We start from the raw sequence: 72,089 nt of genomic DNA, 5'->3' as shown, positions 1-72,089 counted from the left end.
ACGTGTGAATGTGTGAATACTGCTTTGCAATTTACCTTACATACAGACCAGAACAAAAGGGTTGTAAATATTTACTATACCAGCACCTGTTTTGGGGGGAGAGAAGTGGGTTTTCACAAAAGGCACCACCCAAAAGAGAACAGAATTTTCCTTAGTTTTCAATCTTCTTCATAATACCAGTGACTGCTGTGAAATTGAGACCAGTTTACCAATCGCACCGAGACAAATTAATTGATACCAAACATGAAAAGGGAAAAACAATAGATACACAAGTTACATTATATGTTTTGAATAACTTTCAGTGACTTGAGCCAGAGGAAGGGGAGGTGTGTGTGTGTGTGTGTGTGTGGTGGGGGAGGCGTTGTCCTTTTGGGGTTAGGGCAAGGCGTTGTCCATTGCTACTTCTTTGAGATCTTCTTTCCAGATTAAAGTTTTATTACTTTATTGCATGACGCTTTATCTCAGTTTTTGTTTAGCAGGAAAATCAAGCCTTACACGATCCTATCGGACTTATGATAGCTTGCGATCCTATCGGTCTTATAATAGCTACCTGAATCGTAACAAAGCACTGTTTGCCAGAGGAGAACTGGCCCCCTGACTATGCCTGGTTTCTCCCAAGGTTTTTTTTTCTTCTCCATTTTAACACCTATTTGCTACCTGTTTGCCACCTGATGTCACCTGTTGGAGTTTGGGTTCCTTGCCACTGTGGCCTTTGGCTTGCTTAGTTGGGGACACTTGACATTTGATATTCAACAGTGCTTTGATCTGCCTGCATTGACACCATTTTCTTTAAGAGCTGCTGTGCAGCTAAAATTATATACCAGTTATCACTGTAAAGCTGCTTTGACACAATCTGCATTGTAAAAAGCGCTATATAAATAAGCATCCAAAGCCCTAACTGGGCAAAGCAGATTACGTTTCTCCTGATCCGAATTTACAAAAGGAGGAGGACAGAAAGCCTGAAGTACTATGGGACTTGGGACATTGGTGGGGACCTTTGGCACATAGCCAGGTCTAGTGTGTAGGAAAGTCTTCACCATACCAGGTGCAAATTCCAGACACAAAGGAGCAACTGACAGTGCTTGTAAATCTCCTATTCTTTTAAGAGACGAGATTGCCAAAAGAAATATCGGTTTTAGAGTAAGGAACTTCTCTGATACCTCTTCTAGTGGTTCGAAGGGAGCCTCAGCTAACCCCTCTAACACTATAGCCAAGTCCCAAGTAGGAGTTCTTGTACGCACTACAGGCCTCAACCTCCGCGTGTCACAAAGGAAGCGTATGACAAGGGGGTCTCGACTCACCGAGGAATCCCCTATAGGAACATAAGCAGAAATGGCTGCTATATAAACCTTCAAAGTTGAAGGAGATAAACCTTCCGAGAATTTCTCTTGGAGGAACTGAAGCACAAGGCTGATAGATGACTGGACAGGGTGCACATTACGTTGACTACACCATGTAGAAAACAATTTCCATTTATAAGTATACAGCTTCCTTGTGGAGGGAGTTCTGGAATGAAGAATGGACTCCACAACCTCGGTTGGGAGACCAGAATCTATGAGCCTTGCCCCTTCAGAGGCCAGGCCCACAGCTTCCATAATTCTGGGCGGGGATGGAGTATCGTGCCCCCCGCTTGGGACAGGAGATCCTGCCTGAGAGGAAGCTCCATCGGAGAGCCATCTAATAGAGGTGCTGGATGTGAGAGGGAGTACCACAGTGGACACTGGGTTGTCTCTCCCGAAGCAAATAGGTCTACTACCGCTTGACCGAAATTTTTGCAAATGAGCTCCACCACCTCGGTGTGGAGTCTCCATTCCCCGGGCCTCAGCCTCTGCCTTGACAGGGCATCTGCTCCCACATTTAGATGCCCAGGAATATATGCTGCTTTCAGTGAGAGGAGCTTCCCTGGGCCCACAGGAGGATCCGACGGGCCAAGTTGCAAAGTCACTGATACTGCAGACCCCCCTGATGGTTTATATATGAGACCACCGTCGTGTTGTCTGTGCGGACCAACATGTGATGGTCCCTCAGGTCTGGGAGAAAGTGTTTCAATGAAAGAAATTCCGCCATCATCTCCAGCCGATTTATGTGCCAGGAGAGCTGATGGTCCTCCCATAGACCCTGAGCTGAGTGACCACTCATGATCGCCCCCCTGCCCGTGAGGGAAGCATCTGTCGTAAGCATTAGATGACGACAAGAAGTCCCCAAAACGGGTCCCTGGGACAGGAACCAAGGATTTTTCCACATGACCAGAGCACAAAGGCATTGCCGCATGACTTTGATCATGCGAAAAGGATTTCCCCTCGGAGAAAACCCCTTGGTCCTGAGCCACCACTGTAAGGGTCTCATGTGCAGAAGGCCAAAAGGTATCACGTTGGACACAGCTGCCATCAGACCCAACAGTCTCTGAAACTGTTTTACTTATTTGACTTACCTTACTTCACCCCATTCACGGCCCCGAGAATGGAACTCACACGAGCTGGTGATAGATATGCCTGCATCGTAGTGAAATCCCAAACTACCCCTAAGTAGTTGGTAATTTGACTCAGAGCCAGCACACTTTTCTTGGCATTGAGCCTCAGCCCAAGCCTCTTCATGCGCGACAGAACAACATCTCGATGTTGAACTGCCAACTGTTCTGTTTGAGCTAGTATCAACCAATCGTCGATATAGTTCTGTACGCGGATGCCCTGGAGTCTCAGCGGAGCCAGTGCTGCATCCACGCACTTCGTGAACGTGCGGGGTGAGAGGGATAGGCCGAAGGGAAGAACCTTGTATTGGTAAGCTTCGCCCCTGAAAGCAAACCTGAGGAACTTCCTGTGAGAAGGATGGATGGATACATGAAAGTATGCGTCTTTCAGGTCTATCGCCACAAACCAGTCCTCGGACCTGATTTGTGGGACAATCTGTTTGAGTGTAAGCATTTTGAACTTCAACTTTTGTACAGATCGATTTAACACACATAAATCTATGATCAGACGCAACCCTCCATCCTTCTTTGGAACAATGAAGTAACGGCTGTAGAAGCCTGACATTTTGCTGGGAGGAAGAACCCTTTCTATAGCTCCTTTTTGCAAAAGCGTCATAACCTCTTGTTCCATAACCAGAGACTGCTCTGGGGCCACCACTGTGGTAAGGACCCCGTTGAACCTGGGCGGTTGAGAACCGAACTGTATTCTGTAACCTTGTTCTACCATGAGCAGCACCCATTTCGAAATATTCGGGAGACGTTTCCATTCTTCCATAAATTCTACCAGTCTCTCGAGACTGGCCTCTGGTGTTTTTTGAACACTTGGCTCATTGGTCTGACGCACACTGGGTGGCAGGACAGCCCCCTGAGGGCGGCGAAGGGGAACAGACATTTGATATTTTAATAACCGAACCCCTCCGGAGAGGGCTGCCCTCGTGAGTCCTGGACGGCTGGCGTCAGGACTTCTTCTTCTTTGAAGCCTTCCGGGAGATAATGATGGTCCTCAGATCCGTCCTACCCCCAGAAAGCTTCGCCTGTGCTGACCGCCCTGGTCCCCAAGCTTTCTGCGGGGGAGCACGGGTGGCTTTTTGCTGCGCTCTGTGCGCTGAGGAGCCGGCTATCGGCCGAGACTTCTCCCGCACAGCAGCCTCGGGGGGGATGAATGCGGCGGGGAAGGAATCTCTGGAAGGCCGCTGATTGTTTACATGTCTCCTGGAACCTATCGACGACAGTTGACACTGCGTCACCGAATAGGCCCACAGGAGACAGCGGCACATCCAAGAGAATATTTTTGTCTTTTTCCTTAATATCAGACAAATTGAGCCACAGGTGCCTCTACTCTCCGGAGAGCTAGATCTGTCGCTTTCCTGAGCTTCTGTATTGACTCAAATGACGCTTCCCCGCTTTCATTGATTTCCCCCAGTAGGTCAGCCTGATAAGCTTTTAAGATTGACATTATATGAAGGCAAGCTGCAGCCTGACCTGCTGCCGAATAAGCCTTGCCCACTAAACTCGATGTTGTCTTTAGAGGTTTAGTGGGCAACGTCGGGGTCTTGAGGGATGATGCAGACTCAGGCGAGAGATAGCTCGCAAGCGTCTCTTCAACCCGAGGCATCGCCCCGTAGCCATGGTGTTTCAGCCCCATGATGATGTTTGAGGGCTGAAAACACGGTACTGAACTGGTCTATTCCACAACCTCGACACCTCAGTGTGGAGGTCGGGAAAGAACGGCAGACCCCGACGCTGGGGTAGTGACCGTGCGGGGAGAAAGCGCTCATCGAGTTTGCTTTTTGGTTTAGTGTCGTTTTTCTCCATGGGCCAGTCTATTTTCAGCTTATCGACTGCCCTAGTCACTACCTCCAGTAGCTCCTCATAAGCTGGAGATGAGGATGGCGGTTCCTCATCACCAACCTCGACGCTCACCACATCAACCTCCTCAGAGGAAGATACATTGAGCGCCAGTGTCTCCCTCCGGGGAGAAGAAACCGCAGTGCGTGCTTCCACCACCAAAGGAGAGACACTGGGTCTGGCAGGTAAGGGAAGAGATAAGGCAGAGCCCGTCTCAACCCCCTCTACCAGATCCATTTGTGAACCCCACGAATGCAGCCTTCGCTGTGCTTCAGCAGCAGCGGGACCAGATCCGTGGGGAACACCGGCCGCAGCACACTCCTCGAAGAGTGCCTGCCGCGATCTCAGGACTCTGAGAGTGAGCCGGTCACAGTGAATACAGACAGCTCCCTCGAGAGCTGCCTGTGCATGCTCGGCTCCCAGGCAGATTACACACATCTCGTGTGTGTCCCCACCCGAGATGAATCGAGTGCAGGAAGGCACACATTTCCTAAACTGCCGTTTGTCCTATTTTGTGTCTTTTTCCACCATTATATAAAGTGTTTCTCAGTATATATATTTATATATATATATATATATATATATATATATATATATATGTGCTTGCTGATTCTTGTCCTCAGAACGTAATAAAGACAGACAACACCAAATAAGACACACAAGATACAGATAGCGCTTGCTGAAGACAACAGAAGCTAGCGTTCTTTGTTCTGGTTATGCTTTATAGTTTCCTGGTCCGTGACGTCACCCGCCTCTGCGTCGATAGTTCCCATGAAAGGGAACAAAATAACGACTTATTAAGTGATGGATGATTTCAAAACACTGCTTCAGAAAGCATCAGATCATAAATGAATCAGTGTATCGAATCATAGTTCGGATCGTGGGTCAAACTGCCAAATGGCTGAAATCACGTGACTTTGGCGCTCCGATGAGCAGATTCGGTAGTTCAGACTTGACAAGTGTGACTCAGGAGAACGGACTCCCTGAGGACACAAGTCCGGTGATTCATGATACAGCAGCGTACTTGATAACATCACTCAGCTCACTCTGGCTACTCCAGTTAAGTACTCTCTGTAAGTATATTTTAGGCAACCATACAATGAAATATGCTATAAAACACCACTCTTTTTCGTTTTCATTTAAAAAATCTTAAACGTATTAATAGCCATGCATGTAGTTTAGGCAACACATTCATTAATTATCTTCACTGCATGTACAATTATAACCAAACAAACTATAAAACACAGCTCTTCCTCTTTTTGTTTACATTTAATAAAAAAATAAATTAAACATATGTGGTCCAGGTAATATGTGCAAATAGTCTGCAAACATAAAACACAACACTGTTACTTTTTGTTAGTTTTAATGATCATTAATAACCATTAGAAAAGTATAAGTAAGGCACAAGAAGCTGCAATAAGAAATAAAGCAAACAATTCAGTCAAATGTACAAAGTCAATGCTCTAGTAGGCTACAACGGTAAAGTTTACCTACAAATTATAGATTCATGAGACCAAAGATCGCCCATTTTATATATATACAAAAGATTAAATATATCTTATGTTTAACCACTACAGAGACATCAGAGCCAGTGGCAATCATCAGAAGGACTAGCCGAGGTAAGACTCGATAAAAGGGGCGGATCAAGAACACATCCGAGGATTTGAACTGTACTATGCTAGATGTGAACTTTGAATTGGATCAGAACTTGGGCAGCAACTGATGACGTTTCACAAGAACAGACAAGAACGCATATTGAGAAATGGCTAACTATGAATAAATGAATGAATGAAGCATTTATATAGCACTGAACTATGTACTACTGTATGTACACAATCACATCAGGGGTCGCTCCTCATCCACAACCTGGATAATTCAACAGCAGACACAGCGCAACAGCGCCAACTATAGGTGGAGAGGAGAGATTTGGCTGAGTCTCTTCTGTGTCTCTTCTGTGTCTCTTCTCAGCTGTGGTGATGTGGTTTCTCCACTGCATGGATCTGTGTGTATGTGTATCTTCAGGTGACTTTTAATAGAGAAACTCTTTCCACACTGATCACACGTGTGCGGCTTCTCTCTGCTGTGGATCCTCTCATGTTTTTTCAGATGTCCTGACCGACTGAATCTCTTGTCACAGTGTGAACACTTGTAAGGTTTTTCTCCAGTGTGGATCATCTCATGTGTTTTCAGAGATGATGAATAATTGAATCTCCTGTCACAGTGTGAACACATGTAAGGTTTTTCTCCAGTGTGGATCATCTCATGTCTTTTCAGATTTGATGACTGATTGAATCTCTTGTCACAGTGTGAACACTTGTAAGGTTTTTCTCCAGTGTGAATTCTCTGGTGCAGTTTTAAACAGTTTCTGTAGTAAAAATCTTCTCACACTCAAAACACACATACTCTCTCACACCAGTGTGTGTGTTCTGATGCGCATGTAAATATCTCAGCAGTGAAAAACTCTTTCCACACACAGAACATGAATGTGGCTTCTCCTTCGTATGAACTCTCAGGTGTTTCTTCAGGGCTGATTCTAGAAGAAATGATTTGCCGCATTGATGACATGTGAACGGTCTCACTCCGGTGTGGATCATCATGTGTTCTTTAAGGTGTGGTGATCGCGTGAAGCTCTTCTCACACTGATCACATGTGAACGGCTTCTCTCCAGTATGAATTCTCATGTGAACATCAAGACTGTGTTTGGTTGTGAAACTCTTTCCACACTGAGTGCAGTTTGCAGATTTCTTAGCTCTTCTTTTCTTTAAAAATGTCTTTTTAGTCTTTGAGCAACTCAGAGGTTTTTCTCCAGGTTTGTCATGATGTTTCTCCTCCACTTCACTCAGTTCTTGACTCTCCTCCTTCACTTCCATCAGCTCTGATATGAAAGAGAAAAAAAAGATTAATTTAATTTTCATTGAATCAAAATAAAATGAAATGGTCATAAAATTGAGACTTGATGTGATAGACAACTGCTATAAAATATCCCGATCATTTTGATGCGTTTGCATTTTCATAAATTAATTGCATATGTCCCTGAAACTTTAACATTAATCTTCCAATTGTTCAGACTCACCGGTCATCTCAACGACACAATCCAGAGGTCTGGGTGAAGGTATAATGTGTGTATGTCTTTCCAGCGCTCATGTGATGTTCACTTGATTTTATTGAATTTAGTTTCAATTTAATTTAGCTCTACACTTAATCTGACTTCAATTTCAAATTCAATTTATTTTATTTAATTTCAATTCAAATTATTAAATGTAGATTTACTGAATTAAGACAATCAGCACTGAATGGAGGTCTTCTGGACACAGAATTTCCCAAATGGCTGCTCTGCCACCTTCCCTTAAATTAACATCCTTCGTTTAGCAGCTCTTAATTGGTGCTATGTGGACAAATTTGGGCATGAAGGTCTCAGGTGTACTTCTATTTTTTTTTTTTTTTTTTTTTATAAATAAATGTCAAATCACTATTTTCAATAAAATCAATTTATGCACTTTTTTGAGATTTTTTTTTTGTATTTATTTATCTTTAAAAGTACCATATTTTATGTAAAATAAGCTTATTGTTGTTATATTTAATATTTATTTTACTTTAGAACATATGATGGTATAAAAATATCAAAAATATCAATAGCCACTATGACCATGATATAAGGAAAAGACAAAGTAGGAAACCGAGAAATGATTTATTTATAAAAAAAATCAATAGTAGTGAGAGCTATTAAATATATTTGATCAATGACAAAAATATCTAATGTGATATTAACAGCATTATTTTGACATCAACTTTTAGACTGATATTTAATTTATTTTCCTAAAACTGTGTAATTATTAAGGGCTGGACACACTAGACTTTTCCTTCCACTGACTTCCATTCATACACATGTGAATGTGGGACACCAGAAACACAAGATCAAGTGAAGTTTGCAGTAAAGTCGAGTAGATTGTATATTTTTACTTTTTGGAATGAGTATTATTTGTTATGTATGTTTTTAAAAGAGATTCAGATGTGTTATTATCAATGTCCTACATGATTCACTCAACCCTGTTACTTCTGACATGATTTTCCTGCTTTCAGAAACACCCAGGAAGTGACATCATCTGGGCTCTCTCTACAGCATGATGGGACAAGAAAATAATCTCAATCCATTGTCTCAGTTTTTACACAAATGAATGACTGCATTCATCAACCCTGTTACCAAAGTTACTGTAAGAAGAGATTTTGCTCAAGTTACACTTACAACCCTGTCAGCCATTCTGGAAAGTTCATTTACTTCAAACATTTTGGTGTTTACAGTTTATTCCTAAAAAATAACAATGTTGTAAACTATATTGAAATTCTGGAAACACTCTTGCAAACTGTGAAGCAGATATTGAAATAATGTAAAAATAATATTTAGTTTCATCTGATGTTGACAATCAATATGAAAGTTTCTCAAACTTCTCTTTTCTGAGCTCTTGTGAGAAAAAAATCATATTTTCCAACTGTTTCTCTAAATGTGCAGAAGTGTTTGATTCTTTCTATCATGAATGTTGTTCAGCATCATGAATGAATGAAGAATAAACTCTAACCTCTTTGTTCTTCAGTATCTTCAGTGTGTTTCATTCTGCAGGGTTCTGGATCACTCATGTTCTCACTGTCCTCTTTAATAAACTCAGTCTTTGCAGATTTCAGCTCTTCCTGATGCTCTGATGCTCGTCTGATGGGAATATTCCAACATTTATTAGGGAACTGCTGTGGGAGGAGCTTCACTGATGATGTGAGTGATGTGGGAGGAGCTTTGCATGTGAATTGCAGTGGGCAGGGCTTCATTTACTGAACTGAAGATTGGTTGGAGGAGCTGATCTGCCAAAATCAAAAATATATCAGTTACTGTGTTTAAATGTACAAAAGCAATTTTACATCGAAAACCCATTAAATCAAAGTGTCTATTTTAATGTTTCAAATTACTTTAGTGAAAACAAAATGTTTTAACGTTCCATCATTTAGTGCAACAGAAATATTTATGTACAAACCCGATTCCAAAAAAGTTGGGACACTGTACAAATTGTGAATAAAAAAGAAATGTAATAATTTACAAATCTCATAAACTTATATTTTATACATGATTGGGTATAAAAAGAGCCTCTCAGAGTGGCAGTGTCTCTCAGAAGTCAAGATGGGCAGAGGATCACCAATTCCCCCAATGCTGTGGCCAAAAATAGTGGAGCAATATCAGAAAGGGGTTTCTCAGAAAAATTGCAAAGAGTTTGAAGTTATCATCATCTACAGTGCATAATATCATCCAAAGATTCAGAGAATCTGGAACAATCTCTGTGCGTAAGGGTCAAGGCCGGAAAACCATACTGGATGCCCGTGATCTTCGGGCCCTTAGATGGCACTGCATCACATACAGAAATGCTACTGTAATGGAAATCACAACATGGGCTCAGGAATACTTCCAGAAAACATTGTCGTGAACACAATCCACCGTGCTATTCGCCGTTGCAGGCTAAAACTCTATAGGTCAAAAAAGAAGCCATATCTAAACATGATCCAGAAGCACAGGCTTTAGTCCAGATGACACCATGTCATCTGGACTAAAGAGGACAAGAACAACCCAAGTTGTTATCAGCACTCAGTTCAGAAGCCTGCATCTCTGATGGTATGGGGTTGCATGAGTGCTTGTGGCATGGGCAGCTTACACATCTGGAAAGGCACCTATTCTCCCATCCAGACGTCGTCTCTTTCAGGGAAGACCTTGCATTTTCCAACATGACAATGCCAGACCACATACTGCATCAATTACAACATCATGGCTGCGTAGAAGAAGGATCCGGGTACTGAAATGGCCAGCCTGCAGTCCAGATCTTTCACCCAGAGAAAACATTTGGCGCATCATAAAGAGGAAGATGCGACAAAGAAGACCTAAGACAGTTGAGCAACTAGAAGCCTGTATTAGACAAGAATGGGACAACATTCCTATTCCTAAACTTGAGCAGCTTGTCTCCTCAGTCCCCAGATGTTTGCAGACTGTTATAAAAATAAGAGGGGATGCCACACAGTGATAAACATGGCCTTGTCCCAACTCTTTTGAGATGTGTTGATGCCATGAAATTTAAAATCAACTTATTTTTCCCTTAAAATGATACATTTTCTCAGTTTAAACATTTGATATGTGATCTATGTTGTATTCTGAATAAAATATTGAAATTTGAATCTTCCAAATCATCGCATTCTGTTTTTATTCACAATTTGTAGTGTCCCAACTTTTTTGTAATCGGGTTTGTACAAATGATTTATGTACAAATGAAACAACAGTTATTTTGACCTGTACTTAATTAAATATATAAAATAATAAGAGATCATACTAAATTTAATTATATTTTAAATGATTAAAAACTTCTTGCTGACAAATGAGTGAAATCTAGTGGTTTGAAGGAAAGTGGAAAAAGTATAAAGATTTAAAATGACAATTAAAGAGTATTTTGGGCTGCACTGTGATCCTTAAATACAGTGTTTGAATGTCAGAAAATGATTCTTGTTCTAAATATACCTGACAAACTGTTTTCTTTCTTTCTTTTTCTTTCTTTCACTATATTAACCCATTTTATATTTGACCCTCAAACTAATTCCATTAATCATTTATATCCATCTATTGTAAAACAACTGATGCTAATTCAGAACTGTTTTGTTTCTAATTCTAACTTTATTCTGTTTCTTCATTAAAATAAATGACAGATATCTAGAAAAGTAGTAAAGAACTGTAAGAAAAACAGAAATAAATGTAGATATTTGTAGTCATTAAATCCCCTCAGTCTGTTGACAGCAATGAAATGAGCTTTAAGTGTCAATTTACAGCAGATCTGAAGACATCAGCATAATAAATGAGGTGAAAACAGGAACTATTGACATGAAATAAAGAGTGTTTTCAGCAGTTTCTCTGTTAATATTGATGATCCTCAGACTATCAACACTCATTCAACAAGACATTCAGATCATCTCACTTTATTCTGAGTGTTTGCTTTTAGAAACTGATTATTTGAGTCAGGATATATGAGAAAAGACTATAAAACTGCTCTATTGAAAGACAATACTGATATTTCTCACAAAATGACATTAATAATACAAAAACAAACATAAGGACACTCATCTTCATCAACCACTAAAGATAAATAACTACAGCAATACGATAGATATGAATTGTAAGTTTGATTTTCTAATAAGTACATTGATTGCAGTAGTGAAATTAGATCAGAAGAGCAATAATCATAAAACTTTTAAAAAATAAAGTAGAGTTGTTGTCATAATACAGAATCATCCCATATTTAAGATATCAAAGCAGTGTTCAGTGTTAAACTCATACGGATCACAGTTTGTCCAGTAAAGGCTACATGTAGATTAGAGAGGAAGAATTAAAGTGTGAACTCAATGTAAATGAAATACACTAAAATGAGTTTTCAGAAATATAAACCAGAATGAGAGTGTGAGGAGTGAAAGGTTTCCTCAGATGAACTGCATTAAGTGTAGATTATAGAGATTTTTAGCTTAAGCTGATTTAAGTTGTATCTGCTTTATATCGTAACCAATGAAATAAGTGTTTTTATTGTTATGACCGCCTCCTGTGAGACTTTCCTTAAACTGAGCCTCAAAACAGAAGCACAGGAGAGTCTTCTCCATCATTCCTGAAGATCTTCAGCCTGCGGCAGTGAGAACTTTATGATTGAGGCAGATCTGACTATCCTGACCCTACCTGAATAATCACAGGGTTAAAGCTGAATGATAAAAACACACACCGACTGACAATATATATGACATTTGAATATGTTTTGTAATATTTATGTAGTATTATCTGGAGATTAATACGAGCTTTGTTCATCATCACACCAAAAACAATCCTGAGGAGTTTAAATGTGTTTCATATCAGGCTCATCTGTAGAGCATGTGTTGGTATCTCCTGCTTTCACACTCCATCACTGTGAGAAAAGAAGAAACTAATGTTAAATTAACACACATTTCATTTGAACAGACCACACAATTCTCTTCTTTTAAATTACATCATTATAAATAAAACATATACTTAAATATAACATCACTCTAAAATTAAAAGCAAAACATGTATAATAGTTTTAGATTAATGAGCATATAAATAAAAGTCTGAGACGGGGAGAGTTTTCAGTTTCTGCACATAAAAACTGTTACATGTTAAAGATCTAATTACTTTATTACAATCAATGTTGTTATAAAATCAAATCATGTTTCATAGTTATAGTTAATTCAGAGTTATTTAGCAGTAGTTGATGAAGATGAGTGTCATTAGTGTTTGTTTTTGTGTTATTAATGTCATATTGTGAGAAATATCGGTATTGTCTTTCAATAGAGCAGTTTTGTAGTATTTTCTCATATATCCTGACTCAATCAGTTTCTAACAGCAAACACTCAGAATAAAGTGAGATGATCTGAATGTCTTGTTGAATGAGTGTTGATAGTCTGAGGATCATCAATATTAACAGAGAAACTGCTGAAAACACTCTTTATTTCATGTCAATAGTTCCTGTTTTCACCTCATTTATTATGCTGATGTCTTCAGATCTGCTGTAAATTGACACTTAAAGCTCATTTCATTGCTGTCAACAGACTGAGGGGATTTGATGACTACAAATATGTGTGTTTATTTCTGTATTCATGCTTCCAACTGTTTTCTTATTTACTTATTCTTATTCCTTATTTACATTTGGAAGAATTTATTTTATTTTCCAAATTGTAGATATCTGACTATAATTAAATAAAGAAACAGAATAATGTTAGGGTAAACAATAAAATGAATTTGTGAATTAGCATAATTTACTTTACAATAGAACAGACATAATTATTAGATGTGTCAATTAGAACAAAAACAAATTCAGTAACTGATATATTTTAACAGTGAGAACATGAGTGATCCAGAACCATGCAGAATGAAACACACTGAAGATACTGAAGAACAAAGAGGTTGGTGTTTATTCTTCATTCATTCATGATGCTGAACAACATTCATGATAAAAAGATTCAAGCACTTCTGCACATTTATATTCAGATTTACTGTTGTATTTCTCTCATAGACGTTATTCATACTTATAGAGATTATTCTTCTTATAATAACTGTGGTAACAGGGTTGATGAATGTGATCAACACTGTACAGTTTGTAGAAAGAGCTCAGGTGATGTCACTTCCTTGGTGTTACAATTATAAAATCTTTTGTTTTTTAAAGAAGAAAAATCATGTTAGCAATAATAGGGTAGAGAGAAACATGTAGGACAAAAATGTTAAAGTAAAAACAGTTAAATCCACACTTACTCTAGACTTTTGGCATGTGAAATTTCTACAGACATGACATTTTATTTTATAAAGTTCACGAGGAGCGCTTTCAAATGATCCTTCCAATCATCATGTCATTCTAACCAGCAGACAGCAATCAGTATCAACATTTTTGCCCAATCAGCATAAGTGGAGGACATTATAAATACGCAGTCGACTCACATGTTCCTCGACAGTTTCTCAGCATCCCTTGTTATTTATCCCTTCACCACCCCGTCTCCTCACACTCCTAACCAGAAATACTGGGGGAGTAGTGTGGGTTTTGGGCCAAATACTGAGCTTGTTTTTTGTTTTGTTTTACAAACATAAATAACAAATAATAGTCATTCAAAAAATATACAATCTCCTCAACTTGACTGCATAAATGTGTGTTTGTTTTCGCAGTGAAATTCACTTGATCTTGAGTTTCTAGTGTCCCAAATTCACCTGCATATGAATGGAAGTCAGTGGAAGGAAAAGTCTAGTGTGACCGGCCCTTAATAGTAAAATAAAATCTAAAAGTTAATGTTAATATCACATTAGATAATTGTGTCATTGATCAAATATATGTAATAGCTCTCTCTACAGAAACATGGGATTTGTCTGTAATGTTTAAAAACATGGGGGCAGTCGTGGCCTAATGGATAGAGAGTTGGACTTGTAACCCAAAGGTCATGGGTTCGAGTCTCAGGTCTGGCAGGGATTGTCGGTGAGGGGAGTGAATATCCAGCGCTCTCTCCACCCTCAATACCACGGCTGAGGTGAGACCCTTGAGCAAGGCACCGTACCCCCAACTGCTCCCGGGCGCCGCAGCAATGGCTGCCCACTGCTCCGGGTGTGTGTTCACGGTGTGTGTGTGCGCACTTGAGTGGGTTAAATGCAGAGCACAAATTCCGAGTATGGTCACCATACTTGGCCACATGTCACTTCACTTTTTCACTTTTTAAAATAAAAATAAAATTGAAAGATCAGTGAACCTCATTCATGGAAAGACTCAGGGAGCATAAATAATTTATAAAAAAGGCATAAAACTTATTAGCTGATGTTTATTATATCTGGGCTCACGTTTATCTCCATACACTTCATATTTCTCTCTTTGAATTATTTTGATTTACTGAAAATGAAATTAAAGTTGGTTGTATCTTTAGATGCAGAAAAGGCCTTTGATAAGGTAGAATGGTAATTTCTCTTCACTGCACTCAGTCACTTTGGTTTAAAATCATATTTCATCAACTGGATTAAAACACTCTATAATACACCAACAGCATCGGTCATACCTAGTGGTATTATATTAAATCAATTTTACTTAAAAAGAGGTACCAGACAAGGCTGCCCAATATCACTGCTACTCGTTGCTCTTTTCATTCAACTCTTGGCAGCTGCAATACAACAATCACATAACATATATGGAATCCAATCAAAACATCACCATCATAAAATAAGATGTATGTGGACAACATTCTTTTATATATCACAAACCCATCTTCATCACTTCTGTCAGTTCATAATCTGTAATGGATCAGGATATTCCATTAACTGCTCAAAATCTGAGATTCTGCCCATTGCTAAATTGAACAGGAATGCTGAGCTATAGAGACCTACCCATTCAAACGTATAACCAAAACAATAACTAAAGCAGCAAAGTGAAAACTCTATAAAGGATCACTCCAGCAATATAACTCAAAATCCATCTGAAACAAATAATTTATTTAGGTTATATTACTCAAATCACTACTCTATGGACAAAAAAATGCATCATTTAATGCATCTTTTCTGAGGGGTGTCTCGTTGCCTCAGGTAACACCCACACAATCATCAATTACAAAAAAAACTTTATCCATTCAAGAAATCACAAAAGCACTCCATTGCCTACCAAATAACAAATCACCTGGTCCAGACAGCTTCCCAGCAGAGTTCTATAGTCAGTTTTGGCCACTGATCTCTCCTATGTTTCTTAAAACTCTATGCAAAATTCATGAAAAAGTAATGGAATAATACAGCAACATATGAATACTACTTACATTTCTGTCATTCTATAACCAAACAAGGATCACACCCATTGTTCCAACTACTGTCCAAAATCATTAATTAATGTTGATTTAAAATAATTAGTAAACCACTGGTGGTAAAACTACAATCTGTGATATAAATCTTGATACACCCTGACCAGACTGGCTTCATTAAAGGGACACAATCCTCAGAAAATAATAGAAGGTTTATAAATATAGTTGATTTCTATAACAATTCATCCAACACACATACCACCATTTATGATTGTATCTTTAGATGCAGAAAAGGCATTTGATAGGGTAGAATGGTCCTTTACATCAAATCAATTTTACTTAAAAAGAGGTACCAGACAAGGCTGCCCACTATCACTGCTACTTGTTGCGCTTTTCATTAAACTCTTGGTAGCTACAATACAACAATAACATAACATATATGGAATCCAATCAAAACATCACCATCATAAAATAAGTTTGAATCCGGACAACATTCTTTTATATATCACAAACTCATCTTCATCACATTTGTCAGTTCATAATCTGTTAAGCCATTTTGGTAAAAGATCAGGATATTCCATTAACTGCTCAAAATCTGAGATTCTGCCATTGCTGAATTGAACAGGAATGCTGAGCTAGAGAAAGGGCAATAGTAAGTAATCCTTTTGTTTGTTGTTTTGACTAGTCCGTCTCCTGAAGATTATTTGTTTCCATTTTCTTTGACCATTTTTCCTGCCTCGATTCACATTTCCGGGGCAGAGGACTAAAGGGAATCCTCCAAGTTTTTCAATTTACATTTCTCCCTTTTGGTTTAATTTAATCACGTTACAGTTTCCCAACCTAGACTGGGAGAACTTGTAACAATTTAACAACACATAAACCATTTAAAACTGTAGTTTACTATGAATGCTAATCTTTATGCAAAATTCGACTCCCATGTTATTTATGTTCTCCATTTGACCATGCATTTTATTTATGAATTTGCACTCTTTTATACTCCAATTTATTGTTTTGTTTTGAATGCAAGTTTAATTAGAGAAATTCCAGTATTGACAACAAGTATTGAAAACAATATCAGTTCTTCTCTAAGTAAGATCTTTCCAGTAGGGTGTGTTACATGTTAAAAATCGAATTACTTTATTAAAATTTGCTGTCTGTCTGAAAGAGCTGGGAGAATAAGGAAGAAAGCATTTGAGAAATTTGGATAAGGAGACAAACCATGATGGCCGGGCTATCTGACTCTGTGGTACTTGGAGGGGGTTTCTAAGGGGAATTGCAATCACTTGCAAAGACAACATGATTAACACATTCCGGAAATCAAAACACGTTGGTTGGGGAACTTTCCAAAGGGGAAAATTTATGCTATTGTGCATGGTTCATTGTGCATCTCTGGATTACAGTCAAGACTCTTTTCAAAGGGGAATTTGAACTGCATTGCATAGTTAAGATATCTCCAAAAGGGGGACTGGGACTGTGTGGCACAGTTTGAGATTTCTTGGCAAAAGGGGGCAATGAAACTTTGTGTATCAGTTCAAAGTGCTTCAATAGGTAGAGCTAGACAGTGGTCCTGACATGTGATTTAGATCCGCTCTGATGGACAACAAAAAAAATGCCCTGAAACTTCCTAGCTCTTCCATCCAGGTGGCGAAATTATCTGTTTTTACTATTATTTATTTTTCTTTACTTTTATTTCTACTTCTTTATTATTATTATGTATTTGGTTCTTCATTATGTAAAGCACTTTTAATTACCATAGTGTATGAAATGTGCTATACAAATAAAATTGTCTTGCCTTTATCACAATGAATGTTGTTATTATAAAATCATACCATGTTTCATAGTTATAGTTAATTCATAGTTATTAAGCAGTGGTTGATGAAGAAGACTGTCATTAATGTTTGTTTTTCTGTTATTTTCCATGTCAAATTATGAGAAATAACAGATTATGGTCTAATCTCACATATCCTGACTCAAATAATCAGTTTCTAACAGCAAACATTTAGAATGAAGTAAGATTATCTGCTAATGATCTGAATGTCTTGTTGAATGAGTGTTGATAGTCTGAGGATCATCTATATTAACAGTGAAACTGCTGAAAACACTCTTTATTTCATGTCAATAGTTCCTGTTTTCACCTCATTTATTATGCTGATGTCTTCAGATCTGCTGTAAATTGACACTTAAAGCTAATTTTGCTTTCAACAGATTGAGGGAATTTGTTGACTACTAATATGTATATTTGTTTCTGTCTAATGATAAGAACTGTTTTTCTTATCATTATACTTGGAAGAATTTACATTATTTTTATTCGGTTGCTCAATAAAAATAAAAACTAAGTAACTGATATATTTTTTATTTTGGCAGATCAGCTCCTCCCACATCACTCACATCATAAGTGAACCTCCACCCACATCACTCACATCATCAGTGAAGCTCCTCCTACATCACTCACATCATCAGTGAAGCTCCTCCCACAGCAGTTCCCCAATAAATGTTGGAATATTCCCATCAGATGAGCATCAGAGCATCAGGAAGAGCTGAAATCTGCAAAGACTGAGTTTATTAAAGAGGACAGTGAGAACATGAGTGATCCAGAACCCTGCAGAATGAAACACACTGAAGATACTGAAGAACAAAGAGGTTGGTGTTTATAAAAAGATTCAAGCACTTCTGCAAATTTAGATATGCAGTTAATCTAATTTTCAACAAATGGTCAGTAAAGTGATATTTGAGAAATGTTCATATTGATTGTCAACATCAGGTCAAAATATAGAGTATTTTAAATGTTTTATTTTACATTTATTTTATATCTGGTTCAAAATTTGCAACAATGTAACCAAAATTTTAGACAAAAAAAGGTATAAACCATAAACTGTATCAAGTAAATGAATTTTCCAGATTGGCTCACAGCGTTGAAAACTTGACTTAGGAAAAAGCTGATTTATAGCTATTAGTAATAGTTCTCACTATAGAAACATGGTGATTTGTCTATAATGTTTTTAATTCTAATAATTGAAGATTAGTGTACCTCATTCATGCTAAGTTTCAGAGATATGTAATTAATTGATAAAATGGCATCAAAGTGATCAGAATATTTTATAGCAGTTGTCTACTTTGGTACATGAAGGCTCAATTTATGCCTTTTCACTTCAGACCTGATGGAAGAGAGCGAGGAGAGTGAAGAACTGAGTGAAGTGGAGGAGGAACATCATGACAAACCTGGAGAAAAACCTTTGAGTTACTCAAAGACTAAAAAGACATTTGTAAAGAAAAAAACAGCGGAGAAATTTTCAACCTGCACTCAGTGTGGAAAGAGTTTCTCAACCAAACAAAGTCTTGATGTTCACATGAGAGTTCATACTGGAGAGAAGCCGTTCTCATGTGATCTGTGCGGGAAGAGTTTCACATACACACAAAGTCTTGAGAATCACATGATGATCCACACCGGTGAGAAGCCGTTCACTTGTGATCAATGTGGCAAAACATTTCTCTGGGCATCAAATCTGAAGAGACACCTGAAAGTTCATACAAAGGAGAAGCCACATTCATGTTCTGTGTGTGGAAAGAGTTTTTCACAGCTGCAAAATTTACATAGACATCGGAAAACACACACTGGTGTGAAAGAGTACATGTGTTTTGAGTGTGAGAAGACTTTTACTACAGGGAGCGATTTAAAACTGCACCAGAGAATTCACACTGGAGAAAAACCTTACAAGTGTTCACACTGTGACAAGAGATTCAGTCTGTCAACTGATCTAAAAAAACATGAGATGATCCACACTGGAGAAAAACCTTACAAGTGTTCTTACTGTGACAAGAGATTTAGTCAGTCATCACATCTGAAAACACATGAAAGGATTCACACTGGAGAAAATCCTTACAAGTGTTCACACTGTGACAAGAGATTCAATCAGTCATCACACCTGAAAACTCATGAGAGGATCCACACTGGAGAAAAACCTTACAAGTGTTCACATTGTGACAAGAGATTTAGTCGGTCATCATCTCTGAAAACACATGAGATGATCCACACTGGAGAGAAACCTAACAAGTGTTCACACTGTGACAAGAGATTCAGTCAGACAATAAATCTGAAAACACATGAGATGATCCACACTGGAGAGAAGCCGCACATGTGTGATCAGTGTGGAAAGAGTTTCTCTTTTAAAAGTCACCTGAAGATACACATGAAGATCCATGCAGTGGAGAAACCACATCACCACAGTCTGAGATCATGATAAGCAGTTCATCTTTATGTGCTGAACAACAAAGTAGTTTCATTACAGCCACAATAAGCAGCAGGACAGTTTTGTGGTTGCTTAGTATCTGCTTGGAAAATATATCATCATTATTAGAAGTGTTTATTATTTATTATTTACCATTATAATATTATTCTCATTATTATGAGATGTAATAAACCAGTATTTAAAGTGTTTCATTTGGATTTTCTTTGTAACATTTACCTGTAATTTCTTGAACCGACTGAAGATTCAAACACATTTCTTCCGATTATGGTGTTTCCAGTGGCCCCTTCCCAGATCCTGCTTTCCCAGCTGCATCAGCCTGACCTGATCTTTCCTCTCAGGAACCTGATGAATCTGGATCTTCAGCTGGAGACTCTCCAGAAACTACAACAGAATGATCAAATCACTGTTAAAACAGACTGTATGGATTCTTCCATTAAGATCAGTGTGACAAACTAACAAACTTCCAGATGTTTCTGTTATTAATGTTATTTACAACATTCACAATAATAAAACAACCTACAATTGTCTCTGTCCTCTTCATTCGTTCCAAGATAAATGTCCCAAAATGTCCTTTAATCTTCTGCAGTATTTCTTGTACCTGAATGATGTATTTACTCTTGATATTGAAACAGTAAAATCTTCCTCCACATTCAGTCAACAGATCCTCCAGCTGAACTTCAGGAGCAAATAAACACTTTATGAAATCCAGGATCTCTTCCTCATTTCCCACAGGTTCCTCTAGAGGAACAGTGAACAGAACTGAACTGAGACCTGCTGAACATCCAGAGACCAGCTGCTCTTTCATCATCTCCAGCTTCTCTTTATTCAGATCTGGATCCAGTTGATCTGGATCCAGTTAATCACATGCACCTGTTTCTCTCCAATCTTTTTTTTTACCATCACACAAGCTCTTTAAACCTTGTTTCAACAAGTATAGAGCTTCCTCCTGATGAGCTTTTCCCAGAACCATTTCTGCCCATCAAAAGAATCCGGATCACTGAGCTGGTCTCTGAAATGTCTGAAATAAAAACATGGAATATGACATTCAAGTTACACTGTAATTCTTCTCAGTGGAGGTCAAGAGTAAGAAAATAAAAATGTCTATGTTTCACAAACAAACATAAAATATTGTTTTGTTAAGTGTGTAAATGAGTCATAACTGTACTCATTTAAAAAAAAAAACTCTATATGAAGTGACAAGTGATCAAATATCAAATATGCTGATCTATAACAATGATAAATCAATATCGGAATGAAATATTGTAATGTTTGACCTGAGAGCTGGAGAGACAAGTCACTTCATTCAGAACATGTTTAAACATACAATGATGACAAATATCAGACAATATGACAGAAACAAATGCCTGTTCACATTCAAACTGAAGTGAGTCTGAATCAGATCTGAATCAGTGTTTTCTTAGTGAATTAGACAAAAGTTTATCAGCTGAAACTCACCTGCAGTTTCATTCCTCACTGAAAAACACATTCACAATCATCACGCTGAAGATTCACTTCAACACAGAGTTTGATCTATTTGTAACAGTGGCTGTTTCAGAGAATGAGAGTAGAATCCAAGCACAGTGAACATTTATTGAAACAAACATAATACAAGTTATTGATGTGACGTTTAACACCAAAGCTTTGAAGCTTTTATCAAAAAGTGAACAGTGAAGCACTGTATCAGACCTTGATTAGTTTTACTATAACCATGTGATCTGTCTCATCTGAAGCTTCGTTTTTTAGTATTAAGTATTTTGATAATTACTTTTTTGTTATTACATTGCATTTCTGTTTATTTTATAGGTTTTATTTTTAAATATCCTGAGGCAAGTTTTGTTAGAGACCCCAGCTCAGTCACTTTTAAATTCCACTAATTGCATAACCTGCAGTTCAGTAAGAAGTTAGAACTAACTTACCATTTAATTGAGGTGTAGGAAACACTGGGACATGCCATTATGTAATGATATATGATTTTGATTAAAAATAAGCTACTTTGAGCGGTAGACATTTGAGCTTGAAAATAGTCTTAAAGGGACTTTGATAGTCTTCAAGCCATTGAACAAACGTCTCTTCCACCATGTATTTTCCCTTACTCTGTTGGTGATGCAGGGAGTCTTGTGATTGATTGTCAAGCCAGCCAATCAGAATTCAGCAGCCTCATCTCTGATTGGCTGGAATTATGGAATATTGTAATGCTGGGTTGTGTTGAGCAAGTGAGCCGTCTGCGATTAGAGAATAGGGATGGGCATTTCTGGCAATTTTTCATTCCGATCATTAATAGGTTTGATGGAGACAATGAAAATATCTGAAGACTGTTAGAAAAATGAGTGTTAAAAATAAAAATATGACACGAAAACCTGTCTATGAAAACTTAAAAACTTTATTAAAACAATGCTAGATTGATTATGATGCAGCAATGCTATTAATAAGGAAGCATTTAAAAGGAATAGCTGCCTGATGTGAGTGACATTTTTACTAGTATCAATTATTGATATCAAAAATTCCATAACATAATTTTTACTAGTAAGAATTGTTTCTGATATGTGAAATTGGAATTTCATAAAGGGAAATATGCTATAAAACACCACTCTTTTTTGTTTTCATTTAAAAAATCTTAAACATTTTAATAGCCATGCATGTAGTTTAGGCAACACATTCATTGATTATCTTCACTCCATGTATATTTATAACCAAATATGTGCATATAGTCTGCAAACAAAACAACACTGTTTCTTTTTGTAAGTTTTAATGATCAATAATAACCATTAGAAAAGTATAAGTAAGGCAAGAAGCTACAATAAGAATAAAGCAAACAATTCAGTCAAATGTACAAAGTCAGCGCTCCAGTAGGCTACAACGGTAACGTTGTGAAATTTCACTTTCACTTCAACAAATTATAGATTCATGAGACCAAAGATCGCCTGTTATATATACAAAAGATGAATTATATCTCATGTTTAACCACTTCAGAGACATCAGAGCCAGTGGCAATCATCAGAAGGACTAGCAGAGGTAAGACTTGATAAAAGGGGCGGATCAAGAACACATCCGGGGATTTGAAATTTTCTTTGGCTAGATGTGAACTTTGAATTGGATCAGAACTTGGGCAGCAACTGATGAATTTCACAAGAACAGACAAGAACGCATATTGAGAAACGGCTAATTATGAATAAATGAATGAATGCAGCATTTATATAGCACTGAACTATGTACTACTGTATGTACACAATCATATCAGGGGTCGCTCCTCATCCACAACCTGGATAATTCAACAGCAGACACAGCACAACAGCGCCAACTATAGGTGGAGAGGAGAGATTTGGCTGAGTCTCTTTTCAGACTGTGGTGATGTGGTTTCTCCACTGCATGGATCTTCATGTCTATCTTCAGGTCACCTTTAATAGTGAAACTCTTTCCACACTGATCATACATGCGGCTTCTCACTGCTGTGGATCATCTCATGTCTTTTCAGATTTGCTGACTGATTGAATCTCATGTCACAGTGTGAACATTTGTAAGGTTTTTCTCCAGTGTGGATCATCTCGTGTGTTTTCAGATGTTCTGACCGACTGAATCTCTTGTCACAGTGTGAACACATGTAAGGTTTTTCTCCAGTGTGAATTCTCTGGTGCAGTTTTAAACTGTTTGCTGCAGTAAAAGTCTTCTCACACTCAAAGCACATGTACTCTCTCACAGCAGTGTGCGTTTTCTGATGTGCATGTAAATATTTCAGCAGTGAAAAACTCTTTCCACACACAGAGCATGAATGTGGCTTCTCCTTCATATGTACTCTCAGGTGTTTCTTCAGAGCTGATTCCAGAAGAAATGTTTTGTCACATTGATCACATGTGAACGGTCTCGCTCCGGTGTGGATCCTCATGTGGTCTTTAAGGTTTTGTGATCGGGTGAAACTCTTCCCACACTGATCACATGTGAACGGCTTCTCTCCAGTATGGATCATCATGTGTTTTTTAAGGTATGATGACTGATTGAAACTCTTCCCACATTGATCACATGTGAACAGTCTCGCTCCGGTATGGATCCTCATGTGTTCTCTAAGAGTTGATGAGTGTCTGAAAATCTTCCCACACTGATCACAAGTGAACGGCTTCTCTCCAGTGTGGATCTTCATGTGGTCTTTAAGGGTTTATGATTGACTGAAACTCTTCCCACATTGATCACATGTGTGTGGCTTCTCTCCTGTGTGAACTGTCATGTGAACATCAAGATGGACTTTTTGTGAGAATCTCTTCCCACACTGATCACATGTGAATGGCTTCTCTCCAGTATGAACTCTCATGTGAAGCTCTAGACAAGATTTCTTTGTGAAACTCTTTCCACACTGAGTGCAGGTTGCAGATTTCTTGGCTCTTCTTTTCTTTATAAATGTCTTTTTAGTCTTTGAGCGACTCAAAGGTTTTTCTCCAGGTTTGTCATGATGTTCCTCCTCCACTTCACTCAGATCCTCACTCTCTTCCATCAGTTCTGAAATGAAAGGGGGAAAAAAAAAAAGTCATTTGATTTTCAGTACATCAAAATAAAATAAAATAAAATAGTCATAAAATAAAATAGTCATAAAATTGAGCATATATCCCTATATCCCGATCATTTTGATGCATTTCCATTTTCATAAATTAATTGCATATGTCCCTGAAACTTTAACATTAATCTTCCAATTGTTCAGACTCACCGGTCATCTCAACAACACAATCCAGCGGTTTGCAGTTTTAGATTGTATATTTTTACATTTTTGAAAGATTATTATTTGTTATTTATGTTTTAAAAGAGATTCACGGAGTGTGACATCATATCATGACCGTTTCAGCGTCTGTAGAAAGTTCACATGCTCAAAGTCTAGACTGACTGCATCTTTAAATGTGTTATTATCAGTGTCCTACATGATTCACTCAACCCTGTTACTTCTGACATGATTTTCCTCCTTTCAAAAACAGGATTTCTTAAAAGTTAAGACACTAATGTTTTTCTTGAAGAGTGGTTCTAATTTTTTAAAGTCTGTTACATAAAAAGGTAGATCTGTGTAATTTGAATTGGAAAAAATAACATTGATTACCTATTGGTTAACTGCAAGTTGGTCAAACTAGTTCTTAAAACACAGTCTTAATATAGTGATTAAGTTTATGCAACTGGCCCCAGGAAGTGACATCATCTGGGCTCTTTCTAGCACATGATGGGAGGACAAGCAAATAATCTCAATCCATTGTATCAGTTTTACACAAATGAATGACTGCATTCATCAACCCTGTTACCAAAGTTACTGTAAGAAGAGATTTTGCTCAAGTTACACTTACAACCCTGTCAGCCATTCTGGAAAGTTCATTTACTTCAAACATTTTGGTGTTGACAGTTACAATGTTTGTTTCTATCGTGAATGTTGTTCAGCATCATGAATGAATAAAGTATAAACACCAACCTCTTTGTTCTTCAGTATCTTCAGTGTGTTTCATTCTGCAGGGTTCTGGATCACTCATGTTCTCACTGTCCTCTTTAATAAACTCAGTCTTTGCAGATTTCAGCTCTTCCTGATGCTCTGATGCTGGTCTGATGGGAATATTCCTGCATTTATTGAGGAACTGCTGTGGGAGGAGCTTCATTGATGTGTGTGATATGGGAGGAGCTTCATTGATGTGTGTGATATGGGAGGAGCTTATCTGCCAAAATCAATTAAATGTAAAAAAAATGATTTAACAAAGAAAACCAGTTAAATGCAAGTGTATTTTAATGTTTCGAACAATTTTTGTTTTTAAAAACAAAATGATTTAATGTTGCATCATCATTTTGTGTAACAGATGTATTTAATGTAAAAAGGAAACAACAGTTATTTTTTACCTGTACTTTATAAAATACATAAAATAATAAAAGAACTACATTTAGTTAAATTTTATATGATTAAAACTTAGTGGTTTGAAGCATAGTGTATAACTATACACTATATAAAGTATAAAGATTTAAAATGACAATTAAAGAGTATTTTGGGCTGCACTGTGGCCATTAAATTCAGTGTTTGAATGTCAGCAAATGATTCTTGCACTGAGTACTGACAAGTTTTTTTGTTTTTTATATATATTAAACCCCTTTTTGTATTACACCCATAAACTAATTACAATAAGAATTTATATCAGTCTTTCGTAAAACAACTGATGCTAATTCAGAACATTTTATTTCTAAATTCAAACATTATTCTGTTGACAGCAATGAAATGAGCTTTAAGTGTCAATTTACAGCAGATCTGAAGACATCAGCATAATAAATGAGGTGAAAACAGGAACTATTGACATGAAATAAAGAGTGTTTTCAGCAGTTTCTCTGTTAATATTGATGACTATCAACAGTCATTCAACAAGACATTCAGATCATCTCACTTTATTCTGATTGTTTGCTGTTAGAAACTGATTATCAGTGTAAGGAGGATACTATTTATCACAATATGACATGGATAAAACTCCAAAAATACAAAACAAACACCAATGGCACCATTACAAGATATATAACTACAGCAGCATAACATTCATATGAATAATTTGATTTTCTAGTAACTATATATAATGCATTAATGTAATTAGATGGAAAAACTTTAAACAGCACCAAAAAGCAATTTAATGTTTCTTCCAGAGTCTTTCCGGCAACTTTTATACATTTATTTATCATTTTAAAATATCTTATGTGGCTCATTAGCTATAGGGTCAATGTATTTAGCACTTTCTGTTCCAGTGTTTTAATAATGTAAAGTGATAAAGTTGAAATAAAGTCCAAATCTGTTAAAAGAGTAGAAATAAAATGGCAGCAGCAAAACTAGAGATCGAAACAATCACACAAACGAACACAAAATCGCTCAGGTCTGAATGAATTCATCATATTTTCCTCACAGATCTCAAACTTTGACACTCATTAGCAGTTTTCACTATAAAACATGAAACAATAACAAACGACACAAAATTCATTATTTTCAGTAACTATAGTAAAGTATTATCACTATAAAACATGAAACAATCACACAAACGAACACAAAATCGCTCAGGTCTGAATGAATTCATCATATTTTCCTCACAGATCTCAAACTTTGACATTCAGTAACAGTTATTATCACTATAAAACATCGAAACAATCACACAAACGAACACAAAGTCGCTCAGGTCTGAATGAATTCAACATATTTCCTCACATGCTGCACTAAATGTTTATTTCAGCAGGAAGACGACAGAAAAGACACACAAGTATCGCTGTGCTCGATGAAAACAACACAGAAATGAGCCTGTCGCTTGATCAAACTGTATAAAATGTGTTTGATGATCGTGTAAATATGAGAAATACCGTGAACTGCTCGACTCTCCTCAGAAGACTCGCCGCTGAAACTGAATGAGAGGAAGGCGCGCGCGAGCTGTGACGTCATCGGCCGCCAACGGTAGAGTCATTCTATGAAACGGGTGCCATTTCCACATTGCATTTTTCAAAATTTTCATTATGAATAAACTTTTTTTTTTTTTTTTTTAAACAAACCTACAAATTGAAAGATATGTTAATATTTCTGACATATCAGTGTTTTAAGCTTCTAATCTTCTTGATTGATGTAAGAAGTTTCCCAGATTCTTCTCAAGGTCTCACAGCATTTCTAAGTTAATCAAAGTGAGTTACGAGAACATTCTTGCAATAGACAGAATAGTGACCACAGAAAAACCAGCAACAGTGGCACTAAGACACGACTACCAAGAAAACCAGCCTCCAACAACTGAAACAAACATACTTTAACAGATCAGATAAAGACTCAGACACACTAAAACAAGGTGACTGTGAGAATACAAGCATTTGAGCCTCATAAGATCTGGAGAAAGAGCACAGTGGTGAAGCCCATCGACTTGAAATCCTACAGTGTCCAGCTGGATTCTGGAAGTGTTAAAAGGAGAAACAGGGACCATGGAATGACCCTAGAGACTCTAACCAAACAGAGACTGACAACACAAAAACACTGAAACTGCTGAAGTCACAACTCACCATTATTTCAGTGTTTGGAGTGAGAAGAACTGTTACTGAATGACTCATATTATTAAAATATATGATCCTGCTAAATACTTTACAATGAGCCTATAATGAGCCATGAGATATTTTAAATCTATACTTCAATGTTAATAGAGATAAATATGAACAGATTGATACTGGAAAGTTATTGCTTTGCAAATATTGCTTTGTGCTGCTCTTTATTTTTTAAAGTTTTTTTATTATTATTGTCAGTTTCTGCTATACAAAACTGCAACATGTTAAGGATTTAATTACTTTATTGAATAATATTAATATTAATGCAGTTATCATACATTCAGACTATATTTAGATTCATATGGACATATTATGTGCTGTAGTTATTTAGCTGTAGAGGTTGATGAAGATGAGTGTCAATAATGTTTTTGTATTATGTTTTATATGTGTCATATTGTGAGAAATATCAGTATTGTCTTTCAATAGAGCAGTTTTATAGTCTTTTCTCATATATCCTGACTCAAATAATCAGTTTCTAACAGCAAACACTCAGAATAAAGTGAGATGATCTGAATGTCTTGTTGAATGAGTGTTGATAGTCATCAATATTAACAGAGAAACTGCTGAAAACACTCTTTATTTCATGTCAATAGTTCCTGTTTTCACCTCATTTATTATGCTGATGTCTTCAGATCTGCTGTAAATTAACACTTAAAGCTCATTTCATTGCTGTCAACAGACTGAGTTGATTTGATGGTGTTTATGTCTGCTTATTTCAGTCTTTATGCTTTCAACTGTTTTTCTTACTGTTCTTTACTACTTTTCTAGATATCTGCAATTATTTTAATGAAGAAACAGAATACAGTTAGAATTAGAAATAAAATGTTTAGAATCAGTTGCTTTTCAATAGACGAATATGAATGATTAATGCAATTAGATTGAGGGTGAAATACAAAAGGGGTTAATATAGCAAAAAAAAAGTTTGAAAGAAAGAAAGAAAGAAAGAAAGAAAGAAAGAAAGAAAGAAAGAAAGAAAGAAAGAAAACAATTTGTCAGGTATATTTAGAACAAGAATCGTTTTCTGACATTCAAACACTGTATTTAAGGATCACAGTGCAGCCCAAAATACTCTTTAATTGTCATTTTAAATCTTTATTCTTTGCCACTTTCCTTCAAACCACTAGATTTCATCCATTTATCAGCAAGAATGTTTTAATCATTTAAAATATAATTAAATTTAGTATGATCTCTTATTATTTTATACACTTTATTAAGTACAGGTCAAAATAACTGTTGTTTCATTTGTACATAAATATATCTGTTACACTAAATGATGATGGAACATTAAAACATGTTTTCACAAAAGTAATTTGAAATATTAAAATAGACACTTGCATTTAATGGGTTTTCTATTTAAATTCGCTTTTGTACATTTAATTTAATGCAGATGCTAAAATTTGATATCTGGTCTTTAACCCTATAAAAACAAACACAGTAACTGATTTTGGCAGATCAGCTCCTCCAACCAATCTGCAGTTCAGCCAATGAAGCCCCGCCCACTACAGAGTCACTGTCAATGAAGCCCCTCCCACATCATGCACACCATCAGTGAAGCTCCTCCCACAGCAGTTCATCAATAAATGCTGGAATATTCCCATCAGACGAGCATCAGAGCATCAGAAGAGCTGAAATCTGCAAAGACTGAGTTTATTAAAGAGGACAGTGAGAACATGAGTGATCCAGAACCCTGCAGAATGAAACACACTGAAGATACCGAAGAACAAAGAGGTTGGTGTTTATTCTTCATTCATTCATGATGCTGAACAACATTCATGATAGAAAGATTCAAGCACTTCTGCACATTTAGAGAAACAGTTGAACTATGAAATGAGACATAATGACCTTTTCTCACAAAAGCTCAGTAAAGGGAAGTTTGAGAAACTTTCACAATGATTATCAACATCAGTTCAAACTAAATATTTATTTCACATTATTTCAATATCTGCTTCACAGTTTGCAAGAGTGTTTCCAGAATTTAGGCATTTTCAATATAGTTTACAACATTGTTATTTTTAGGAATAAACTGTAAACACCAAAATGTATGAAGTAAATGAACTTTCCAGAATGGCTGACAGGGTTGTAAGTGTAACTTGAGCAAAATCTCTTCTTACAGTAACTTTGGTAACAGGGTTGATGAATGCAGTCATTAATTTGTGTAAAACTGAGACAATGGATTGAGATTATTTTCTTGTCCTCCCATCATACTGTAGAAAGATGATGTCACTTCCTGGGTGTTTTTGAAAGGAGGAAAATCATGTCAGAAGTAACAGGGTTGAGTGAATCATGAAGGACACTGATAATAACACATTTAAAGATGCAGTCAGTCTAGACTTTGAGCATGTGAACTTTCTACAGACGCTGAAACGACCATGATATGATGTCACACTCCGCGAAATTAAAACATAAATAACAAATAATACACTGTAAAAAATTTCCTGTAGAATTTACAGTAACTTACTGGCAGCAGTTCGCCAGTAACTTACTGTAAATTAAATTACAGCAAAAATACTGTATTCATATTTACAGTACCATTTAAATTGCTGTAAATGTATTTACAGTACCATTTAACTTGCTGTAAACATATTTACAGTATAGTATTTTTTGCTGTAAATAATACAATAATTTTAGGGTCTTTTCTCTATAAATATATTTTAATACAATCAAAAAAATATAACTTTACACTGTAAAATGTCCTGTAATTCATTGTCCACTGTTTCTATTTACTATAAAGCTGTACAAATTGTAAATTACTGCATTTTAACAGGTCTCATTAAATAATAAAAAGACAATGACAACTGTATAATGTTTATAATTTTGTTTTTAATTGTTCAACTGTAATACTTGAAATAACATTTTAATATTCTTGCAGATTGAACTTTCAGTTTTCTTCACAAACTCTGATATTCCCAAGCCTGCAGTAACATTTATACATAAAATTTTAATATTACAGTATTTTAAAACAATTAATGAACAAATTCAGTCATAAGAACAATCTTAAAAACTTACAAATTTAAAATAACTCTCCACAGTGGAATGTGTTTGCTCTTATAGCTTAAAGGGTTAGTTCAGCCAAAAGGGAAAATTCTCTCATCATTTACTCCCTCTTATGTTGTTCCAAACCCGTGTGACCTTCGTTCATATTCGGAACACAAATTAAGATCTTTTTGAATAAATCTGAGAGCTTGCTGTTCATACATTGACAGCTACGCGACTACCAAAGAGAGCATCATGAGGCATGCGTGTTGAGTCGAGAGCTGATGTAGTTCCGTGAACGTGCTTTGAATAATATTATTTTGAAAATAAAGTGGTAATTTTTGTTTATTTGCGCAAAGCAGTTGCGTCGCTTCATAAAACTGATGTTAAACCACTGAGTCACTGTGGTTGTTGAGTAGCAGTCACTGGAGGGAGAGAAACCTTGTAGATAAGATAAAAATATCTTAATTTGTGTTCTGAAGATGAAAAAAGGTCTTATGGGTGTGGAATAACATAAGGGTGACTAATTAATGACAGAAATTTCAAATTTAATCGTTTTGCCAGATGAAAACCAGAAACTCCTTAAAGGGTTGAAAATAATCCCATAATTTACTCAATATAATCAAGCCATCCTAGGTGTATATGACTTTGTTTCAACCAAACATATATGGAGTTATATTAAAAAAATATCCTGGCTCTATAGGCTTTATAATCAGAGTAATTGGTACCTTGTTTTTTGATGCCCAAAAAGTGCATTCATCTATCATAAAATAAATCCATACGACTCCAGGGGGTTAATAAAGGCCTTCTGAAGCAAAGCCATACGTTTTTGTTAGAAAAATATAAATATTTATAACTTTTTAAGCTATGACTGGCCTTGGGTAACAGTCATACACAAGTCGATTCTGGTGGAAGAGTGAACTCTGACCTGACGCATGACATATTGGCGAACGCGGAAGCACAGACGAAAGAACAAAACTACTCACGTACGGACGTTACTGGAAGCTAGTTATTAAAGTGTGTAAAGTTATAAACATGGATATTTTTCTTACAAAAACCCATCAATTCCCTTCAGAAGGTCTTTATTGACCAACAGGAGCCATGTGGATTACTTTTATGATGGATGGATGTGCTTTTTTGGGCTTCAAAAACCATGGTACCATTTAAACCCATTATAAAGCTTTGAAGAGCCAAGATATTTTTTAATATAACTCTGTTTGTATTTGGCTGAAAGAAGAAAGTTATATACAACTAATGGCTTGAGGGTGAGTAAATTATGAGATCATTTAAATTTTTGGGTGAACAAACCCTTTAATACAGGAGGATACATGAGGGTTCAGGCCAGAGTTCTTCCTTTGCACCATCTTCCCTCTTCTTTTGCTGAACTGGAACTTTGAGGAGAACTTGCTGTCGGGGTTAATCATCACAATGAACCTTTACATAAAAGAAAGAATTCATTAAATCATTTGATGTGTAAAAACGTTTTAAACATTAAGACAAAAATGAAAATTATGTCATCATCTACCATTATTTTGTTACAAACCCATAAGACTTTGATTCATTTACAGAACACAAATTAATTAATATTCTTCTCTTTTCATTTTTGTCTATCCAGTCAACCAAAGTTTTTTAGTGTCAGTGAATAAAGGCATTGTAAAAATAATCCATATGATTGAGAGGTTTAGTAAGACACATAATTGATTCTCAAATTTGAGAATCTGTATACTGTATTTATGTGCTATGTATTTGGATGACAAATGTTTATATGTGAATAAAAGTCTAAAATCATATGGATTGCTTTTTAATATGTCTTTATGCACTATTTGAACTGGAATATTTTGGTTGAGTGGACTTTAAGTGGCTGGACAAAAATGATAAGATATTAAAAATATCTTAATTTCTGAACAAAAGTCATGTATTAATAACAGAAGTTTAATTTTTAACTGCACAGATAGATCTCAAAATCATATTTATGCTTTCTTCTGAGGTGTGCTGAAAATGGTGACTTAACTGTAAAATACTTATTACTGCCAGCAGTCGGACATTCAACTTTTACCACCTCGAATGTGCCATTTTAGGCGTCCACAGATACTGGCGAATTTAACGTTAGTCGACACAAATGTACAGCCATCAACAACACCGCATTTACAATTCAGATCGTGTTGTTCAGATCTGTTATTTTTGTGGGCTTGCTGTGTTTGCACTACATGTGCGACGTAGTGCGGAGAGGCTTTGGAACGAGCATGGCCATTAAGAAACTGCACACGAAAAACTGGAGTTCGCCATGTTTTTGTGCTTTTTGGCATGATTAATAACGGCGTATAATGTCTCCACAAAGACGCCACAGTGTTTGCATACTAATATTGCGGGTTTTACTCTAGCAATAAATGCATGCTGTACATTCATATGGGGCAATAAGTTAAAGCCAAACGATTATATAGCAATTAAAAATCACAACGAAACGACAAAAGCTCGTCACAGTTAAAATGAACACTCACCTGCTCCCAACGTAGTCGAGTCAAACCCAAGACAGAAACCAGTTAATGTTCATACTTCGATGGTGAAACGTGCTTTAAAAAGGAAAGAAAAGAGAAATATTCATTTTTACCCAGAAAAGTTACACAGAAGTTAAGTTTTCGTCAAACTAAAACGAGTTTCCCAGACGAGTGTCACAAGGCTCTCTCTTTACACCGTTAAGTGTGACGTGACTTCACGTGGCTGCATATTTTGTTCTTTTTTTTATTTTTTTTTTTAGTTAAACCAAAAATACAAATTATGTTAAGAAAAAGCAGGAATATTTGTACAGACCTTTGCAGCTGCCAGGTTCTTGCATCGCTGTCTTCCTTTTCTTCTTTCTCCAAGCAGAAACATAAGCCTCTCTGTGATTGGTCAGTTTTCGCGCTCATTTGTTTTTACTGTATTTCAGTTTACAGTAAATGAAAAATACTGTATTTTATTGGCGCCAATGGGATATTTCCCATAATGCAACTTTAAAATACAGTAACATACTGTATATCTGTTTTACAGTAAAATACAGTTCATATTACAGTAAAATACTGTGGTATTTACAGAAATCGCTAACAGTGTACATATTCAATCTACTCGACTTTACTGCAAACTTCACTTGATCACATTCACATGTGTATGAATGGAAGTCAGTGGAAGGAAAGTCTAGTGTGACCGGCCCTTAATAATTACACAGTTTTAGGAAAATAAATCAAATATCAGTCTAAATGTTGATGTCAAAATAATGCTGTTAATATCACATTAGATATTTTTGTGATTGATCAAATATATTTAATAGTTCTCACTACAGAAACATGCTCTAATGTTTTAAATATAATAATTGAGTAAAGAACACAGGACTCTTTTCTCCTCTATTATCTGTGCACCCCTCCCTCATCCCTCATCCCTTCCTCTCCCTCATCCCTCCCTCATCCCTCATCCCTTCCTCTCCCCCTGATTCAAGACACTGAAAGTTCACTAAGAATGTCTGTAGACCACATACAATGTTTCTTGTCAATTTATCTTTCCCCTTTCATGTTTGTAAAGGGTCACAAGGACCCTTTTATTAGGACAAATATGGACAATTTAAAAACAAAAATAACAATTTCCTTAATCTGAGCGGTTCTCAGATGCCTTAATCCTTGGCTACTTTGCCACCTGAACACAAACACACCACACACACAAATCGAATGGAGTTGATTATACATTGTCAAATGGTTAAAAAAAATAAACTTAACAGACAAAAGTTTGCACCATAGGAAATGAATGGGGAATACTATATTTCAGAGCAATGTTTTCTTTATTTTTTCTTAATATTATTTATAAAGAATTATTAAGAATTATTTAAGGGAAGGTGGCAGAGCAGCTATTTGGGAAATTCTGTGTCCAGAAGACCTTCATTCAGTGCTGATTGTCTTAATTTAGTAAATCAAAATTTAATAACCATTAGATATTGGAGTCAGATTAAGCGTAGAGCTAAAGTAAAATTGAGACTAAATTCTAAAAATAAGGTGAACTTCACAGGAGCGCTAAAAAAACCCCACACATTATACCTTCACCCAGACTGCTAGATTGAGTTGTTGGGACGACAGGTGGCTATTTACAATTGGTTGATTAATTTTAATGTAATTAATTTCTGAAAATACAAATGCAAAAAAATGATCAGAATGTTTTATAGCAGTTGTCTATCACATCAAGTCTCAATTTTATGACCTTTTTATTTATTTTATTTTGATGTACTGAAAATTAAATGACACCTTTTTTCTTTCATTTCAGAGCTGATGGAAGTGAAGGAGGAGAGTGAAGAACTGAGTGAAGTGGAGGAGAAACATCATGACAAACCTGGAGAAAAACCTTTGAGTCGCTCAAAGACTAAAAAGACATTTTTAAAGAAAAGAAGAGCTGAGAAATCTACAACCTGCACTCAGTGTGGAAAGAGTTTCACAGCAAAACAAAGTCTTGAGCGTCACATGAGAATTCACACTGGAGTGAAGCCGTTCACATGTGATCAGTGTGGAAAGAGTTTCTCAGTAAAACAATATCTTGAGCGTCACATGAGAGTTCACACCGGAGAGAAGCCACACGCATGTGATCAATGTGGGAAGAGTTTCAGTCAATTTGCACACCTTAAAGATCACATGATGATCCACACCGGAGAAAAGCCGTTCACATGTGATCAATGTGGGAAGAGCTTCATACGAAAAGTACATCTTAAGGGTCACATGAGAGTTCACACTGGAGAGAAGCCACACACATGCGATCAATGTGGGAATAGCTTCACGCGATCACAACACCTTAAAGCACACATGATGATCCACACCGGAGAGAAGCCGTTCACATGTGGTCAATGTGGAAAAACATTTATTGGGTCATCAGCCCTGAAGAAACACCTGAGAGTTCATACGAAGGAGAAGCCACATTCATGTTCTGTGTGTGGAAAGAGTTTTTCACTGCTGCAGTATTTACATGAACATCAGAAAACACACACTGGTGTGAGAGAGTACATGTGCTTTGAGTGTGAGAAGACTTTTACTACAGCGACCAATTTAGAACGACACCAGAGAATTCACACTGGAGAAAAACCTTACAAGTGTTCACACTGTGACAAGAGATTCAGGCAGTCTGGACATCTGATAAAACACAAGAGGATCCACACTGGAGAAAAGCTGCACACGTGTTTTTAGTTTTAGTTCATTTAGTTTATTCGGTCATCCGTCCATCCATCAAAAAAAAAAAAAAAAAACTTTTAAATTAAATTATACAATCCTTCAACATATCAAAGACAAGGACAAAGACCAAAAGGGTCAAGGCTGAAGTCTGAACTTATTATGCCTAGTCCTCTTACCATAAAACAGTATATCAAGAAGAAAACAAAGTCATACATAATATACTTTATATTACCAAAAACAGAAGTTAAAACAGAATTAAATAAGGTTAATCATCTTCCCATTGGTTCACACATTTGTAATAATAATAATCCTATTTACTAATCATTTATTTGTTTTTTTTTATAATACTAATCCTTTATATCTTTCAATGACATTAGATTTGTACATTTTTTACAATAGTTTTGCTGTATAACACCCTTTTAATTTCTCATCTAGACTATTCCACATATTTACCCGTCAAACGCTAATATATTTCCTTTTTTTATTTGTTCTCACATTGTTTTTTTGAAAAATGCCTATTCCTCTGAGGTTATACTGACTCTCTCTGAGCTTGAACATCTGGAGACTGTGAGGGAGCTGATGGTCGTATGCCTTGTGGATCACAACTGCTGTATTTAGGTCAACAAGGTCATGTATTTTCAATGTATTTAATTTTATAAATAAGGGATTTGTTGATGCAAAATATTTGTCCTGATTTACAATTCTAATAGCCTACTTTTGGAGTAAATAGATTGGATTCATATTTGATTTGTAATTATTCCCCCAAATTTCTACACAATAATAAAGGTATGGCAGAATGAGAGAATTGTACAATAAAAACAATGACTGTTGATTTTCAAAGTTTTTCATTTTACACATTATAGCAATAGTTTTAGCATTTTTCATCTTTATGAAGTTTATATGCATTTTCCAATTCAAATGTTCATCAATACAGATCCCCAAGAATTTATTGGCAGATACCTTTTCAATTTCTATATCATTTATTTTAATTTTGACTTCTTTTTTAATTTTCCTATTGCCGAATATAATATATTTAGTTTTACTTAAGTTCACTGAGAGTTTGTTTATGTCAAACATTTTTTAAATATCCTTATCTCATTTTCAACAGTATTCAGGAGTTGCTCCAGATCTGTTCCTGAGCGGTACAGGCTGGTATCGTCAGCAAACAGAATACAATCTAGATTTTGTAAAACCTCGCAGACATCATTTATGTACATTATGAATAATTTGGGTCCTAATACCGAGCCTTGTGGGACTCTGTGTGTAATTTTTTTTCTTCCAGAATTTACGTTATTCCTTTGTACATATTGTAGCCTGTCACTTAAATAACTTTTCAGCCATGCATATGCAGTTCCTCTGACACCATATCTTTCCATTTTTTTCCATAGCAATGCATGGTCAATGGTGTCAAAGGCCTTACTGAGATCTATAAATACCCCACTGTATATTGCTTGCTTTCTCCACCAGTCCCATGACTGCCATCGAAGTAGACCTGTTAGACCTGAATCCATATTGGTGATGATTTAGCAATTTATTTTTTTCTAGAAATTTGTCAAGCCTTACCACAAACAATTTTTCTAACATTTTTGAAAACTGTGAGAGTAGTGAGATGGGTCTATAATTGGTGAACTGGTGTTTGTCTCCACTTTTGAAGATGGGTATTTTTGCAATTTTCATTTTATGAGGAAAGGTACCAGTAAGAAAGGACTGATTACAGATGTGTGTGAGTGGTGTAACTATGCATTTTATGATGTCTTTTACTAGCCTCATGTCTAAACCGGAACAGTCAGTTGATCTTTTATTTTTGAATTTTCCTACAGTTTCAATTATTTCATTTTCATCTACACCATTTATAAATAAGGAGTTTAGATTAGCTTTAATGAGTTGTTCATTTATTCCATTTGTATCTTTTGGTTCAATGATTTTGTTGGACAAAGTATGGTCCTACACTAATGAAGAAATTGTTAAAAGCATTTGTAATTTCCTTTTATAATAAAATTATCTTTAACATAGTAATTGTGGAATTCTGCTTTTTTAGGCCCATTCTTGATTACAGTATTCACTACTTTCCAAATCTCTTGGATGTTACTCTGGTACTGTTCCAATTTGTTATGATAATAGTTCTTCCTGTTTAATCTGATTATATTTATCAATTTATTTTTATACGTTTTATATCTATATTCTGTCTCTTTGGTTCTATGTTTCATATATAATCTATAGAGATGATTTTTCTTTTTACATGCATTCGCTATGCCCTTAGTAATCCATGGCTTATCTGGCCTGTTTTTATGTTTAGTAGGGGACTTTTTGAGTAGACAGTGCTTGTCATAGAATTTGATTAGTATAGACAAGAAGGCATCATAAGCCTGATCAGGGTCTTCTGTAGCATAAACCTCGTCCCACGACAGCTCACACAGGTCCTCTTTGAGGGCAGCGATGGCTTCAGGTGTTCTGTGTCTTTTTAATGCATAAGTATCTATTGTAAGTTTATCATCCTTTTGTAGAAGTTCATGAAATATACTAAAAACAGAAAGATGAGCACTAATATCATTAATAAGAATTCCAGCTGTAATTTGGCTTTCCAGTAGGTTTGTGAATATATTATCTATTAATGTAGCCGTGTCAATTGTAATTCTAGTTGGTTTAAGGATAAGTGGAAAAAAATATTGCTATACATAGTTGTGATGAAATCAGCAGTTTTCTGACAATGGTTGGGGTTTAAATGATTAATATTAAAGTCACCACACACAGTATGCACCTTATTTATATGTTTAAACAGTGTATCTACTTTTTGATTAAATATGTTCAGACATGATTCAGGGGCTCCAGACAATCAACTTACAATTACATTTATTGAATCTTTAACTACAATTTCAACTGATAGACACTCCAAAACACCATCGTTGGTGGTAGAATTATCATTTATCATAGTAGATCTCAATTTGCTGTCTTACAATGCAACTCCCCCACCCTTTTTATTAGTCCTATTTAATGTAAACTGCTCATATCCTTCCATTTCTACATCACAGCCCTTCTCAGCATTTAACCATGTCTCAGAAACTGCAATAACACAAAATTTATTAAACTGGCTCAGATATTCTTTAATACTACTATAGTTTTTGTACAAACACCTGCTATTAAAGTGTATTATTGAAAAAGCACTATTCATTTTGACACACTTGAATTGCTCATCTGTATAGTATTCACAATTGAGTTTTGTGCTGTTATAGAAATTGTTATCCGGATCTATGTCACTTCTGAACTCATTAGCCCTGTAATCTATAGAATCATATGTATTTAAATTTATATGTTCATACTTAGTGTATTGTTCAGTTTTACTATAATATTCAGGACACCCTACTTCTTCTCCATCAGTGTCTCTAAGTTCATCCACAAATTCATCCTCATTTATCTTGATGTTGATCTTTTCCCCAAGCACAAGGTTAACACACACACACACACACACATTTGTTTTTGTGAAATGTGGGGACATTTCATAGGCGTAATGGTTTTTATACTGTACAAACCGTATTTTCTCTCCCCCTACACTACCCCTACCCCTAAACCTAACCATCACAGGACACTGGGCACACTGTGGGGACATGGGTAATGTCCTCATAAGTCACCCTCTCCTTGAAATACCTATGTCACACCCATGTCATTATACACATTTGTGTCCTGATATATCACAAAAACATGCGCCCCCACACACAAAAGAAAGAATTTACCAAAATAATATTCTTAATTCTCTTGACTACATCAGTCCCTACACCAAAAAATGGGGACCCACTTTATATTAAGTGGCCTTATGTTCTTACATTTAAATTAATCATTTGATACACTGCACTTATTGTGTATATACATTTCTACATTGTACTTATATTTTAAAAACACCTACATGTAATTACATCTGTCATTAATTTCTGATAATGATAATTTCTTCTTTTCTTTAAAAATGTATTTTTATCCTTTGAGCGACTCAAAGGTTTTTCTCCAGGTTTGACATGATGTTTCTCCTCCACTTCACTCAGTTCTTATTTCTACTCGCTCTCTTCAGGACTGAAATGAAAGAATTTTAAGAAGAAGTTTAATTACATTTTCAGTACATCAAAATACATCAAAGAGAGAAATATGAAGTGAAAGGACACTTTTTGCATATTTTTTACGCATTTTTATAAATTATTTTAAACTTTTCATGAATGATCTACCTTTATCTATTTTTAAAACATTACTGACAAATCCCATGTTTCTGTAGAGAACTATTAAAATATTTGATCAATGAGACAATCAACTAAAGTAAATATTTAACATTAAATATTATGCAGTATTGCCATAAATTTGGCACCAACTTTTGGATTGATATTAATTTTTCTAAAAACTTTTATAATCATTAAGGTGATAGTTACACTACATGTTTCATTCTACTGACTTCAATTCTACTTACTATTCGCTGTTCCATCAATGTTTCATGCCACATCGCAATATTTCCTTTTAAAATGTACTACTTTCCATTTAAAATGTACTGCAAGATGCAGTTTCTTTCCAAACCGCTATAAGCGCCGAACCTGTTTTTAGTCAAATGCGATATGTCTCAACCAATCAGAATTTGGTGAATGTTCGATGTAATCTAACATGGCGATTCTCTGAAGCGAGGGAAGTTTGTTTGTGCTCAGTCTTCAAAATGAGTGCTTTAAACTATGGAAATTAGTGCTTTAAACTTTAAACTGCTAATAACACTTTTGATGGCCCGGATGAGCCAGTGAGACCTACACCTGGGGGTAGAAAACGCCAACTGGACAAAGAAAATCACAAAAAAACAACAAAAATTTTTACTATTTATTATTATTACTAAATATTGTTACTATTTATTTTATTTGGCTGATATTTTATTTCATGCATTTGCATTTATTTGATTTATATTAATATATAGTATGAGTCCCTGATGCCACATGTTGCACGTTCTCTTGTTTTTTGTTTTGTTTTGTTTTTTTAAAAAGACACAAACCAACAATTTAAAAAAAAAAAGAAAAAAGAATGGTTTGTAGTGTTTTGAAACAAAAAAACCCTTTGAATTAATAATCAACAATATTGTTGTTTCATTTAACAATCATTGTTTCACATGTTCAGACTGAGCCAGTAGACCATTTTAACAAGATAAATTGAATATTAACAAAATGTATGGGTCTAGGTAAAAAAAAAAAAAAATGCCATTTTCATGAAAAACACCCTATCTGCCCTAAATAGTAATTAATATTAATATGCACATTTATTAATATGACAGTATGCACAGTGAGATACAGGCAGTCATTTGCTCAGTTTCTTAAACGAATCAGCCGTTTTGAATGAATCATTTGAATCAATGATTCAATGATACATCCTTTCATTCATTTATAAAGACAGTCAATCACTCACTCAATCATTTGAATGAATGATTTAATGCATCACTCATTAACCTACTGTTGGTTGTAGTGTCATATTTATTTATCTCTGGCAGACCTAAACCAGCCAATAGCACATAAACAGTAAAGACTAGGGAAACAGCTACGGACAATGGGCATGCACAAAATTAATATGCGGTCATTTAATTACTGTATTTGCATTATTGTTTAGGGTTGAGGTAGGTGTAGTCGTTAATAAACACAATCTGATAAGTAGCCAATTTAATTTACTATTATTTTATTGTGAAATTGTGCCTCACTTCCGCCGTTGCTGTATCCCTTCTAGACACAACCCCCATAAAAAATTATAAAAAAAAATAAATATCATTTTTTGTCAATATCACACACCCACCTAAACGTCACAGCATGTCCTCTTAGCCAAATTAAAATAAACCAAAATATTTGTGTGCTTTAGTGGAGTAGATACTGACCTTAAAATCTACTGACTTACAGTAGCAGCTGCAATACAACAATCACATAATATATACGGAATCCAATCAAAACATCACCATCATAAAATAAGTTTGTATGCAGACTATATTCTTTTATATATCACAAACCCATCTTCATCACTTCTGTCAGTTCATAATCTAAGTAATTTTTGTAAAGTATCAGGATACTCAATTAACTGCTCAAAATCTGAGATTCTGCTCATTACTGAATTGAATTGAACTGGAATGCTGAGCTATAGAGACCTACCCATTCAAACGTATAACCAAAACAATAACTGAAGCAGCAAACTGAAAAATCCATTATTACCTCTATAAAGGATCATTCCGGCAATATAACTCAAAATCCATCTGAAATAAATGATTTATTGAGGTTATATTACTCAAATCACTACTCTATGGACAAAAAATGCATCATTTAAAGAAATAGAAGAAAGCACTCTATTGCCTACCAAATAACAAATCACCTGGTCCAGACGGCTTCCCAGAGTTCTATAGTCAGTTTTGGCCACTGATCTCTCCTATGTTTCTTAAAACTCTATGCAAAATTCATGAAAAAGGAATGGAATAATACAGCAACATATGAACACTTCTTACATTTCTCTCATTCTAAAACTGAACAAGGATCACCGTCCAAACTACCATCCAAAATCATTAATTAATGTTGATTTAAAATAATTAGTAAAGCACTAGTGGGAAGACTACAACGTAGCGTTTTACTCAAAGTTGAACATTCTTCAACTCAAGGTGACCAGTAAAAAACACAGAGCTCTCAGTGCTTGAGCATGAAAAAGACGCTCAGTGCCTCAGTACGCTCCTGGTGTTTAAAAAATGCGGCGTTCCCATTGAAAACAATTGAAAAAGTATGCTAGCAGCTGGAAAAAACGCTTTGGTGGACACACAGGCCTTATGATTGTATCTTTAGATGCAGAAAAGGCCTTTGATAGGGTAGAATGGTCCATTCTCTTCACTGCACTTAGTCACTTTTGTTTTAAATCATATATCATCAGCTGGATTAAAACACTCTATAATACACCAACAGCATTGGTAACTAATGGTATTACATCAAATCAATTTTACTTAAAAAGAGGTACCAGACAAGGCTGCCCATTATCACTGCTACTCGTTGCTCTTTTCATTAAACTCTTGGCAGCTGCAATACAACAATCACATAACATATATGGAATCCAATCAAAACATCATCATGTAAGGAACCCCGCATCGGCCCAAAAACGGAGTCCGACACCCCCGGGCGAAGGTTAACGTGTGTATGCCTTTTCAGCGTCTCTGAATGTTCACTTAATTTCACTCGTTTAATCTGACTCCAATTTCAAATGATTATTACTCTGAGGTTGTGTTTCCAATTAGAAATTCATCATTAGTTAGGCATCAATTTAGATATTTGACGATTCTGGATATTCCTATATTTCAATTGTTCAGTCATTAGGGACCCGATGCCGCACAGAGATACTCGCCCCGGGATTTTGCGGTAAACTCACGGACATAAACTCGCCAGTCTGATCTTCGTCAGAGGATGTAATATGTTGGCTAATACCTTTAGTCGGTTGCCTACTGCTCACTCGAAAAAAAGTGTATTTTAATTTAGCCACTTCCATACAACTTGCTAATCAGCGGTAAACAGAAATCAAAAGGTCTTCAGATGAAGTGCCTACTGCTCCTTCATTCATGCGCCTTCAGATTGTTCTACCCTGGACACAGATTTACGGTAGCATTAGCCTCCAATAATTTACTGGTAATAATGATATCAGGAGAATCCAGAGTGAATCAAATATAACATTTTATTTTTCAGGTAAAAGTGTATCATGTCAATTACACAAATAACCAATTAAAGCCAATTCAGAAATGATAAATGCATAACATGGGTTACTCAAAGAAATGCATAAACACAGTGACGTGTGAGTGTCTTCACCCATCTCTGTGGGGGCCTCTGGCTACAGATGATCCCAACTGACTGCTTTGCTTTTTGCCTTTTATACCAGAACCAGAACAAACGGATCGTAAATATTTATTACACCAACACCTGTTTTGGGGGAGAGGAGAAGAAACACCACCCAAAAAGAGGACAGAATTTTCCTTAGTTTTCAATCTTCTTCATAATATCAGTAACTGTTTAAATTTACCAATCACACTGAGACATTTAAAATGATACCAAACATAAAAAGAAAACAATAAATACACAAGTTACATTATATGTTTCGAATAACTTTCAATCAGGGGGAAGGAAAGGTGTGTTTGTGTGTGTGTGTGTGTGTGTGTGTGTGTGTGTGTGTGTGTGTGGTGGGGAGGCATTGTCCTTTTGGGGTTAGGGCAAGGCGTTGCTGACTTCTTTGATTTCTCTAGAAAGTTTTATTGCTTTAGCTTTATCTCAGTTTTCGTTTAAGGAAATCAAGCTTACAATCATCATAAAATAAGTTTGTAGCGAACAGCATTCTTTTATATATCACAAACCCATCTTCATCACTTCTATAATCTGTTAACCCATTTTGGTAAAGGATCAGGATATTCAATAACTGTAAGTCTGAATCCCCATTTGAATGAGCAGGAATTGAGCTGAGAAAGAGCAAAAGTAAGTAATCCTTGTTTTGTTGTTTTGGCTAGTCCCTCTCCTGAAGATTGTTTGCTTCCATTTTTCCTTGACCATTTTTCCTGCCTTGATTCACATTTCTGGTGCAGAGGACTGAAGGGAATCCTCCAATTTTTTCGGTTAACATTTTTATTATATTGATTTTTTTAACAAATGTCAGTAAATGAAGCTTTGAGAAACTTTCATATTGATTGTCAACATCAGGTCAAAGTAAATATTATTTTAGATTTTATTTTAAATATATTTTACTCACCCAAGATTTTCACTTGCTGTTATATTTGCATATATGTCATTGTTACTCACATTATTAGGGGCCAAGCACCAAAGGTGCGTAGGCACCTATTGTATCTGTTGGCGTTTTTTTTTTTTTTTTTTTTCTTCTTCTTCTTCTTCTTCTTCTTCTTCCGCTCTTGAGTCTATGGCAGCCCATAGAACAGTATGGTAAAAAGTTGTGAAATTTGGCACACAGTTACAGGACAGTCTGAACTGTGTCCATAGCAAATTTGGAGTCTCTAACTCAATCCCTCTAGCGCCACCAGCTGTTCAAAGTTGCACTCATGTTTATGTTAATAACTTTTGAACTGTAAGAAACAAAAATCTGATTCCTTGGGTCAAGACGAATCGATTGCACCCTATGACGTCATTTTCCATTATGAAAATACTTTTTTATTTGAAAGACAAACATTTCTCCACAAAACTCAGTTCACACGTATCCGAAATTCCCTTTTGCATGTGCATAGAGAACTTGAAACCCAAGTCTGTGCAGTAGTGAGCACGAGGTGCAGCCCTGATATCAAGGTCCTACCCATACTCAATCAAAATCAAAAGTTAATACTGCAGAACATCACTTTATGTCTGTGTGAAATAAACAGATCCGGAAATGTAGAAATTAAAGTTAAGGCTCCAATTTACTTCCGAAGATCTAGAGAAAAGTCAGTTGGTGCTTAAGTGACGACTTCGCTCAGAAAAGCTGTAATCTCAGCTGTCAATTGTGACATCACACACACCGCGTTTTTATTGTATCAAATAACTAACTTAAAAGAAACTTATTTAAAGAAAGAACACTTTAACTAACATCAGAATGATAAAAACTGCTTAAAATGACAGAAACCTTCTTTACTCTGTTTTATGAGATTGCACTGTACAAGGTTTGTGTCAGTGTCGCTGTTTAAAGCAGTACACGTTCATCTAATGGAACAAAACTGGCGATGAGGACAAATGCTCTCTTATCTTCTGTGACACTCATATGTAATGTTATTCAGCTGACCACGGCTGCACACGATTGCACATTTGTCGGAAGCTAACAGGCAAAATGCATGCAAAGCCAAATGCGCCAGGAGACTCAGTTAAATATTCTCATTCTTCATGCTATCGTTTGCAGGGAAGAGAAGCTATTTTATCCCATTGTAAGATCATTTGGTGTTTTCACTTCAGTTTTGTAGTATTCCGTTCACAATGTTGATCTGGTTACCGTGAGGACAGTGTCGCGCTGCTGCTTCAGCCATCATATGGTAGAAAATGTCCAAATAATAAAATAAAATAAATTCTTCAACAAGCTTACAGAAGTTAATCCATTTCTTTGTTGGAAGGGTGTACATGTAACTCTAGTTTTAATGTTGTCTTTGTAAAAATTCCCTTTCCCATATTTCCACAGAGGAGAATCGGAGCGTCACATCCAGCGGACAGACACCCTTTTTTACAGTCTATGACAGACACCGACACACTGTATTATTTATTTTTTATGATTTATTTCAACAAATGACAACCAATATCAAACCCATAGAAGCTTGTGAACAGTTCTGCAGTGGGTGTGTGCGAGTTATACACATTCACAAGCCGAATGAGAGTCTTACGCAAATGTAATGTTAATTATTACACCAAACAAAATACAAAACATTCAAAAACACTCCGCTATGTGATTATTTTATTGAGTGAAAGAGAGTGGGTTCAATCAGTAACATTATTAGATGTGCGTTTCCCCGAAAACCTGCTTCCCTCAGTAGGCGCCATAGGCTGCCATTCAAATTCAATTGTTGATATAATGTTAATTTTTGATATCAATAACTTGATTTGCACTAGTGACAATGTTAGTTTCTGATATCATGAATGTGATTGTTACTAGTAAGAAAGCCTTTTTAGATATCTGAAATTATAATTATATACTTATGATCTCAGACTGTGGTGATGTGGTTTCTCCACTGCATGGATCTTCATGTGTATCTTCAGGTGACTTTTAGTACAGAAACTCTTTCCACACTGATCACACGTGTGCATGGCTTCTCTCCAGCTGTGGATCATCTCATGTCTTTTCAGATTAGATGACTGACTGAATCTCATGTCACAGTGTGAACACTTGTAAGGTTTTTCTCCAGTGTGAATTCTCTGGTGCAGTTTTAAATCACTCCCTGTAATAAAAGTCTTCTCACACTCAAAGCACATGTACTCTCTCACACCAGTGTGTGTTTTCTCCATGTTTATGTAAACTACACAGCTGTGAAAAACTCTTTCCACACACAGAACATGAATATGGCTTCTCCTTCGTATGAACTCTTCAGGTGTGTCTTTCAGAACTGATTCCAGAAGAAATGTTTTGTCGCATTGATCACATGTGAACGGTCTCACTCCGGTGTGGATCATCATGTGATCTTTTAGGTGTTGATGATTGTCTGAAACTCTTCCCACACTGATCACATGTGAACGGTCTCTCTCCGGTGTGAACTCTCATGTGATCCTTAAGATTACTTTTGATTGAGAAGCTCTTTCCACACTGATCACATGTGAAAGGCTTCTCTCCAGTATGAACTCTGATGTGAACATCAAGACTCTGTTTTGTTGAGAAACTCTTTCCACATTGATCACATGTGTGCAGCTTCTCACCACTGTGGATCCTCATGTGAATATCAAGACTATCTTTCCTTGAGAAACTTCTTCCCACACTGATCACATGTGAACGGCTTCTCTCCAGTGTGGATCCTCATGTGTACTTTAAGGTGTGCAGATTGACAGAAACCTTTCCCACATTGATCACATGTGAACGTCTTCTCTCCGGAGTGGATCCTCATGTGACGCTCAAGACTTTTGTTTTGTTGTGAAACTCTTTCCACACTGAGTGCAGGTTGTAGATTTCTTGGCTCTTCTTTTCTTTAAAAATGTCTTTTTAGTCTTTGAGCGACTCAAAGGTTTTTCTTCCAGGTTTGTCATGATGTTTCTCCTTCACTTCACTCAGTTCTTCACTCTCCTCGCTTCACTTCCATCAGCTTCTGAAATAAAAGAAAAAACGGTGTCATTTAATTTTCAGTATATCAAAATAAAATAAAATAAAATAAAAAGGTCATAAAATTGAGACTTGATGTGATAGACAACTGCTATAAAATATCCAGATTATTTTGATGCATTTACCATTTTCATAAATTAATTGCATATGTCCCTGAAACATTAACATTAATCTTCCAAATGTTCAGACTCACCGGTCATCTCAACGACACAATCCAGAGGTCTGGGTGAAGGTATAATATGTGTATGTCTTTTCAGCGCCCCTGTGAAGTTAATTTTAGAATTTAGTCGCAATTTTACTTTAGCTCTACACTTAATCTGACTCCAGTTTCAAATTCAATTTATTTAATTTAGTTTTCAAGCCAGTTCAAGCTCTACCACCTTTCCTTAAATTAACATCCTTCGTTTAGCAGCCCTTAATTGGTGCTTTGTGGACAAATTTGGGCATGAAGGTCTCCTTTTTTTTAAATAAATGTCAAGTCACTATTTTCGATAAAATCAATTTATGTACTTTTTTGTGGTTTTTTTTTTCGTATTCATTTATCTCTAAAAGTACCATATTTTATGTAAAATAAGCTTATTGTTGTTATATTTAATATTTATATTACTTTAGAAAAAAATCATTACAGTAAGACCAGACAGCCAAAGACTTTTCCATTCTAGACTTTTCCATTCATACACATGTGAATGTGGGACACCAGAAACACAAGATCAAGAGAAGCTTTGCAGTAAAGTGGAGTAGATTGTATATTTTAACATTTTGAAATGATTATTATTTGTTATTTATGTTTTAAAAGAGATTCACAGAGTGTGACATCATATCATGCTTGTTTCAGCGTCTGTAGAAAGTTCACATGCTCAAAGTCTAGACTGACTGCATCTTTAAATGTGTTATTATCAGTGTCCTTCATGATTCACTCAACCCTGTTACTTCTGACATGATTTTCCTGCTTTCAAAAACACCCAGGAAGTGACATCATCTGAGGCTCTTTCTACAGCATGATGGGACATAGAAAATGATCTCAATCCATTGTCTCAGTTTTACACAAATTAATGACTGCATTCATCAACCCTGTTACCAAAGTTACTGTAAGAAGAGATTTTGTTCAAGTTACACTTACAACCCTGTCAGCCATTCTGGAAAATTCATTTACTTCATAACATTTTGGTGTTTACAGTTTATTCCTAAAAATAACAATGTTGTAAACTATATTGAAAATGCCTAAATTCTGGAAACACTCTTGCAAACTGTGAAGCAGATATTGAAATAATGTGAAATAAATATTTAGTTTGATCTGATGTTGACAATCAATTATGAAAGTTTCTCAAACTTCCCTTTACTGAGCTTTTGTTAGAAAAGAACATTATGTCTCATTTCATAGTTTGACTGTTTCTCTAAATGTGCAGAAGTGCTTGAATCTTTCTATCATGAATGTTGTTCAGCATCATGAATGAATGAAGAATAAACACCAACCTCTTTGTTCTTCAGTATCTTCAGTGTGTTTCATTCTGCAGGGTTCTGGATCACTCATGTTCTCACTGTCCTCTTTAATAAACTCAGTCTTTGCAGATTTCAGCTCTTCCTGATGCTTTGATGCTCGTCTGATGGGAATATTCCTGCATTTATTGATGAACTGCTGTGGGAGGAGCTTCACTGATGTGTGTGAGTGTGATGTGGGAGGAGCTTCACTGATGACGTGAGTGTGATGTGGGAGGAGCTTCATTGATGATGAACTGTAGTGGGAGGAGCTGATCTGCCAAAATTTAAAATATATCAGTTACTGTGTTTATAGGGTTAAAGTCCAGATATCAAATTTTATATAAAGATTTAAAATGACAATTAAAGAGTATTTTGGGCTGCACTGTGATCCTTAAATACAGTGCTTGAATGTCAGCAAAACGATTCTTGTTCTAAATTGTTTTTCTTTCTTTCTTTCTTTCTTTCTTTCTTTCTTTCTTTCTTTCTTTCTTTCTTTCTTTCTTTCGTTTGCTATATTAACCCCTTTTGACCCTTAAACTAATTGCATTAATCATTTATATCCATCTATCGTAACGCAACTGATGCTAATTCAGAACTGTTTTGTTTTTAATTCTAACTTTATTCTGTTTCTTCATTAAAATAATGAAAGCTATCTAGAAAAGTTGTAAATAACTGTAAGAAAAACAGAAATAAATACACATATTTATGGTCATCAAATCCCTCAGTCTGTTGACAGCAATGAAATGAGCTTTAAGTGTCCAATTTACAGCAGATCTGAAGACATCAGCATAATAAATGAGGTGAAAACAGGAACTATTGACATGAAATATGGGTTGAGCTCTTGACTGTCCTAGTACAGCTGTTATCACTTTAATTATTCATGTGAATTAAATGTGGGACAATGGCCTTCATCATCATCACGGTATGCTAATGCTCTGAAGATGCGAGGGAATCGTCATTATGCTGATTGAGGACTGTTGAGTCTCTTACACCTCTAATCTGTGCCATCTTCACAGGACACACACGCTTCTTCACTACATACTGTTGATCTACTAATGTCTTCTAACATGTTTGGTCTCTTCTGACAGCTTATAAACTGAACTGAACTGTGCTGAACTTAATATATTAAAGTATCCTAATGAACAGTCTAGATACTACTGCTGAAACATTCATTGAGGAGAATATGTTAATGCACTCTCTCTCTCTCTTGATCACCAGCCATTATCCTTCAGGTTTATGGTCTTCTTGGTTTCCTGTAAGTTACTTTTGGTGTAGGTTTTTTTTTTTCTTTTTTTTCAGTAATTGTTCAGTTCTACTATCTGTATATTTAAACATGGTGTAATACAACTAAAGCAACAACTTTTCTGGCTTTAAAGGCTTTCTTAAATCTTTCCTTTTATTACTGATTAATGTTGAAAGCTAAAGTGTTTATAACTTTCTTTATTCTGGTTAAATCATTTCTCGTCCTATTAGTTCCAAGAAAGACTGATTATTTATATTTGAGTCAGATAAATAACTTAACTTTGCTCATTATCCTTCAACTGCTTTTTGTTCCAATTATTGGTCCAAAATAGCCAATAATCCTCACAAAAAGAACTGTTTTATCAGCAGCTCTGTTAATACTAATGATCCTCAGACTATCAACATTGATTATTTGATTCAGGATATATATGAGAAAAGACTATGAAATAACTGCTCTGTTGAAAGATAATACTGTTATCCCTTATTTAAGATATCAAAGCAGTGTTCAGTATTAAACCCATACGAATCACAGTTTTTCCATTATAGGCTACATGTAGATTAGAGAGGAAGAATTAAAGTGTGAACTCAATGTAAATGACATTTCATTGTTGTCAACAGACTGAGGGAATTTGTTGACTTGAAATGTGTACATTTCTGTCTTTATGCTTCATCATACCATTATTTATGCTTGGAAGAAATAACATTATTTATATTCTGTTGTCAATGATCATAAAAACTCAGTAACTGATATTTTTTATTTTATTTTGGCAGAAAATCTCCTCCCACGCTAGGATTCATCATCAGTGAAGCTCCTCCTCAAAAGCAAGCCCCTCCCATCAATTCTCCAAACAATTATGGAATATTCCCATCAGACGAGCATCAAAGCAGAATGAAACACACTGAAGAGACTGAAGAGCAAAGAGGTTGGTGTTTATACTTTATTCATTCATGATGCTGAACAACAATTCATGTTAGAAAGATTCAAGCACTTCTGCAAATTTACATTCAGATTTACTGTTGTATTTCTCTTATAGAAGTTATTCATACTTATAGAAGTTATTCATACTTATAGAGATTATTCTTCTTATAATAACTGTGGTAACAGGGTTGATGAATGTGATCAACACTGTACAGTTTGTGTAAAAACTGAGACAATGGATTGAGATTATTTTCTTGTCCTCCCATCATGCAGTAGAAAGAGCCCAGATGATGTCACTTCCTTGGTGTTACAATTATAAGAAATCATTTGTTTTTTAAAGAAGGAAAATCATGTTAGCAATAATAGGGTAGAGAGAAACATGTAGGACAAAAAAATGTTAAAGTTACTCTAGACTTTCAGAGTGTACAGTTTCTAACAGACATGACATTTTATTTTATAAAGTTCACGAGGAGCGCTTTCAAATGATCCTTCCAATCATCACATCATTCCAACCAGCAGACAGCAATCAGTATCAACATTTTTGCCCAATCAGCATAAGTGGAGGACATTATAAATACGCAGTGGACTCACATGTTCCTCAACAGTTTCTCAGCGTCCCTTGTTATTTATCCCTTCACCACCCCGTCTCCTCACACTCCTAACCAGAAATACTGGGGGGGGTAGTGTGGGTTTGGGCCAAATACTGAGCTTGTTTTTTGTTGTTGTTTTACAAACATAAAAAACAAATAATAGTCATTCAAAAAATATACAATCTCCTCCACATGACTGCATAAATGTTTGTTTGTTTTCGCAGTGATAATTCACTTGATCTTGTGTTTCTGGGGTCCCACATTCACATGCGTATGAATGGAAGTCAGTGGAAGGAAAACTCTAGTGTGACCGGCCCTTAATAACTAAAACATTTTTAGTAAAATAAAATCTAAAAGTTAATGTTAATATCACATTAGATAATTGTGTCATTGATCAAATATATGTAATAGCTCTCTCTACAGAAACATGGGATTTGTCTGTAATGTTTTTTTAAAAAAATTTAAAGATTAGTGAACCTCATTGATGGAAAGATTCAGGGAGCATAATTAATTTATAAAAAGGCATAAAACTTATTGTAATATTTTATAGCAGTCGTTTAGTATATCTGTAAAGCTGCTTTGACACAATCTGCATTGTAAAAATCGCTATATAAATAAAGATGACTTGACTCTCCTCAGAAAAGACTAGAAGGTTAATAAATATAGTTGATTTCTATAACAATTGATCCAACACACAAACCACCATTTATAACTGTATATTTAAATGCAGAAAAGGCCTTTGATGTGGTAGAATGGTCCTTGTTTTTCCACTGCACTCAATTTGGTTTTAAATGCATTTCACAAGTTCACATGTATATATAATTCAAAAGAAGAAAAGTTATGAGTATTTGGTGTGCTGTCTGGGAGGAGGGATCTGAGCTTGGAATACTGGCCCAAACCCAGAGTATTTATTCCTCTAGTCATTGGTTGAGTTGATTACCAGAATGCTCTCCACCTGTGCTAATAGGTTAATTATCTGAACCTGCTCCTCACGAATGTTGTTAATAAATCATTAGAATGCATTAAAGGTATTCAGTTTTCAGCAGGAAAGGTGTCATTTAAGCAGCCAATGTGTATTGTGAAAAGCGCTATATAAATGAAAAAGATTTGACTTGAGAGGACTTTTAAATCATATCATCAGCTGCATTAAAACACTCTATAATAAACCAACAGCATCGGTCATAACTAGTGGTATAACATCAAAACAATTTTACTTAAAAAGAGGTACCAGACAAGGCTGCCCACTATCATCACTACTCTTTGCACTTTTCATTCAACTCTTGGTAGCTGCAATACAACAATCACGTAACGTATATGGAATTCAACCAAAACATCACCATCAAATAAACAGATCAAGAGTTAGAAAAGAAAAATGTCTATGTTTCACAAACAAACATAAAATATTGTTTTGTTAAGTGTGTAAATGAGTCCTAACTGTAATCATTTAAAAAACTCTGCTTTGCATTCTGATTCAAATAACACGAACCCTTGCGCAAGTGTCATTCACTTTTTTATGAGAATAAATTATAATACCAATAGTTATTTAATGAGTTTGTTTGCCCATATAATCTTTAGGGGATTAGGTTAGCTAATTAGGCTTGCTGTCCACTGAGGAGGGGATTGATGAAGCAGTTTCAATTCAAGCTCTGATACACCCCCCACAGTGAATAAATATAGAATATGATTACATAGGGCAAGGCACCTGAGATGAAGGTGGAGGGATGCTGGAACAGCTGAGACTGAAGAGAGGTAAGAAGCTGCTTATATACTCTGGCTATTGATTGCTCCTCCTTAAATTACGTTTAGGAACTTCACTTACATGAGTAGTTTTGTGCATATTCAGTTTGTTTATATTCCCAGTTCAGAAGTACTTCAACTGACCATTCTATGATAATCTTCGTTTATTTTGATAAAATATGCCTAAGTTTGCCCAGAAATTTATTGCCCAGAATTTTCTCCCAGAAATTTAGTCACAGACTCGTTTATTCAAATTGTTTAAGTAAAATGACACATGAAAGACTTTTTCTGTATATTATTTTCATCATTTTATATGCTTTTCATAGCACAAACTGATTTAATAAAAGTAAATCCATGCAAAACTGATAAATCCGGATGTGGGCAAGAAAGGCAAATGAAAACTACCAACAAACACGTAAACGTAACAACCGTGGAAGGACAACACTAATCAAGGAACATTTTATTTACATTTTAAAAATATTAAACATATGTGGTTCAGGTATGTGCATATAGTCTGCAAACATAAAACACCAGTGGTGGAAAGAGTACTAAAAATTTGTACTCAAGTACAAGTACTGTTACATTGCTGAAATAATACTCAATTACAAGTAAAAGTACTGGTGTCAAAAAAGTACTCGAGTAAAAGTACAAATTACTCTTCTCAAAAACTACTCAAAGTACTAAAATTACTAGTTACTTTTTAGTCGGCGATATTTAATGAATTGCCAAATAATATTCAATCAATCAGTAGAAAGTAGCTACTTTTTAACAAAGCACTTTCACCTTATTCATGAAGTGCATGAATTAGTGGTCACAATACTGTAATTTCTAACTTCAATACAATACAAATGATCAATATTCAGTATCATTTTAAATACCAATAACATTGATCAATTACCGTTACAATAATCTCACTTAAATATTTGCTCACTCTGTGTATTTGTGTCTTTACAGTAGGGTAACTTTGTTGCAGTAGCTCACATGCAGCACAAGAAAGCTTGATTTCAAACTGAATTGAATTTACAAAAAAAGACAAGAAAACAGTCAGTAATAAAATAGGAACAAAAACAAAATACCTCAATTCAGTTGAGGTATATGAAATATAACAACACTGAATTTTATATGCCCTGTATCTTAAAGGGTTAGTTCACCCAAAAATGAAAATTCTGTCATTAATTACTCACTCTCATGTTGTTCCAAATTCATAAGACCTTCGTTCATCTTCAGAACACAAATTCAGATCTTTTTGATGAAATATGAGCTCTTTCTGACCCTCCATAGACTGCAACGTTATTACCACTTTTTATGGCCAGAAAGGTAGTAAAGACATAGTTAAAACAGTCATGTGACAACAATGGGTCAACCCTAATGTTATGAAGCGACTGGAATACTTGTGCACAAAATAAACAAACAAAACCCACTTTATTCAACAATTTATTCTCTTCCATGTCAGTCTCTGACACTGTTGACGTAGTAAACACAGTCAGCTCATTTTATTTGGCGGGATTCTGTGTCAGCATCACATGCATGCGCTATGGTGCTCACACGAACACCATCAGAGAGTGACACAGAGAGAGGAAATTGTTTAATAAAGTCATTATTTTGTTTTTTTTTGCACACAAAAAGTATTCTGGTCGCTTTATAACATTAAGGTTGAACCACTGTAGTCACATGGGCTATTTTAACAATGTCTTTACTATCTTTCTGGGCCTGCAAAAGTTGCAATTGCGTTGCAGTCTGGGGTCAGAAAGCGGATTTTATCAAAAATATCTTCATTTGTGTTCTGAAGATGAATGAAGGTCTTACGGGTTTGAAATGACATGAGGGTGAGTAATTAATGACAAAAATTTCATTTTTTGGTTAAACTAACCCTTTTAAGAGCCATATAATGTTATTTAGATAAAAAGAACATCAGAATGGTTTGACCTGTAATGTCTGTATTAGTGTTGTCAAAAGTACCGGTACTTCGGTACCAAGTCGGTACTGAAATTTTGAAAATGTGACGATACCAGCATTTCTGTAGTACCGGTAGTACCGAGAATCCGGGTATATTCGGTACCCACTGATAGGACTGTGCAAGTATTTACGTGAATATGACACGAGTGAAGCACAAAGCTTTGTTTACAGAAGAAATAATAGGTTAGCAATTAAATGCGACATCGCAGCCATGGAAACATTTTGCTTCATGCAGAATGAGAGAGGTGCGTGAGTCCATTTAAGCTTCGTGTTCTGTTTTCCGAAACGCGATCTGGTCACCTGATTAGCAGAGAATTTAACAATATTCCATTAGTTATTCCACTGAACATGGAATCTGTTTCTTTTCCTAAATCTTCACTCACGCAGGGATTATAACGTTTCTTTCGTTCGCATTTAGACCTATTATAGGCTATTCGCATTCTTTACTGTGGTAAAGTAGAAAAAACACCATAGGACAGAAACTTTTTTGCTTGCACGTCAATTTCTATTTAACACAGTTTGTGCTAGTTATTAAATTGTATAAGGCGCGTCAAGTTTATTTGTTTATAGCGCGTTTCACACACCAGTGATTTTTACTTTCGTTTTCTGTGACAGCGCTAAATCAAACATAGCCTGAATGTCTGAAGATAAAACTCGCTCTTCAGACCTTTTACAGCAAGTGTCAGTTGTTTGTAACATCAGGAGATAACATGAAGATATTATTAAAGAGAAATGGTCCTTTCCTACTCGTGTCCCACATCCCTCTCAAAGAGCAGAGCAGTCTAGCTATATCAAAGTAATAACGGGACTTTGGCTATATGACGCGTCTTTGTGTGGAAATAAAAAACGAATGCTTTTTGAAATAATATTTAACTTTCTTATTATTTAGGTTACCGTTATTTACCGACATTTATTTGTTTTACAGGTTGTAGTGTGTTGTTTCACTGACGGAATAGCTAAAATATACACGCACGTCTGTTACCCCTGTTGAAAAAACGACCGTATGCTGGTAAAGTAGATTTTGAAGCTGGTATGCTGGTTTGAGCTGGTTTATGCTGGTCCAGGACCAGCTTAGGACTAGCATGGACCAGCAGGACCAGCATTTGACCAGCATACAGCTTCAAAACATACCTTACCAGCATATGCTGATTTTTTTCAACAGTACACAATGGATGTTTGAGCATTTATTTATTATTTTTTTTATATATATTTCAAAATGTATTTCATTGAGGTAGCCTATATATACACACACAAACACACACACTCCAAATAATATTTAATGTTTTTAAAATTGGCTATATAAAATATTAAAATAGTTCCAATAGATTTTTCTGTGGTACCGAAATTGGTACCGAGAACCGTAAAATTTTCATGGTATCGGTACCGACTACTGGAATTTTGGTACCGTGACAACACTAGTCTGTATATAGTGATGCAGTTACACAGACTAGGTTATTTATATGTAAAAATCATATAAATGCCCCATTCGGAAACATACATCTAGGCTACATTGTAAAGAAATTAAAGATCCACTTTTGTTTGTTGAGACTAGCATTTTCATCGGCCAGGCATGGAAGTCTATTATGATTGTTTGATAACTTTTGACAACGTTTAATTTAAGAGCACGGAGAGATTCGCGATTGCACACTAGGCTACACAGAGCGCGCGCTCAGTGGAGAGGCAGTTCAGCTCGTGTCGTTTTCGGCCATTACATGAATGTGCTCTCGCGATACAATAATGCGCTCTCCACAAACCTGCGGGTATGATTAAAATTATGCGCAATACCTGCAATCCTGCGCTGTAACTGAAACGAGTGACCGGAGGAGGAGGGGTCGGGGAGATGAGAGATGAGAACGCGCCACTGGTAAAATTTCAGGGTTTTCATTGGTCCGTTTACGATCGGATAACTTTATTGGCTACCGATATGCTGGTCAAAGCAGAGCCATATGGTTTCAATATTAATTCAAATTGTTGGCGTACTCAGTAACGGAATGTGATTTTACAAGTAGCGAAGTAGATTTCTAAGCTTCATTTGTACTTAAGTACAAGTAAAATTACAGATTAAAAAATGTACTCAAAAAAGTACAAAAACCCGAAAAAACTACTTAATTACAGTAACGTGAGTAGTTGTAATTCGTTACTTCCACCTCTGTAAAACACAACACTCTTTTTGTTAAATGTCAGTTTTAATGATCAATAATAACCATTATAAAAGTATAAGCAAAAGGTATAAGAACCTACAATAACAAATAAAGCAAACAATTCCTTCAAAAGTCGACGTTCTAGTAGGCTACAACGGTAAAGTTATATAGCCTAAATATATAAAGTTATGAAACTTCACTTTCACTTAAACAAATTATAGATTCGTGAGATCAAAGATCACCTGTTATATATACAAAAGATGAATTATATCTCATGTTTAACCACTACAGAGACATCAGAGCCAGTGGCAATCATCAGAAGGACTAGCCAAGGTAAGACTCGAAAAAAGGGGTGGATCAAGAACACAGCCGCGGATTTGAAATTTTCTTTGGCTAGATGTGAACTTTGAATTGGATCAGAACTTGGGCAGCAACTGATGAATTTCACAAGAACAGACAAGAACGCATATTGAGAAACGGCTAACTATGAATAAATGAATGAATGAAGCATTTATATAGCACTGAACTGTACTACTGTATGTACACAATCACATAAGGGGTCGCTCCTCATCCACAACCTGGATAATTCAACAGCAGACACAGAGCAACAGCGCCAACTATAGGTGGAGAGGAGAGATTTGGCTAAGTCTCTACTGAGTCTCTTCTTAGCACATAAAGATGATCTACTTATCATGATTTCAGACTGTGGTGATGAGGTTTCTCCATTGCATGGATCTTCATGTGGACCTTCAGGTGCCATTTAGTACTGAAACTCTTTCCACACTGATCACACGTGTGCGGCTTCTCTCCAGTGTGGATCCTCCCATGTCTTTTCAGATGTTCTGACCGACTGAATCTCCTGTCACAGTGTGAACACTTGTAAGGTTTTTCTCCAGTGTGGATATTCATGTGTATCTTCAGGTTACTTTTACTAGGGAAACTCTTTCCACACTGATCACACGTGTGCGGCTTCTCTCCAGTGTGGATCCTCTCATGTGTTTTCAGAGATGATGAACAACTGAATCGCATGTCACAGTGTGAACAGTTGTAAGGTTTTTCTCCAGTGTGGATCATCTCATGTTTTTTCAGATTTGATGACACACTGAATCTCTTGTCACAGTGTGAACACTTATAAGGTTTTTCTCCAGTGTGGATCCTCTCATGTGTTTTCAGAGATGATGACACACTGAATCTCTTGTCACAGTGTGAACACTTGTAAGGTTTTTCTCCAGTGTGAATTCTCTGGTGCAGTTTTAAATCATTTGCTGCAGTAAAAGTCTTCTCACACTCAAAGCACATGTACTCTCTCACACCAGTGTGTATTTTCTGGTGTGTATGTAAATTTGACAGCAGTGAAAAACTCTTTCCACACACAGAACATGAATGTGGCTTCTCCTTCGTATGAACTTTCAGGTGTCTCTTTAGGGCTGATTCCAGAAGAAAGGTTTTGCCACATTGATCACATGTGAACGGTTTCACTCCGGTGTGGCTCCTCATGTGAATATCAAGAATATCTTTCCTTGACAAACTCTTTCCACACTGATCACATGTGAACGGTCTCTCTCCAGTATGAACTCTCATGTGATTCTCCAGATGGTGTTTGTATGTGAAACTCTTTCCACACTGATCACATGTGAACGGTCTCACTCCAGTATGAACTCTCATGTGATTCTCCAGATGTTGTTTGTTTGAGAAACTCTTTCCACACTGAGTGCAGGTTGTAGATTTCTTGGCTCTTTTCTTTAAAAATGTCTTTTTAGTCTTTGAGCGACTCAAAGGTTTTTCTCCAGGTTTGACATGATGTTTCTCCTCCACTTCACTCAGTTCTTCACTCTTCTCCTTCACTTCCATCAGGTCTGAAATGAAAGACAAACGTGTCATTTAATTTTCAGTACTTCAAAATAAAATAAAATAGTCATAAAATAAAATAGTCATAAAATTGAGCATATATCCCTATATCCCGATCATTTTGATGCATTTGCGTTTTCATAAATTAATTGCATATGTCCCTGAAACTTTAACATTAATCTTCCAATTGTTCTGTTGTTCTCAACAACACAATCCAGAGGTCTGGGTGAAGATATAATGTGTGTATTTCTTTTCAGCGCTCCTGTGAAGATCACCAAATTTTTTTGAATTTAGTTTTAATTTTACTTTACCTCTGCACTTAATCTGACTTCAATTTCAAATATCACCATCTTCAATAAAATAAGAACCATCAATTTATGTACTTTTTTATGATTTGTTTTATTCATTTATCTTTAAAAGTACCATATTTTTACATAAAATAAGCTTATTTTAGTTATATTTAATATTTATTTTACTTTAGAAAAAAAACAATTCCAGTAAGTTCAGACAGCCAAAACCTAAAAATGTGGTGACTTTGGTGACATATGATGGTATAAAAATATCAAAAATATCAATATCCACTCTGGCCGTAGTCCTCAATGGCTGTATATAGACTGAAATCTATAAACCATTGTTGTAATGAACTTAACCTCTAAGAATGTTTTAAAAACTATTTATGTTGAGAGAAACTTTACAAAATACGCTTACAGACAAATATGACCATGATATTAGTAAAAGACAAAGTAGGAAACCGAGAAATGATTTAAAAAAAAAAAAAATCAATAGTAGTGAGAACTATTAAATATATTTGATCAATGACAAAAATATAGTATAGAATAGGCCATGTGACAATCCAGGAACTAACCGAACTAACAGAGGGTGCTTCTCAATTCTTATTTGTGCATCCTCGTTTCCTCTCCTCACTTCCTTTCCTCGCATCTTAGCTCCACCACTTCAGGATGCGAGGAAAGGACCAGGGGAAGGACACAAGGAAAAGACGCGAGGACGGAGGAATTGAATCAAGTGAAATTATATATCCTCGCTCCCTTTAGCGTCACTTCAAAGCGTCATCAGCTGCACTCGAGGGATCTGCCCACATGTTGTTAAAGTTTGGTTATTTAAAAAAATATAATAAATATTAATAAAGCAACATGCCCAGTTGAAATATATGATATATAAAGGTTATTTAATCTGTAAAAGTAAAGCATACATTTAAATTATTGTAACAGATATGAAGGGGGAGGAGAATTTATGCGTGTATCAGGTTTCTTGACGAGAAAGACTTCCGCAAAGGATGCACCTCTGTATCCTCGCTCATGACTTCTCAGGGAGCTTCCTCGATCCTCACCTCCTCACGGTGCAATTAGAGAATTGAGATATCCTTCAAGATGGCTGAGCTCGATCGGTTTCCGGGTCATAGGATGGAGGACGGAGGAGCGAGGAAACGAGGAGGGATATTGAGAAGCACCCAGAGGCTTGCTTCGTGGGCGTGGCCGCATTAGCGGATAATGAGCAGAATCACGGACTTCTGACATAGCTCTCTTTTCATACAGATTACATAAACAGAGAATTTTTGTTTTCGATTTGACTTACAGGATTTAAAACCTGACATTTCAATGTTTCTTTAGACATAAGTCTATTTTTTTTGTGATTAGTATTCACTAAGTTACAGTTCATTTTCTGAGAACTATCAGATTGGACTTCGTTCAGAGGGAGATGACAGATCACGCATCATGTTTGTTTTCTTTATTTTACAAAAACCACAACAATTTGTTTTTACTCTGAGTGTACACAAATAAAAGATATTGCACAGATTAAAATGGTGTATAACTCTTAAAGTCCCTGTAAAGTAATTTTAAAGTATGTGTTCTGAGTTTGTCACACCGCAGAAAAATGTGTTATTAACCACCCAGCCAAATTTGAAATCTGCAAGTAAATGAAATAAGTCATCAAAATCTCGAAAAAACAGGCAGCGCTCTCTGCGCTCAAACGCTGGGGGGCGTGTCCGCTGTCAGAGCTGAAACCACACCCACATGCGAGAGCTGCCGTCTCAACTGACTTGAGTCTAATGAGTCAAACATACTGATGCATATGAAAAGAATCATGTTAGAGGGTTGCAAATTTCAGTCGAGTTACTGTGGACTACCTACTTATAAGCACACACGGCAACTTACACTCATTGGTGGGCACGTACTGCCATCTGGTGTCGAGTCGACAAATGACGGCACCGCGAGATGGGAGGATGAAGGCCAGGACGCGAGAGACTGTCCAGCTCCATATAATATCTATCATTGGTTGTCGGCCTATGGTTGTCGGTGGGACGGTAGGAAGGCCGAGGCGGGAGGGGGGGCCGAGGTCTGTTCAGTCACATTCACCAAAAACAGCAGATTATCTGTGAATCCCAGCTGTCTGATGAAAGTTTGTAAAATTATCCAGTGTAGAACGAGCACTTTAGAATCCTTCATATCATCGTTTTAGGAAATTTAAATAAGGAGACTGAGCTGTATTGTATATTTTAACAACCATGTAATATGCATTTGCGTGACGAAGGCATTACTAGCTAAATGTGCAAAGGGCTGTATAACTGTAATGACATTCAAGATTGAGCGAGTGAGCTGCTGTAGTGTTAGGGGCGGCGCCATGCTCAGTGCGTCATTGACAGTTACATAGTGTTAGGGGAGGGGCTATACTCGGGGATCCAAGTGCGTCATCAGACTCCCGTTTTAGCTCCGCCCAAAAAATCCTGAGCAGAGACTTGGTGAAAAACTGTTTAATGCTTTAACTTCACAATTAAGCATTGTACAATTCACAGTTTTTGTAATGTGTTTCAGCAATATATTTTTAACATTTATAAAGTGTTTAGAAAGAATTCTCAGGACTTTAATTGTACATGCAACATTGATGGAGTATTTTGAGTCTCTTTCACACTGGTAAGAAAAAAACCATATCGCATGTGTGACAGCCGACCTCAGAGTGTTAAATGTGTTATTATCAGTGTCCTTCATGATTCACTCAACCCTGTTACTTCTGACATGATTTTCCTGCTTTCAAAAACACCCAGGAAGTGACATCATCTGGGCTCTCTCTACAGCATGATGGGAGGACAAGAAAATAATCTCAATCCATTGTCTCAGTTTTTACACAAATGAATGACTGCATTCATCAACCCTGTTACCAAAGTTACTGTAAGAAGAGATTTTGCTCAAGTTACACTTACAACCCTGTCAGCCATTCTGGAAAGTTCATTTACTTCAAACATTTTGGTGTTTAGTTTATTCCTAAAAATAACAATGTTGTAAACTATATTGAAAATGCCTAAATTCTGGAAACACTCTTGCAAACTGTGAAGCAGATATGAAAATATATGTAAAATACGTAAACAGTGTTGTAGTACTCGAGACTCGGTCTTGGACTCGGTCTTGAGACCATATTGTAACGGTCTCGGTCTTGTCATGGACTCGTGTGCATATTGACTCGTACTCGTACATATTAGGATTCGGACTCATTCCCGAGACCACTCGAGTCCCATTCAAAATATTTCATGCTTAATGTTTGGGGGCAAAGAGCAATGATAATATTGTGGTCAATAAAACAAAATGCATTTGAATTATAATTAACATGACACTGTGTACAATAGTAACATATCGCTCAAAATTCGTCAGTGTGAGGCGTTGCCATAACGCGTTGCTATGTGTTTTGCGTGTGTGTGCAACTGACTGATTTTCCACAGTGAGTGTTCAAAACTTCTCTCGAGCCACATATGGTTCCTTCACTGAGTGCCTATGGCTCGACGGAAGCTTGTGTCGATTTAATGAAAAATCTATTTATTATATATTTTAAAAAATTACATAAATCACCAATGCCGGTTAGTCATGTTTAACAGCCCAACCAATCGTGATCTGGCTGGCACAACAAGTTCGAATTTCATTAGACAACGTGAAGTGGAAATTACATGGACAGATGAGCAATTTCTGCTGTCTCATTTTATAAATTAAATTAAAGGTGCTAAAGAGGATGTTTTGTTTTATACATTTTTGCAATATTACTTGAAACTGTCTTTACTAACTGAAAAAAGACTATTAGGTGCACTGAAAGTAATAATATTAATATACATCTGTGCACGAGGTAGGGCCTTAAAAACATCAGCCAATCGTTTACGCGATCATCGCGTAAACGATTGGCCCTCTGGCTTGTCAATCACTGCCGTGATGTTCCTTGTGAGAGACGAGCACGACTGCGCTCTACAGTAACTTTCCACACTCCACAGGCGCTGCATGCAATGTTTTTGTCAGGAGACAGGAGTAACAACTGCAGATTATGAGTTACCTGGGGTGAGTCCGACATAATGAATCCACTAACACGACACAGCGAATGCCGGTGGTAAACACTCGTGTTCCAATACGAGTGTTTACGAGTTTTGGGAGGCGTTCTTTTGAAATGAGCTGTGAAGGAGGGGGGCTGTTCTTACGCATGCGCTCATTTCAAAAACTCACTAACAGTCTTTGGATTCTCAGTCGACGAAAAAATCCTCTCTATCACCTTTAATGGTAAGTAGTGTTCAATTCATTTAGTGTTTAATATACACCGTTTATTATTTGATGAAACTATCATAGTTAATGAAGCCAAAGTGCCACCTTCAGGCTATTATGTGTAGGCCAGCGTGAATATTACCTTTTTTGATAATTATCAGCTTATGTGGCATTATGAAGTCTCTTATGTTCATCCAGCCTGCATTTATCTAATCAAAAACAGCAATATATATTTTAAAAATATTATTGCAATTTAAAATAATGGTTTTCTATTTGAATGTACTTTAAAATATATTTAAAATATATTTTATTTCTGATGCAAAGCTGAATATTCAGCATCATTACAGTGTCACATGATCCTTCAGAAATCATTCTAATATGATGATTAATTTTCAAAGTTGGAAAGTGGAAACAGTTGTGCTGCTTAATATTTTTTATAACATCATGCTGTGTTCCTTCAGTCGACCGATTTAAAATCTTTTATTTAAAAATGTTACAAATAACAGCTTTTATTCAAAATGGAAATCTTTTCTAACAAATTGCCTTTACACCACCTTCTATGTGGCCTTTTTACCCTAAACTGAAACATTTACATATTCTTTTAGGTCTTTAGGTTTCTTTAGGTCTCGTCTCAGATCCAACCTTATGTGAACTTGAACTTGTCTTGGACCTCTCTGGACTCGGTCTTGAGTCGGACTCGAATTAACTGGTCTCGACTACAACACTGTACATAAATATTTAGTTTGATCTGATGTTGACAATCATTATGAAAGTTTCTCAAACTTCCTTTTACTGAGCTTTTGTTAGAAAAGGTCATTATGTCTCATTTCATAGTTTGACTGTGTATCTGAATGTGCAGAAGTGCTTGAATCTTTCTATCATGAATGTTGTTCAGCATCATGAATGAATGAAGAATAAACACCAACCTCTTTGTTCTTCAGTATCTTCAGTGTGTTTCATTCTGCAGGGTTCTGGATCACTCATGTTCTCACTGTCCTCTTTAATAAACTCAGTCTTTGCAGATTTCAGCTCTTCCTGATGCTCTGATGCTCGTCTGATGGGAATATTCCTGCATTTATTGATGAACTGCTGTGGGAGGAGCTTCACTGATGATGTGAGTGATGCAGGAGGAGCCTCACTGATGATGTGAGTGATGTGGGAGGAGCCTATCTGATGATGTGAGTGATGTGGGAGGAGCTTCATTGATGATGAATTCCAGTATGGGAGGTCTGAAAAAAATCAAAAATATCAGTTACTGTGTTTATTTTTATAGGGTTAAAGTCCAGATATCAAATTTTAGTGTCTGCATCAAATTAAATGAATTTAAAAATCTATTTAACATCAAAAACCAATTAAATGCAAGTGTATTTTTAATTTTATTTTTTGCCTGTACTGAATAGAATATATGAAATATGAGAACTACATTTAGTTAAATTTTATATGATTAAAACTTAGTTAAAATGACAATTAAAGAGTATTTTGGGCTGCACTGTGATCCTTAAATACAGTGTTTGAATGTCAGAAAATGATTTTTGTACTGACAAGTTTTTCTTTTTTGTTGCTATATTAACCCCTTTTTGTATTTGACCCTTAAACTAATTGCATTCAGAATTTATATCAGTCTTTTGTAAAACAACTGATGCTAATTCAGAACATTTTATTTCTAAATTGAACATTATTCTGTTGACAGCAATGAAATGAGCTTTAAGTGTCAATTTACAGCAGATCTGAAGACATCAGCATAATAAATGAGGTGAAAACAGGAACTATTGACATGAAATAAAGAGTGTTTTCAGCAGTTTCTCTGTTAATATTGATGATCCTCAGACTATCAACACTCATTCAACAAGACATTCAGATCATCTCACTTTATTCTGAGTGTTTGCTGTTAGAAACGGATTATTTGAGTCAGGATATATGAGAAAAGACTATAAAACTGCTCTATTGAAAGACAATACTGATATTTCTCACAATATGACATGGATAAAACTTTAATAATACAAAACAAACACTAATGGCACCATTACAATATAAAAAAAAACTACAGCAGTAATGTCCGTATGAATAATTTGAATTTCTAGTAACTACATTTAATACAATAATGTAATTAGATGGAAAAACTTGCAATTATCAAATCTTTAAAAATTAATTAATTAAACAGCACCTCAAAGCAATTTAATGTTTCCAGAGTCAAACTTTTATACATTTATTTATCATTTTAAAATATCTTATGTGGCTCATTAGCTACAGGCTCAATGTATTTAGCACTTTCTGTTCCATTGTTTTAATAATGTAAAGTGATAAAGTTGAAATAAAGTCCAAATATGTTAAAAGAGTAGAAATAAAATGGCAGCAGCAAAACTAGAGATCGATTCCCATCAATTCCCCTCACAGATCTCAGACTTTGACTGATGACTTGACATTCATTAGCAGTTTTCACTATGAAACATCGAAACAATCACACAAACGAACACAAAATCGATCAGGTCTGAATGAATATGGCGTTATTTTACTGTCAATTGTCGAGAGCACATTATTGTGACGCGAGAGCATATCAATGTAATGCACGAGCGCAAATCTGTCCGCTCGCGCGCGGATTTCCTCTGCTCTCGCGCAAATCTGGACGCGCGCGCTCAAATATACAGTGCTCTCTTATGAACTGCCTCTCCTCTCGCTCAGATATTGCGTGTGCACGCTCAAACTGTTTCCTGCGTGCTCAAACGTGTCCTGCGCGCTCAAACTGCACATGTGCGCTCACGAATCTCTCCGTGCTCTTGCAGAAATTAATTTGCTTTTGGATTAAATGCTGTCAAAAGTTATAAACCAATCAGAAGAGACGACTAATCCATGAAAATGCTACGTGGAATCTTATTGGCTGAGCGTGAACTGCGCCTGGAATTCTTTCGACAAAGATATGTATTTTATTTATTCACAATTTAATAATATTTATCAAATGTAACCTAGTCTAACTGCATCACATTACAGGTCAAACCCCTATTTATCTAAACAAACAAACAAAAAATGTTTCTTAAAGTTATTGTGGTCATATGTTTTGTGTTGAAATTAAAAAAAAAAAATAGGTAACATTTTACAATAAGGTTTTTATTTGTTAACATTAGTTAATGTATTATCTAACATGAACTAACAATGTGCAATACATTACTGTAATTATTAATCTTTGTTAACGTTAAAAATACAGCTGTTTGTTGGTTGTTTACTTCACAGTGCATTTAATAATGTTAACAAATACAACATTTGATTTTAATAACGTATTAGTAAATGTTGAAATTAACATTAACAAATATTAATAAATGCTGAAGAAGAGCAATTCATTATTAGTTAATGTTAACTAATGCAGTTAAATAATGTTAACGCAACCTTATTGTAAAGTATTACCAACAAACATCTTCTGATTTAAGACCGAACAAGATCAGGGTCAAATCGTCATTCCCTTAATACTTAATGTGGAGATCACATACCACCATTGTCAATTTCTTTTGGTATAAAACATGACATACAAAAATACCTAAGCTCTTGTGTATGCACGATTAAGCAAAAGAACGCGATCTTATTCCTAAATGACAACGATTCGGTTATGTCTATTAAACCTTTTGAAATTACAATCATACCAGAATATTTAAACCTGCTTTTGCATTGCTGCTGAAAGCAGTGGTCATGTAAGCTATATGTTTTAAACAGCTTCACAAAGTGTTTTCAACAACATACTATTGCTACATCTGTGTTGCAAACATTAAATAATAATGCAAGTATTGCAATAACAATTTATAGTCTGAATATACACTGATTTCAGCAATTAAAATAAGTAGCTAAATGAATGTTGAAACTAATGTTGTTACACTGTTCTGCCAGTAGGTGGTGACCAGTGACTGTTAAAATGTATTTGATGTATCAGAATGTATTTGATGTATCAGAATCATTAATTCCAGACCTCAAAAGAAATTGACTATAGTGGTATATGTGATCTCCACATTAAGTATTAAGGGAATGACGATTTGACCCTGATCTTGTTCGGTCTTAAATCAGAAGATGTTTGTTGGTAATACTTTACAATAAGGTTGCGTTAACATTATTTAACTGCATTAGTTAACATTAACTAATAATGAATTGCTCTTCTTCAGCATTTATTAATATTTGTTAATGTTAATTTCAACATTTACTAATACGTTATTAAAATCAATGTTGTATTTGTTAACATTATTAAATGCACTGTGAAGTAAACAACCAACAAACAGCTGCATTTTTAACGTTAACAAAGATTAATAATTACAGTAATGTATTGCACATTGTTAGTTCATGTTAGATAATACATTAACTAATGTTAACAAATAAAACCTTATTGTAAAATGTTACCTTTTTTTTTTTTTTTTTTTAAATTTCAACACAAAACGTATTACCACAATAACTTTAAGAAACATTTTTGTTTGTTTGTTTAGATAAATAGGGGTTTGACCTGTAATGTGATGCAGTTAGACTAGGTTACATTTGATAAATATTATTAAATTGTGAATAAATAAAATACATATCTTTGTCGAAAGAATTCCAGGCGCAGTTCACGCTCAGCCAATAAGATTCCACGTAGCATTTTCATGGATCAGTCGTCTCTTCTGATTGGTTTATAACTTTTGACAGCATTTAATCCAAAAGCAAATTAATTTCTGCAAGAGCACGGAGAGATTCGTGAGCGCACATGTGCAGTTTGAGCGCGCAGGACACGTTTGAGCACGCAGGAAACAGTTTGAGCGTGCACACGCAATATCTGAGCGAGAGGAGAGGCAGTTCATAAGAGAGCACTGTATATTTGAGCACGCGCGCCCAGATTTGCGCGAGAGCAAAGGAAATCCGCGTGCGAGCGGACAGATTTGCGCTCGCGCATTACATTGATATGCTCTCGCGTCACAATAATGTGCTCTCGACAATTGACAGTAAAATAACGCCATAAATGAATTCAACATATTTTCCTCACAGATCTCAAACTTTGACATTCATTAGCAGTGTTCACTATAAAACATCGAAACAATCACACAGAATCGCTCAGGTCTGAATGAATTCATCATATTTGCCTCACATGCTGCTGCTGCACTAAAGCCCCGTCCCGTCCGGGTCCCAGAGTGGATAAATTTGAATACTCCGTCTTGGCGTTGTCATGTGGACGGGGCAATCTGTTTATTTTCTGAAACGATGATGTCATCGCCCCACGTGTCGACCCTATCAGACGCGCTAACAGCACAAAACAGCACCAACAGCAGCAATAGCAGACTCTGCATGCTTGCGTTCGTGCTGCGGAAGCTACTGAATCAAAAATAAAGCGTTATTTCTAAGATTTGCTATAGTTTGTATTCAGCGCGCAAGGTTTATGCGCATGCTCCAAGTCTTCTTCGCTGCTTTAAGTGCATTTCTGCAGCAGAATTACAGCGCCACATAATGGTCTGGAATGTATGCTGCATCATTTTGAGTCGTTTCAGTGGTTTCGTGTGGACGCAGATATTTTTTGAGACGAGGAAAAAAAAGATCGGTTTAGGGTAAGCTCCAGCTTCGTGTGGACGTAACCTAAATGTTTATTTCAGTAGGAAGACGACAGAAAAGACGCACAAGCAGTGGCGTAACTTAATAATGATGGGCCCCAGTGCAGGCTATTACGATGGGCCCCCTTGGCTGCACTGCCTGCACTGTCTGTAGTTACGCCCCTGTGTGGAATAATTTTAATGGTTTTCTCAAAATATTTCTAAACACTTTTGGTTGTTACTGCCATTTTTGATAAAATACCGGGCGGGGAAGAACGGGAACATTTAGGGGTGTAGGCCTATAAATAGTCAACAATAAGCGGTAGAATGTGAATGACGTGTGATTTACAATTTCAAACTCAGCGCATTTAATTTGATGTTTCCAATGTTTCTGTCGATGTGTGCCCACACATCATAGAAGATCTGATGAACTGATAGATCACTAAATAAAATAATTCAATAAATACATATTTATAAGCATTTATCTCAAAATAACTATATAGACTTTAATAACTGAGAACTGGCAAAAACAAATCAGATCGCAAATGCTAGGCCTATCTCATGAAACGAAAAGGTGAGTCCTTATAATTTCTATAGCCTATAGGATACTTTTTTCTTAGAAGTGAATTGTGACAACATGCCCCAAAGGTGAGGCGCATTAAGATTAACATGACCAAATGACAGCTTAAAATGTTACCTTATATAATAAAAAAATATCTAAACTAAAACATTATGTCCAAAAAATTAATTAATACAAAAATAATAAAAAATGGCATTTTTAATCATTAAAATAGCCTATACAATGTTTTGAGTTTGATAGCAAACACATCATACAGCTAGGCTATACAGCGTAGGCTAGTTAAAAATATAATAATTCATAATTTCTGAAGATTGACTGTGAGTCATTAGTCGCCCTTTTCTCATGGTTTCTCAAAAGAATTTATAAAATTAGGCTATAGAATAGGCTATAATAGCACCCCATCTGCACAACTGGGATTTGCTGGTTAGCATTAAATAACAGTCTCAACTGTTAAATAAGATTAAATAATATCAGATTTGTCTTATTTTAAATAAACACAAAAAAAAAAAAAACAGAGATGGAAAAAAATAACTTTAGAAATTTACTTTTGCGTTGTAAATGTTCAGTGATATCTGTGTTACTTACTCCGTGTTAGGTTGTGCACCGCGCTCCCCTAGCCTATACGGTGCTATTCTTCATTTAATCGAGAGTCTGGTGGTTGAAAGTTTACGGCAACATTAATTCAAGGTGAGAAAACAATTCTAAAGAAAGAGCAAGAAGGTTCACTCGGAGTGCACAGGACAAGGCTTGAGCTCGCACACGTATGTGAGCGAGAGCATGAGCCGTGAGACCATTATGAGAACGCATGCACGTCATTGTGAATTGCCTAGTGAAAGATATCCGCCTGAGAGAAAACAGAGAAATTTGCGCTCTACTCTCGTGTTACAATTATGTTCTCTCACATTTGTCATCAAAATAACGCAATAGAAACGGCCTCAAATTAATAAAACGAGAAGAACGTCATTTAAATCGGTTTTATTATTATGGGTTAAAAATGAATGTATAATATAGCATCCTGACGAGACACTTCATCGCCAGGGGCCCACTTGCGATGTGGGGCAGGGCCCGGGTGCGCAGCGGGCCCCCCCCGCCGCACGGGCCCCAGTGCGGCTGCACTGCCTGCACTGTCTGTAGTTACGCCCCTGCGCACAAGTATCGCTGTGCTCGATGAAAACAACACAGAAATGAGCCTGTCGCTTGATCAAACTGTATAAAGTGTGTTTGATGATCGTGTAAATATGAGAAATACCGTGAACTGCTCGACTCTCCTCAGAAGAGACTCGACGCTGAAACTGAATGAGAGGAAGGCGCGTGCGAGCTGTGACGTCATATACTGTTCAAAACGACAAAACAACAACAAAAATAACATAATCACTCAAATAACAACACGCTGCTCATCTCTATTCCAGCTCTCTTTCTGCTGGTTGTGTAAAGCTGTGGTGAGATGGAGTGATCATTTCAGTTTATTTTGGAAAAGTGTTGTTTTATTCATTTATGTATTTATTTATCTATCCTTTATTTATCCAGGATTTAAAGTTCATAGTATTGTTCTGACTTCATGAAGCCTCGTACGTGGTGTGAATGACCATCAAACTGACTAGAACAAACTCTTTGAAATGTATATGACAGGCTATTGGATATCAAGGGTGAATCTTTTAATATGTCAGATGTCGGTGTGTACTTTGATCAACACCTTTAACCGT

General features: G+C 36.0%; 2 protein-coding genes and 1 pseudogene across 2 annotated transcripts; 1 reads left to right on the top strand and 2 right to left on the bottom strand.

Moving 5' to 3' along the window:
- The first annotated feature begins 16,859 nt into the window (after nt 1-16,859).
- On the top strand, nt 16,860-37,178 carry LOC125268174 (zinc finger protein 271-like). Its single transcript, XM_048190264.1, has 4 exons — nt 16,860-16,883; nt 18,943-19,794; nt 20,176-20,328; nt 35,388-37,178. Exons 1-4 carry the CDS (start codon nt 16,860-16,862, stop codon nt 36,090-36,092), a joined length of 1,734 nt encoding a protein of 577 aa, XP_048046221.1. The 3' UTR covers nt 36,093-37,178.
- Nucleotides 22,526-25,373, bottom strand: LOC125269185 (annotated as a pseudogene).
- Nucleotides 37,179-58,960: 21,782 nt separating the features above from the next.
- Nucleotides 58,961-60,815, bottom strand: LOC125269186 (gastrula zinc finger protein XlCGF71.1-like; the record flags this gene model as incomplete). Its single annotated transcript, XM_048192017.1, has 1 exon — nt 58,961-60,815. A coding segment is annotated over exon 1 (828 nt), but the record flags the coding sequence as incomplete, so codon positions are not given.
- Between the last annotated feature and the right edge of the window lie 11,274 nt (nt 60,816-72,089).

Source organism: Megalobrama amblycephala, linkage group LG5 (genome assembly GCF_018812025.1).
Source record: "Megalobrama amblycephala isolate DHTTF-2021 linkage group LG5, ASM1881202v1, whole genome shotgun sequence".
Taxonomy (NCBI): Eukaryota; Metazoa; Chordata; class Actinopteri; order Cypriniformes; family Xenocyprididae; genus Megalobrama; species Megalobrama amblycephala.
This window is presented reverse-complemented; position numbering and strand designations above follow the sequence as displayed.

What these genes read in the sequence shown, in the direction of transcription:
- LOC125268174 (XM_048190264.1), top strand. Translation starts at nt 16,860, where the DNA reads ATGGCCGGGCTATCTGACTCTGTG. An exon ending in CCGGGCTATCTGACTCTGTG is followed by an intron (nt 16,884 to 18,942) that starts GTACTTGGAGGG and finishes ACCTGCACTCAG; the next exon opens with TGTGGAAAGAGTTTCTCAAC. An exon ending in GTGATCAGTGTGGAAAGAGT is followed by an intron (nt 19,795 to 20,175) that starts TTCTCTTTTAAA and finishes GCCCCTTCCCAG; the next exon opens with ATCCTGCTTTCCCAGCTGCA.